We start from the raw sequence: 70,443 nt of genomic DNA on the forward strand, positions 1-70,443 counted from the left end.
GATTGCTGAGTAGTATTCCATTGTGTAAAAATACCACAATTTCTGTACCCATTCCTCCGTTGATGGACATCTGGGTTGTTTCCAGGTTCTGGCTATTACAAATAAAGCTGCTATAAACATGGTTGAGCAAGTATCCCTTTTGTGTACTTGAGCAAAGTTTGGGTATATACCTAGCAGTGGTATAGCTGGATCTTGAGGAAGCACTATTCCTAATTGTCTGAGAAAGCGCCAGATAGATTTCCAGAGTGGTTGTAGCAGTTTACATTCCCACCAGCAGTGGAGGAGGGTTCCCCTTTCTCCACAACCTCTCTAGCATGTGTTGTCACTTGAGTTTTTCATCTTGGCCATTCTGATGGGTGTAAGGTGAAATCTCAGGGTCGTTTTGATTTGCATTTCCCTGATGGCTAATGAGGTTGAACATTTCTTTAAGTGTTTCTCTGCCATTTGATATTCCTCTCCAGAGAATTCTCTGTTTAGCTCTGTTCCCCGTTTTTTAATTGGGTTACTTGGTTTGCTGCTTTTCAGCTTCTTTAGTTCTTTGTATATACTGGATATTAGTCCTCTGTCTGTTAAAGAGTTAGTGAAGATTTTTTTCCAATCTGTAGGCTGTCGTTTTGTTTTGATGACGGTGTCCTTTGCTTTACAGAAGCTTTTCAGTTTCATGAGGTCCCATTTATTGATTGTTGCTCTTAGAGCCTGTGCTGTTGGTGTTCTGTTCAGGAAGTTGTCTCTTGTGCCAATGAGTTCTAGGGTGTTCCCCACTTTTTCTTCTAACAGATTTAGAGTATCTGATTTTATGTTGAGGTCTTTGATCCACTTGGACTTTAGTTTTGTGCAGGGTGATAAATATGGATCTATTTTCATTTTCCTGCGTGTAGACATCCAGTTGGACCAGCACCATTTGTTGAAGATGCTGTCTTTTTTCCATTGAATGGTTTTGGCTTCTTTGTCAAAAATCGAGTACTCATAGGTGTGTGGGTTTATTTCTGGATCTTCTATGTGGTTCCATTGATCCTCCTTTGCCGGGAGCCAAGGCCAGCTAGTGGAAAGTTACAGACAGCTGCAACAAGGTCATAGGTGAGAGATTTACGTTTCCGGAACCTATGAGACATCTGTGTGTCAGGCTAGACATTTTGGGATATCTTAGCTGACATTCTTGTAGTATCTCTTTTAGTAATCATTCTTGCGGTGTTCTGCATCATCATTAATCACCCTGTTATGTTTTGTAAACTATATTGCTGACACATTTTCCCTTCCTGCCTTCTCCCTATAAAGTTGTGTGAAATTTTTCAAATACAGGAGAGCGAGATCAAACTATAGACTTGCTCTCATTCTTTGTGTCTGTTGTCACCGCTTCATTCTTTTCACCCCTCCTTAGAAACCCATTGAACTCCCGCTGGATGGGACCTTTTCTCCACCTCCTCGCCAGCATGTGCTGTCTGAGTTGTTGATCTCAGCCATTCAGACCATTGTGAAATGGAATATCTGAGTGGTTTTTATTTGCATTAAGGACATTGAGCATTTCTTTCTTTTTTTCTTTTTTTTAATTAATTAATTTAATTTTTTAGGTATAGTTTATTCACTTTGTATCCCAGCTGTAGCCCCCTCCCCTTCCAATCCCACCCCTCCCTCTTCTTCTCCTATGCCCCTCCCCCAGTCCAATGATAAGGGAAGTCCTCCCCCCCTTTCATCTGACCATAGTCTATTAGCTTTCATTAGGCCTGGCTTCTTTGTTTAAGTGCCTTCTGGTTATTTGAGATTTCTCTGTTGAGAATTCTCTGTTTAGTTCTGTGCCCCATATTTTATTTGGGTTATTTTGTTTATTGGTGTTTGGTTTCTTGAGTTCATTATATATTTTGGATGTTAGCCCTTTGTCAGCTATAGGATTGATGAAGAACTTTTCTTAATCTTTAGACTGTCATTTTATACTATTGACAGTGTCCTTTGCCTTACAGAAGCTTTTCATTTTCATTAGGTACCAATTATTAATTGTTGATCTTAGAGCCTGAGCTGTTGGCGTTCTGTTCAGGAACTTGTTTCCTGTGCTAGAGTTCGAGGCTCTTCCATACTTTCTCTTCTAATGGATTTAGTGTATCTGGTGTTATATTGAGGTCTTTGATACACTTGGATTTTAGTTTGCACAGAGAGATAAATATGGATCTATTTGCATTTTTCTACATGTAGACATCTAGTCAGGTCAAGACTATTTGTTGAAGAAACTGTCTTTTTTCCATTGTATGGTTTTGCCAATCCTTTGTCAAAAATAAAGTATCCGTGGTATATGGGTTTATTTCTTGATCTATTTGATTGCACTGATCAGCCACTCTATTTCTATTACAGTATCATGCGTTTCTTTTTTTTTTTATTGCTATTGCTCTATAGTATAGTGGCAAGTGGAATCTTTCAAGAAAATTGTTCATTTCATTTAGATTTTCCACTTTTGTGGTGTACAGCCTTTAGATGTAAGACTTAATGATTCTTTGAATTTCCTCTGTGGTCTCTTAGGGTCTGCAAGACATCTGCCCAGGCCCTTCTGGCCTTTGGAATCTCTGTTGAAAAGTCAAGTGTGATTCTGGGAGGTCTGCATTTATATGTTACTTGGCCCTTTTCCACTGCAGCTTTTAATATTTTTTTTCTTTGTTCTGTACATTTGGTGTTTTGATTATTATATGGCAGGAAGAAGTTAATTTTTTTCTGGTCTAATCTATTTGGTGTTCCGTAGGCCTCTTGTATGTTTATAGGCATCTTTTTCTTTAGGTTGGAGAAATTTTCCTCTATTATTTAGTTGAAAATATTTTGTGGGCCTTGGAGCTGGGAATCTTCTCTTTTTTCTATTTCTATTATTCTTAAGTATTGTTTTTTCATAATGTTCTTGATTTCTTAGATGTTTTGTGTCAGGAATTTTCTAGATTTAATATTTTCTTTGGCAGAAGCATCGATTTCTTCAACTGTATCTTCTACGCCTGAGATTCTTTCCTCTATTTCTTATTAGTGATGCTTACTTCTGTAGTTCCTGTTTTCTTCCCTAAGTTTTCTATGTCCAGAATATCCTCAGTTTGTGTTTTCTTTATATTTTCAGATCTTGAATAATTTCATTAATTTCCTTCACCTTTTTGTTTGCATTTTCCTGTATTTTTAAAAGTGATTTGTTCATATCCTCTTAAAGGCCTCTGTCTGTTTGATTGTATTGTATTGATTTTTTGTTTTTTTTTTGTGTGTGTGTATGGTTCTTTAAGGGATTTATTCATCTTTGAAAGCTCTACCATCTTTATAAGCATAGATTTAAGTTAATTTTTTTGTGTTTGCTTTGTTTGTGTTAGGGCATTTAGGACTGCTTGCAGTGGAATAACTGGCTTTTTGTGATTCCATATTGCTATGGCTTTTGATGATTGTATTCTTATGCTGGCCTTTAGCCATCTCATTCTCCTCGGTGTTGACTGGTTGTTCCTGGTGCCCACTGTATTTCTCAGGGCTGTGAGAACAGCCCTGTGTCTGAGGCTGGATTTCCTGGAGTATCCCTCCTCAGGATGGTGGTAATGGTTGTGGACTGGTGGCCAGATCTTAGGAAATTGCCCTCCATTTTCCATAGATGACTGTGTCTCAGTTAGCCTCACAGGCAGGAGATTGGAGTGGGGTTGTGTAGCCTGTATGATCTTGAGGACTGGCAGGTCTTTTCGGGAACCTCCTCTCAATGGAATAGCTTTCAGAGACAGCAGTACTATCACTCACCACTTGCAGTCACCGAACTTCAGCTGCCCAGACATCTTGCACACTGGGTGCTGCTATCTTGGAGTGTATGCTCCTGTATGCTATATCCTGTATGCTTCTGAGGTCTGGCAGGTCTTCTCAGAGAGGCAAGTAGAGCTGTAGACCAGAGGCTGGGACCGTTTCCCTGGATTTCCCGAGTCCTCTGGAACTGTGCGTCCTCCAAATCTGGGAGCCTTTTTCATGATGGTGGAAATAGCTGGTTGGCCAGAGGCTGGAACCTGTGGGATGCCTTCTCATCTGGGAAACAGAGACACTGGTGTTTTGGAGTCCACAGCATAGCCTTTCACTCACTCCACACTCACTTTGGTCCTGCTACCAGACACAGTGCATCCTGGGCATCTTGGTTCTCGTGAGGAAAGATTTAAATTGACTTGTGGTTTGAGAGGTTAAAGGCTAGACAGATCCATTGCTTTGGGTGTGTGAGGGTGAGTCAGTATGACATGGCAGCAGGCATGTGTGGTGAAGAAGTTGTCCAACTCATGGAGGCCAGGACCTGGAGTAGTGGGGTAGTCAGATCCAACCAGTCTCCAAAAACCTACTATCTGGTAACCATGGTCTAAAACACAAGAGTTTGATGAACATTTGAGATTCATGTTGATTATTAACAAAATGATCAGCTGTTTTGAGATAGACACGTCTATGTGTGCAGTCTGGTGCGTAGAAATGCTTCAGCTTCCTGTCATATGCCAGTGGAAGAGAGTTCTCTCTTGTACAACTTTGTCTGACTTTGTTTTGGTGACATCTTCAGTCAATGGTGACTTTAAGGCTTTTCACATATAAAGGAAGTTCCCATTCTTGGATTTCTGAAGAAAAAGGACACATGCTAGGTGGTCAGAAGATTATTTTGAAGTACTTTTCAATGAGCTTGATTTGGGATGTTTTCTTGTCTCCTCAGTTGTAGCAGAGATCTCAGCATCCCACACTTGCATCTTCATAATCCTTGCCTGGATATGGAGCTATGTTAAAAGACACTGAGTTGAGTCATCCTTTGTAGAGCAACATGAATGAGAAAAACCACTGAAAACCATGAAAACCACTGTGAAAGTATGTGTGTGTGTTTTGAGGGAGTCAATACCTACAATTTTTCTTTATTGAAGCGTGAGTATACATTATTATTAAAGTTTAAGCAAAACTAACAGGGGAGTCAAACTAAATATCAACAGCTTTCTAGACGAGGGTGGTGGGAAAGAGGAAGAATGAGAGCCCTGTAGTCTAAGTTGGACATGGAATCCAGTAAGTAGTCTCAGGGAACTTCAGAGAAAGAAAGAGAAAGCTGAGAGTAACAAGGAAAGTATTCCCAGGCTATGGGCTTTATCAGAAAAGAAAAAGAGATAAAAAGAAGGAAAAAGAAAAAATCCTGCTTTTCTAAGTAACTGAGACAAGCAGGCTGACTTGACAGAAGGGAATGTGCTTCTGTACTGTCTGACAATACATGCAGTCTTTTTAGCTTTTATTTAGCACACCTGGACGTCATGCCTGAGTATGTATTTGTGTTCTATGTGTGTACCTTGTGCCTGCCATGGCCACAGTTAGCCATGTAACCCCTGGAACTAGAGTTACAGTGTGAGGTGCTATATGGGTGCTGTGAATTGAATCCATCTTCTCTTGCCAAGTGGCCTGCACTCCTGATATCTGGGCCATCTCCCTAGCCCCCAAACCTTCAATTGCTGAGGTAGGAGTCACAGAAAGGTTGGAAAGACAACACATCACACTGTTTAGCTAAGGTTTTGAGCCTTTAGCCAAGTAAGTTAGATGTAGTATTTCCTCTGTTACATACAATGGTATGTCTCCAGTCTGGCATCTCTTGGGACAGACTTTTTTTTTTTTCTGAATATCATGTCATGTAGTGGGCTGAGAGGAAACTGTTCTGTTTTGCTTCTGAGGGTCAAGTCAAGCATCTGCATCTCTGCAGAGCCACTGGTGACACTAGGCTCACTGTTACTAAGTGCCCATTTCCATCTGCAGAGTTCAGCCAGGTTCAGCCAGGTTCCACATCTGGGAGTCCCCCACTGCTGTTTTGATTGCAGTCCCTGCCCTGAAGGTCACTTCACAGACCGATGAGGTAAGGGCATGTGGGGCTGGAATCTGAGAGGCCCACAGGGCACTGTGAGCCTCATGTCTTTCTCCATCATCTTAGTTACTGTTCTACTGCTATGAAGAGACAGCATGAGCAAGGTAGTTTCTAAAAGAAAAGCATTGAACTGGGGGCTTACTTAGAGTTTCAGAGGCTGAGTTCATGATCATCATGGCAGGAGGCATGCAGGAGGGTAGACAGGCAGGCATGGTGCCCCAGTAGCTGAGAGCTTACATTCTGGCCCATAGGCAGCAGGCAGGCAGCAATGTAGAGAGTGGTCTTGAATGTGATCTTGAACTCTCAGATGACACCTTAGTGACACACCTCCTCTAGCAAGGATACACCTCCCAGACCATCCTCATCAGTCCACCAACTAGGAACCAATAATTCAAATGTATGGGCCTATAGGGTCATTCTCATTCAAACCACTACACCCATCTCCTGAGATGCTGCGCAGGCTCTGCTTTACTGTGGGCTTCAGCTAGGAACACCATTGAGAATGCTGCTCTTATAATTGTCCTTAGGAAGTGCTTTCTTGAGACAGACAAGTGAATGAACCATAATTGCACAGCCTTTGTCCCCTGATCAAGAAACATGTCATCGATGGGCAGTGGTGATTGTCTCCTTAAATCTCAGCATTAAGAAGTAGAGGCAATGTGATCTCTTTGATTTCTAGACCAACCTGGTTTACAGTGAATTCAAGGACAGCTGTAACTACACATAGAAACCCTGTATCAACAACAAACAACCCTTCCCCCCCAAAAAAAACCCACAAAAATCTAAAAATGGATGGAAAGAAAAAAAAACTGGCAAAGCTACTTCCACGAGTTTCTCTTGTTCTTGTGAGAACAACCTTTTTTTCCATTGACACTGAAAAATTTCAATTTTTTTTTTAAACTTCTTCTAAGTGGAAGAGCATGATGGTTCTTGTGAGAGTTCCTTCTTTCTCTTTATCAGTGGAGTTCATCCCAGATGTGGAATGGTAACAGCCCACCACATTCCTGGCTCTTTGAGCTACAGAACTTACTCCATTACACTGCTGAAAGCTGGAAATGAAAGCCAAGTTGTTATAAGGGCTGGTTTTTGCCTGAGGCCTCACTCTTGCCCTGGCAGAGCCCTCCTTTCACTGTGTGCACTTATTTCAACCACTGTGTCTGTGTGTGTGTGTGTGTGTGTGTGTGCGTGTGTTCTTTTTATTTAATGTTTGGCTTTGAGGCAAGGTCTTACAGTGCAGCCCTGTCTGGCTTGGAACTCATTATTTTGACCAGGCTGACCTTGAACTGATAGAAATCCACTTGCATGTCCCTCTCAAGTGCGGAGATTAAGACATGTGCAGCCTCAAGGAGCTCAAACTCTCCCTTGTCATTAGAGTAGCAGTCCTGTTGGGATTAGAGTCTACTCTGGTGAACTCGTTTAAGCTTTATTACATCATCTCCAGCTTTATTACAGTGAAATATACAGGGACAATGCACGGGCTATGGTAGTTGAATTGCATGCTAAAAGTATTTCACTTCAGCTACTGGATGGTTTGTTTCTTGTACCCACCTGGTGCCTCTCTACAAAACAGTGCCTTGAGCTCCCTGAGCACAGCTGCTCCTTCCCTTGCAAGCCCCTCAGGAGACACTCGTGCCTGTTGTCACCTTTCCTAGAGTTCACAGATGATGCCCAGATCTGTGACCTTGGATGTAGAGGCTAGGAAACCTCAGGAGAAGGGGAAATGACTTCTAATGGCTTTGGGATTTTGTGGCCATTCACCTCCACTACCTCACAATCAATAGTTTTCCCACAGCCTGTGGGCTTAGGGTTCCTAGTGTGGTCTTAGCCTCAGGTCCTTGAACAAGGACAATTTCCCAGATAAAAGCCCCCTTCATTTGCTAGTCATTGCCTCATATGGAGCTGTCCTGTCATTGCATGTCTGGACCCCAGCAGGCATGTGGCTGTGTACCCTCCTTCCTGCTTTCCTTGGCTGTCACTCAATGTTTGCCCTTCCTGGACCTAGAGCCTGGATGTTGCCAAGGCATAGTCCTTGCTTTGACCGTCCTGGAGATGTAATGGTCGGGGGCAGCTTCTCCATCTTGCGCTTCTCTAAGGGTACTCTGTCTGATTTCAGTGCCCCACCAGCAGGGCTGCAGGCTTCAAGGTAAGTGCTGGATGTGGGGTAGGATTTCCTGAAAGCCAGAAGCAGCTTTACAAGGCTGTGCAAAGTCTGAAACTGTTAGTCTGTTAGTTTCAGACTTGGATAAGGGTTGGTTCTCAGAATCCCAGCTAGATGGCCACCTTCGTTCTGTTTTTAAATGCAGTGGTTCTGTTTCTCTTCTTTTACATAATCTCTCTCCCTCTTTCTTTTTTATTTTACCAGAATGAAATACAGGCTGTTCATGTACTGGCTATAGTGTTGTGCTCCACAGCTCAGGTAGATTCTTTATTCTTTTGTATATCCTTGCTTCTCAAACTAGTGTCTAGGTAGGTGTGTTTGTGGAGTGACTAAATGTGTAATTGGTTTTTCATCAGTCACCAACCCCCATGGTTCCTCTCTACTTTATTCCTTTTTATTGGTATTTTTTATGAGTCTTGTGTTGTCTCCAATTTACTAGTTAGTCAGAGATGACCTTGATTTCCTGATCCTCCTGACTTCACCCCCTGGATCATGGAATTGTAGGTGTGTACTACCACACTAAGTTTATGAGCATAAGACTCCATGAACAGAGCCATATCCACAACTTCCCTTTGTTTTTTTGTTTTTCTTTGTTTGTTCCAACTTTTCTAACATACAGTTGCACATAGTAGTTCCCAGCACAGCCTTTTGGTTATTATTTTTAAGTGTTTAAATTTAGCTTTTTGCTATTGTTATTGTTGCTGTCATTGCAGTGGCTGAGTATGGACTGTACTCCTAGGACTGAAGAAGCTGAGGAAGGAGAACTGTTAGTTTCAAGCAAGATTGGGTTACATAAGGAGACTTGAGTCAAAAACAGTTGTTAGGAGTGTTTACTAAAGTAACTACTATCATGTGTTCAACCAGAAATGCATGATACTTTTATTTCTGCATTTTCACATTTAACAGCACTTTAAATATTTTCTTTTGCGTCTGAGTGTGACGACCATATCTCACTTTGTACTCAGATAATCCTGGAACTCCTTGTGTACTTCAGGCTAGCCCAAAACATGGGATTACAGGCATAAGTCAACACACAGTCTTGCCTTTTCTTTTTTTTTCCAGGCAGTATCTGGCTGTGTAGATGAAGTTAGCCTAGAAGTCACTTTCTTCCTACCCCCACCTGAGTGCTGGAATCACAAGTGTGTGCCACCATATTGGCTATCAAGTATTTTTAAGCCAACGAGTAATAATTGTATGTATGTGTTAGGTACAATGTAATATTTGGAAAACATATACATTATATAATGATTAATTAAGCTCAGCAACAGATGCAGAATTTGCACATTTATTATTTGGTGATGTGAACATTTAGAGTCTAACATGGGAAGTAGAGACAAAAGAATTTGGAGTTAAGTTCTTAGGGGCTGGGAAATGCCTGAGTTGCTGAAGTGTCTGCTGTGCAAGCATGAAGACCTGGCTTTGGATTTCCAGCACCCATATGAAAGCTTAGCATGTTGAACATCTGTAACCCTGGTTAGGAAGAGTGAGACAGGCAGATTCCTAATGTTTGCTAGCCATTAGCCAAGCTGAAAGGACAAAGCCAGGTTCAGTGAGATGACCTGTCTCAAAAAGTAGGGTAGAGAGGGGCCAGTGAGATGGCTCATGGGGTAAAGTGCTGGACATGCAAGACTGATCGATGACCTGAACTTGATCCCTGCCTGGAACCTACCAAAAGGTGGAAGGAGAGAACTGACTCACAAAGTTGTTTCCTGACCTCCATGTTTTATACCATGTTTGGGTCTACAGACAAATTATATACACACATGCATGCAGGATAATGTTTTTTAAAAGGTGGGGAAGTAATTGAAAAAGCCTTTACCCCACCACAGGGGAATACACCCTTTTACACTACACAGCACTACACTACAGTATGCACACACACACACACACACACACACACACACACACACACACCCAGCACGGTTGAAGAAGATACTTGAAGCTGGCAATTGTCTTATACATGGATGTGTAGACACATACACACACAAAAGAAGTTCAAGGTGGTCAGACTGGTTGACATAGAGACAGGCTCAAAACAGAACAAGTCTAGTCTCAGCATTAATGTTAAAAATTTAATTAAAATATAACATCATTTGGATATGGTGCCACTTGCCATTAATCCTAGCACTCAAGAAGCAGAGGCAAGTGGGCTTCTGTGAGTTCCAGGCCAGACAGTTCTTCACAGAGAGACACTGTTGAGAGAGGATATACATACATAAATACATACATACATATATACATACGTGTGTGTGTGTGTGTGTGTGTGTGTGTGTGTGTATTCTTCTCTCCTCTCTGTACCTCACTTTAAAAAATCCATGGCCTTTTATTCTTTAATTCCCATTGTTGCATAAATATGCAAATAAATATATAATTAATTGTATGAATGTGATCTGTTGTGTAATTTTGATGTTGCTTTTATGTCTATGTTTTAAAATTTTATTAGATAGTTTCTTCGATGACATCATATGTTTATATAGTGCATTTAGTTCATTCTCATTCCCACAACCTCTCTTATTTTCCTCCCATACTTGTCATTTCCTCTACCTTCCAACAGGCTTATTTTCCATAGTCATGCCTTTTTGTTTTGTACCCACTGATTAAACCAGGGCATCTGTGTGGCTGCTGGTTTGGAACTGCCCATTGGAGTTTTGTGGGTTTGCCATTTGGGTGTATGACAGAAGACAATGACAGTCTTTCCCCCAAATCCATCAGTTGCCAATGTTTCAGCAGGGAGGAGTAGGGGCCCACGAGGAATTGCTCCACTCATGATTGGCTGTTAACAGGCTCAGGCTTGTGCAGGCCCAGTGCAGGCAACTGAGCTATTGTGAGATCATGTCTGCAGTGTCTCAGTCATGTCTGAAGACCATTTAAAATCCCTTTCCCATAACTTTGGGCACTTCTGAAACAGATGTTAGCCTCTAATAACTGTATCCAACTGTACTGTTTATACACTACAGAGTTATAGTCTCTCCGTGTAGCTCTGGCTGCCTGGGCCAAGCTGTGTAGACCATGCTCTGGTCTCTGATTCACAGAGATCCACCTGCCTCTGTCTCCTGAGTGCTGAGAGGAAGCATGTGTGCCACTGAACCCAGCTTATGCACTAGCTCTTTGAATGTTGCTCCTGTCTTTGGAAACTCTCCTCTTTGATTAACTTCTGCACATTCCCTCTGGCTTCCCCTTGACTATTCTGAGCTGTGCTCCTATGAACATCTCTGCACTAGTATCTGTGGAGACACATGTTTTTCCTGGTATCACTCGAGTCAAAGTGTTTCTTGTTGTTGCATTTACCCCATAATGAGTGATAAATGTGGACTTCTTTTCCCCTCAGCGTTTCCATGTGGGGCTACCGGGTGGCCCAGAGTTTTGTTTTTGCCATTGAGGAGATTAATAGGAGTGCTCACTTGTTGCCCAATTTGACACTGGGCTTCTCCATTCGAAACTCTGGGGACTCAGTGCATGGAGCACTCCATGAGATGGTGGGCTTTCTCACGGGGCAGGAGGAGCCTATCCCCAACTACACATGTCAGCATGGCTCTCCTCAGGTGGCCTTGGTTGGGGACACGCGGTCATTGCTGTCTGTCTCCATGGCCAGACTTCTGGGGCTGTACAAGTTTCCCCAGGTGAGTTGTTCAAAGTTTTTTTTTAATATTTTTTTATTTTTAAATAATTTTATACATTCACTTGTATTCCAGCTGGCTGTAGCCCTCTCCCTCTTTCCCTCCCAATCATCCCCCCCTCATCTCTTCCCTGCCCCCTTTCGAGGGAGTATCCTCCTCTCCTTCTGTCTGGCCCTAGCTTATCAGGTATCTTCAGGATGGTTGCAATGTCCTTATCTGTGGCCTAGCAAGGTTGCTTGTCCCTGGGGGGGGCAGGGAAGCTCATGAGTTCATGTCAGAAACAATTCCTGTCCCCCTTACTAGGGAACCCACTTGGATACTGATCTACCATGGGCTATGTCTGAGCAGGGGTTGTAGGTTATATCCATGCATGATCCTTGGTTGGATAAACAGTCTCAGCGAAGACCCTTGTGCTCTGATATATTTGGACCTTGTGGGGCTCCCTGTCCCCTCTAGGATATATTAATTCCTCCTTCCTTCATATGATTCCCTACACTCTGCCGAAGGTTTGGTTATGGGTGTCAGCATCTGCTTTGATACACTGCTAGGTAGAGTCTTTCAGGTGCCTTCTGTGGTAGACTACTGTCCTGTTACGTGTTTTCTCCTATTTCCAATGTCATCCCCTTTGTCTTTCTAGATGAGAATTGATCATCTTACCCATGGACCTCTTTCTTGCTTATCTTCTTTAGGTGTACATATTTTAATATGTTTATCCTATCTTATAGGTCTATATAAGTGAGGATATACCATGTGTATCTGCTTTTGGGATACCTCACTCAGGATGATTTTGTCTAGATCCCACCAATTGCCTGCAAAATTCATGATTTCCTGTTTTTAATTGCTGAGTAGTATTCCATTGTGTAAGCTCAAAGTCTTATTTTTTTTAAATTTTAATTTTTAGCCTTATTCTTTCCTGAGTGTAGTGTAATGCCTTAATGATGGTAGTGAAATTGATGGTGAGGTCACAGCAGTGAGCTCTACTGTTGTGCCAGTTTTCCTGAATGGTCTCCATATACAACATGGTACTCTCTTTCCTATATTAGAGAGAACTGTCATCCCCATGCATTAACAAGGAAACTGAGGAAAATTTTAAAATTAAAAATATTTTTAAAGATTTACTCAAATTCACTTTATATGAATGCATATTTTCCCACATGAGTTCCAGTTGCTTATGGAAATCAGAAGAGGACATTGGAATCCCTGGAAATGCAGTTACAGATGGTTTTTAGCTGCTATGAGGGTGTTAATTCTGAAAGAGCATCAAATAGTGTTAAGCACTTAGCCCTCTCTCTATCTCCTTATTTATTTCTTCTCCTCCTCCTTCTCCTCTTTCTACTGCTACTATTTTTTTATTATTATAGAATATGTGTGTGTGTGTGTGTGTGTGTGTGTGTGTGTGTGTGTGTATTCAACAGTAGGTCAGGCATGTCCTCTGACCTTATGAAGTCGAGAGTCAGTTTCTGTTTTCTTCTATTCTATTGGTTCTGGGAATTAAACTCAGGTTTGGAAAAAAAAACTTGACATGAAGAGCTATCTTTCCATAAACAGAAAAAAGAACTTATCCATAAGCTTGTCTGCTTGCAGAACTTAAAGCTGAGATTTGAGCTTATGCAATTGGGCTCATGCCACTTGATCCCTTCTACTACACTGATGTTCACTGAACCACAACCATCCATGTTATTTCCATAAAGGTTGACATATCTGACAATCATCTCTTCAGTTCATAATTTGAACAGGTGACTTGAGGATGATTTATCCATGTTAGGTGAGCAATTCAGTGACTTTCATCTTAGCATTATTACCACAGTTGATTTGTTAACATTTTCATCTTCCTGAAAAGAGACACCCCTCCTAAGCACACTGGCTACCACATCCCATCATTCCTGCCCTGAGGCAACTTCTTATTTACTTTTTGTCTCTGTGGATTTGCCCTTTTCTGTAAATTTTTAATGAATAAACTCACACTATATGTAGATATCAGGACTGGCTGCTTTCACTGAGCATGCCTTCTAGGTTCATCCATGTTGTCACATGTACCAGCATTTTATTCCTTATCAACAATTATTGTGTAATGTTACAGCTCTTAGGGGAAAGGTATCCTGGCAGTTGTGAGTCAAGGAACAACATGAAGTCACACTGTACAACAAACATCACAATGGAGAATTACTGGGTGTGAAGAAGCCAAGAGGGCAGCTGCCTCTGCTTGTGTGAGAAGCAGCAGGGAACTGGGCAGAAGACAGGACTTTAGTAGTGTTTCTTGAGTTTGGAGCCTTCCAGGTAGGAGCTTTCCAGTGTGGGGATTGGTGGACTTTTCGGTCCTGTGCTTGGGGCAAGCTCACAATTGCTGGGATTTCATGTTTGTACTTTTCACTCTGTTTGGTGGGGGGCTGGATGCAGCAATTTGGGCAGTTAGAGTGTTCTGTGGGTGGAACCTGACAGTTGAAGGTCTTCATGGCAGGTTCTGGCCACTCCTGTGCCTTAAGAGGTTTGCAATTTTAATTTTTTTTAATTCAAGGACTGTGCTTTTTTTCCTTATGCATTAATAAGTTCACATAACTTTGACTGTGAAATATACTGATGCATTAAGAGACTTAACCTCACCACACCCTAGTTGTGGGCCTGTTTTAGAATGTTATAAAACCTTCAGGAGGAGGGTAGGCCTCAAGGTTCGTTACATGGTCCCACTTCTGTTTTCTGTTCTACCAAGATATGGAGGTTTGGATTCTCAGGTGCACATCTGCTACCATGGAGCCATCTGCAGTCATGTGTACATGACCACATGGATTGCACTTTCTCACACTGTGAGCCTAACTCAACCCTTCCTCACCCACATTGCTTTTTGTCAGGTATATGGTCACACCAATGAGCAATCACGGCCCTAGCTGTTTCCTCTTTGGAAGCACATGCATGCTCTTTCTACACATATTTGCATATAGACTTTTTATGCTTCTGTACTTTGGCTATCTTATGTATGTAGATAGAATTGCTGGATCCAATGGAAACTCTGTAGAACCATTTAAATAATCAGTGAAATATAATTAGCCTTTCCTTTTTGTGACAACATATCTGAGGGAAACAAGTAAAAAGAGAAAAGATTTATTTTGGCTCAGTTTCTGAAGTTTCACACCTTCGTCACTGTTTCTGGTCCTAGGGCAGAAGTGTAAGGTGGGACAGACATCAGCAGTCAGGAATCAGATACACAAGGGGTGGGAGACTCAGTACCGTTTACCAGGACACAGCTGCAGCGGTCTGATGCCTCAAGCAGCTCTCACCTACTTTCAGCGGGATCTATAAAATGCCGTCCCTGTGAATGTATTTAAGGATTAACCCTTTGATGATGTCAGAGCTCTCAGGATCCAACAATCATTTCCCAGAAACCCATCTGTTGGGAACCAAGTTCCCAACATGTGAACCTTCTGGACACACCTCAGGTTCAAACCGTAACAGTCACTGCGAGGCTGGCATGTGGCTCAGTTTCTAAAGCACTAGCCTTGCACACTCAGGGCCCTGGGCATGCTCTCTAGTGTTCCTGTTCTACAGCAGCCTGGGGGTAGTGACAGGAGGATCGAATGTGCAGTGCTCTCCTCAGCTACATAGTGAGGCCAAGGCCAGCCTTGTTTGGTTGAGACTCTTTCTCAAAGGTAAAAATTAGAAAAATACAGATTCACTTATGCTTTGCATTAATGTAACTACTATAAGAAGATTTTCAAAAATCCATTTGTTTTTTACTTTGAGGTTTATTAACGTGAGTAAATTCCAATCTCTTTGAATGTTTCATATTGTTACATTTCCTTTTGCTTGAAGGACTTTCCCCTTTCCTGTAAAGCTGAGACCATATATATGTATAGGTAAGAACTATATCCAGGGACTTATCTATAACCACGTGTGTAGATTTTCACTGAAGTGTTTCTGAACTGGTGGTTTCTGTAAGCTATGTAATTTTGTTTTTTAAGACATTGAGTCTTACCCTAAGGTCTTAGAACTTGTAGATCAAGCTGGCCTTGAAATTGCAGCAACATTCTCCTGTCTCAGCCTCCCAAGTGATACATTACAGGTGTGTTTTACCATCCCTGGCTCTAAGGAAGGTTTGTATCTTTTTTCCCCTGAAATTCAGAGATAGTTAATCATGTGTCTGTGACTCCATAAGTATGTGTGTGTGCATGCACATGTGTGCATGTGCAAATATATGATCCTTTTCATACATGTGCAGGCCAGAAGAAGGCATCAAGTGGCCTCCTTCATCACTCTCTACCTCCCTTTTGAAGCAGGATCTTTTTCTTAATCTAGACCCCAAGGTTTTTGACTAGGCAAGAAGCTAGTAAGCTCTCATGGAGCTAAGTTTGCAGCCATGAAGTGGGTGCTCAGCTTGTTACATATGCACTTGGATCTGAGCTTCTCTACTCATGATTTGGCAGCAAATACTTTTAGCTATCAAGGCATCTCTCCATCCCCGCAAATTCAGCCATATTTACATTAGTAGAAACCTCTTTCTTTTCCTGTATAGAGTGACACACCCCAAACAAAACTTTATTGTTTTTGCAGTTGTTTGTTGTGTGTGTCTGTGTGTATGTTTGTATGTGTGTGTGGTGTGACTCAGCATCTCTTTGTGTAAGCCAGGCTGCCCTAGAATGCTTGATCCTTTTACCTCAGGTTCCTGACTTCTGTGCACTATCAAGTCTAGTATAGAAACTTGGTGTTTGGATAATGTGTCAAAACCTTTTTGTTTTCCAACTTGTAGGGGTGCAAGGTAAGCTTCAGTTAAATTTGATTCCAGGCACTGGAGAGATGGCTGAGAGGTTAAGAGCACTGGCTTTGCTTATAGAGGGTATGTATTTGATTCTCAGCATCCACATCAGGGCTCACAAGCATCTTAAACTGCATTTCCAGCAATGGGACTCCCTCTTCATGGGCAGAAGATGCATACATGGTGAATAATCATACATTCAGGCAAAACACTGATACAGGGAAAATAACAAAAATTCGAGTTTGGCCCAAAATTTCTATTAAAGTATGGTTTCTTTTAATTAGCAATGTGTGTTTCATGGGACAAACTTATACTTACATGTTATTATTGTTTTTCTACAATCCAAGCATGATTGGATTGTATCTTCTATTTTATTGTGCAGTCTGGCATGACCACCTGCAGAGCTCAAGGCAGCATTATCCCTCTAGCCAACCCCACGATGCGAGGGCCTCTGTACTAAGACAGGAAGGCACTACACTCCTTGTAGTGCCAGGAGAAGGTTTGCACAATTACCCTGAGGCCGAGGAACCACATTCTGGGTCTCTAAAAACCAAAACCACAACAGCAACAACAAAAGAACTATAGACAAGGATCCCATCTGTCACATCTTCAAAAACGCTCAGATTTTGATAACCTGACAAATCAGACTCCTATTTTTTTCAGACTTGGAAAATCAGACACTGGTGGTTTGATAAGAGCTCATAATTCACTGTGTGTTATCTATCTATCTATCTATCTATCTATCTATCTATCTATCTATCTATCTATCTATCTATCTATTTTACCAGAGACAGCAAGATGGTTCATCAAGTAAATGTGCAAGATGACTTGAGTTTGAGCTTCTGGAACCCATCCAGTGGGTGGGGGGTGTAAAAAAAAAAAAACAGTCCCCAGATTGTATCTTTTTTTTTTTTCAATGCAGTTTATTCAGGAACCTTGAACAATCATCTGACCCTGGGGAAAGCCAGCCCACAGCTTAAATAGCGTCTGGGTAGCCAACCCCAGCATGCCACGTGGGCAATGCAGATAGGTCCACATACATGGAAGCAAGCCAGATCCTCAGCCTTAGCCAAATGTGGAGTTGTTCGTGACAGAGAGCACTCACCATCGGGAAGGTGGAAGGCGGAAACCAGCTCCATCTTTAAGGCGTGGCATTACGCAGCTCTCTACAGTTCCCCCTTTTTGTTTTAGATGCATCAGGCAAGAGTAGAGGTCTGATCTCTGATATTAGAAATAAATTGGGACTTTGTACCAATGTTCATTTAGGTGTCATCCACCCAAAGAGCATCAGACCTGTCTGATACCTTTTTCTCAGAGGCGGGACCTGGGGCATCAACCCGCATGCAATCAGACATGTTCTTCTCTGGGTCGAAAGCGGCTGACCCTGAGTGCTGTGCTTAGCCTCACATCCTGAGCGTAACATTTTAGCTTTTTATGGTAGCCAACCATGCTTGGGGAGACTGTCCTGCTTCAATGGCTGTAAAGGCCTGAATGGTCATGGCTGCATTACGCTGTTGTGAGACTCTAATCTTGCATATATACCACAGGCAAACCAAGGAGACCAACACCAGAAGGCCTGCTAACGCTCCCATGCCCGCCCATTCCTTCAGATGATTCATGGCTGCAGCAATCCATGATGATAATCCTGTGGCTAGTCCTGCATCCACTCTGGTAGAATTTACCGTGACAATGACCACTCTCAGCTGCTCCATCGTAGCATCGAATTCTCTAGTCCAATTACCTAAAATATAGCTAGACAATTGTTTAGACAGATTTGCAGCACAGGGAAAATTCTCATGTTGTATGCTAGTGACTCAAAGTCCAGCATACTTTCATTGACAGCCAAGTTGAGCGATTTGCCATAGGGTATCAATTTGCTCCTGCACGAGGTCAATCCTCTGATTGAACACCATCAAGCCTCCTTTTAGTTGACTATTAATTCCTTTTTGTACATCTAAGGCATGAGCTATATTGGCTAAAAGGTTATTCAGGGTCTGAGCAGTCTGCACAGTATGACTCCTGGCTAATGCCGCAGTGGTAGCTCCAACAGCCGCCAATGAGATGGCAGTAACAATGGTGGCTGTAATTCCAAGATCCCTTTTCTGTCTGAAGAGAGTCATAGCGTGAGGGGCATCAACGGGCACAGGCACCCAGCGAGGCATGTGAGTAACCAGCTAGTAAATTTACTATCATTGCAGCATTGGGCAAAAAAGCAAGTATCATTACCACAATTACTTGGCTCTATCTGGCTAATAATGAATAAAAATGGGGGATATAAACAAACAGGTGTGGGCTTATAGGAAATATTATGAGAAGCCTTAACCCCCTCGTTGGAACATCCTGCATCAGTTCTAGAACTAGCAGTGGTGGTGTCTGAGGTCTGAGTAGGTTCAGGAGACCATTGCCCCCAGGGGCGAGACGTGCTCCATGTAAATTGACTAACTCCATGTTTTCCTCCACTTTTGAAAGTCCTTTAAGGTTCTTAAATTATTTTTCCCTTTTTTTAAATTTTTAATCAATTACACTTTATTCATTCTGCATCTCCCCATAAGCCCCTCCCTCCTCCCCTCCCAATCCCACCCTCCCTCCTCCCTTTGCATGCATGCCACTCCCCAAGTCCACTGATAGGGGAGGTTCTCCTTTCCTTTCTGATCTTAGTCCATCAGTTCACATCAAAAGTGACTGCATTGTCCTATACTATGACCTGGTAAGGCTGCTCCTCCTCAGGAGGAGGTGACTAAAGAGCAGGCCAATCAGTTCATGTCAGAGGCAGTCCCTCTTCACATTACTATGTAACCCAATTGGACTCTAAACTGCCCTGGGCTACATCTGTGCAGGGGTTCTGGGTTATCTCTATGAATAGTCCTTGGTTGGAGTATGAGTCTCTGGAAAGTTCCCTGTGTTCAAATTTTCTTGTTCTGTTGCTCTCTTTGTGGAGACCCTGTCCTCTCCAGCTCTTACTATTTCCCAGTTCTTACATAAAATTCCATTCATTCTGCCCAACAGTTGCCCATCAGGCTCAGCATCTGCTTTGATAGTCTGTAAGGCAGAGGCTTTCAAAGGCCCTCTGTGGTAGGTTCCTAGGTTGTTTCCTGTTTTCTTCTTCTTCTGATGTCCATCCTCTTTGCCTTTCTGGATGGGGATTGACTATAGGTTTGCTGTATATATTGCCTTTACTATGTTTAGATATGTGCCTTGTATCCCTGATCTCTCCAATACTTTAAACATGAATGGATGTTGGATTTTGTCAAAGGCTTTTTCAGCATCTAGAGAGATTATCATGTGGTTTTTTTCTTTCAATTTTTTAATATGGTGGATCACATTGATGGATTTCTGTATATTGAACCACCCCTGCATATCTGGGATGAAGCCTACTTGGTCATGGTGGATGATATCTTTGATGCGAGTATTTTGTTGAGTATTTTTGCATCAATGTTCATAAGGGAGATTGGCCTGAAGTTCTCTTTTTTGGTTGGGTCTTTGTGAGGTTTAGGTACCAAGGTGACTGTGGCTTCATAGAATGAGTTTGGTAATGTTGCTTCTGTTTCTATTTTGTGGAATAGTTTGAAGAGAATTGGAGTTAGCTCTTTTTTGAATGTCTGGTAGAATTCTGCGCTGAAACCATCAGGTCCTGGGCTTTTTTCGGATGGGAGACTTTCGATGACTGCTTCTATTTCCTTGGGGGATATAGGACTATTTAATTGATTTACCTGGTCCTGATTTAGCTTTAGTAAATGGAATCGATCAAGAAAATTGTCCATTTCATTTAAATTTTCAAATTTTGTTCCATATAGACTTTTGAAGTAAATTCTAATGATTGTTTGGATTTCCTCAGTGTCTGTAGTTATGTATCCTTTTTCATTTCTGATTTTGTTGATTTGGATGGTGTCTCGCTGCCTTTTAGTTAGCTTGGCTAAGTGTTTGTCGATCTTGTTGATTTTCTCAAAGAACCAGTTCTTGGTTTCATTGATTCTTTGAATTGTTTTGTTTCTAATTGATTGATTTCAGCCCTGAGTTTGATTATTTCCAACTGTCTGCTCCTTCTTGGTGTGTCTGCTTCTTCTTTTTCTAGGGTTTTTAAGTGAGTCATTAAGTTGCTTGAATGCGCTGTCTCAAATTTCTTCTTGAAGGCACTTAGTGCTATGAACTTTCCTCTTAGCAGTGCTTTCATTGTGTCCGACAAGTTTGGGTATGTTGTGTCTTCATTTTCATTGAGTTCTAGGAAGATTTTAATTTCTTTCTTTATTTCTTCCCTGACCCAGCTGTCTTTTAGTAGCAAGTTGTTCAGTTTCCATGTATGTGTAGGCTTTTTGCTGTTTTTGTTGTTACTGAGGTCCAGCTTTATTCCATGGTGATCAGACAGGATACAAGGGATTATTTCAATCTTCTTGTATTTGTTGAGGCTTGCTTTGTGACCAACTATGTGGTCTGTTTTGGAGAAGGTTCCATGAGGTGCTGAGAAGAAGGTAAATTCTTTTGTGTTTGGGTGTAAGGTTCTGTAAACGTCTGTTAGGTCCATTTGTTTCATGACCTCTGTTAGAGATATTGTTTCTTTGTTTAAGTTCTGTTTAGTTGACCTGTCCTTTGTTGAGAGTGGGGTGTTGAAGTCTCCCACTATTAGTGTGTGGGGATCTATATGTGGTTTAAGTTTTATCAATGTTTCTTTCACAAATGTGGGTCCCTTGTATTTGGGGCATAGATGTTCAGGATTGTGATGTCTTCTTGGTGGAATTTTCCCTTGATGAGTATGAAGTGTCCTTCCCCATCTCTTTGATTAATTTTGGTTGAAAGACTATTTTATCAGATATTAGAATGGCTACTCCTGCTTGCTTCTTGCGTCCATTTGCTTGAAAAGCCATCTTCCATCCCTTTACCCTCAGGTAATGTCTATCTTTGTGACTTAGGTGTGTTTCTTGTATACAACAGATTGGTGGGTTTTGTTTATGCATCCATTCTGTTAGTCTGTGTCTTTTTATTGGAGAATTAAGTCCATTGAGATTGAGAGAGATTAATGACCAGTGGCTGTTAGATCCTTTGAATTTGATGTTGGCTGTGGTCATACGGTTGTGTGCTTGGTTGCTTTTTGTTTTACTGTAGTGGGGTTATTTATTTCCTGTGTTTTCTTGAATGTAGCTAGCTTTCTTGGGTTGTATTTTCCCTTCCAGTGTTTTCTGTAATGCTGGATTTGTTTGTAGGTATTGTTGAAATTTGTTTTTGTCTTTGAATATCTTGTTTTCTCCATCTATGAGGACTGAGAGTTTTGCAGGGTATAATAGTCTGGGCTGACATCTGTGTTCTCTTAGGGTCTGCATGATATCCGTCCAGGCCCTTCTGGCTTTCATAGTCTCTGTTGAAAAGTCAGGTGTGATTCTAATGGGTTTACCATTATATGTTACTTGGCCTTTTTCTCTTGCAGCTTTTAGTATTTTTTTCTTTGTTCTGTATACTTACGGTTTTGTTTATTATGTGGCGGGAGGATTTTCTTTTCTGGTCTAATTTATTGGGTGTTCTATAGGCCTCATGTATTCTTATTGGCCTCTCCTTTAAGTTGGGGAAATTTTCTTCAATGATTTTGTTGAAAATATTTTCTGAGCCTTGGTGCAGGGAATCTTCTTTTTCCTCTATTCCTATTATTCTTAGGTTTTGTCTTTTTATGTTGTCTTGAATTTCTTGGACGGTTCTTGACAGGAATTTTTTAGATTTAACATTTTCTTTGACAGATACATCTATTTCTTCTATTTTATCTTCCATACCTGAAATTCTTTCTTCCATTTCTTGTAGCCTATTGGTTATGCTAACCTCTGTAGTTCCTGCTTTCTTCCCTAAGTTCTTTCTCTCCACAATTTCTTCCATTTGTGTTTTTTTTTTTTAATTTTTCCAATTCTATCTTCAGGTCTTGAGCTATTTTGTTGGTTTCCTTCCCCTGTCTGACTGTATTTTCATGTTTTTCTGTCAATTCCTTCAGCTGTTTGTTTGAACAATCCACTGTTTCTTTTATTTCATTCAGTGATTTAAGCATTTCCTCTCTAAGGGCCACATACTTTTTGGCTGCAGCTTCTTCTAATTCTTTTCGTATTTTATTTGTTTCCTCTGTTATCATCTTCTTGAGCATAGATGTTAGGTCGTCTCCTTGAATTTCATTTATGCTGGGGTGTCTAGGGCTATTTGCCCCTGGATAACTGGGTTCTGGAGATGCCATAATGCTCTGGCTTTTGTTGGTTGAACTTTTACGTTGTCCTCTACCCATTGGGCTATCTTAGTTGTTTGAAGTTAGTTTCTGGTTGTTCCTGGACTGTTGTAGTGGAGAGAATCCCTTTGGCAGGAAGATGGTTTTTCTTCAAGGAAGCCTTCCCAGCTTTTTGGGTATAGTCCCTGGATGTCCGGTGTTTTTCAGGAGTTGCTACAGCTCACCTCAGGCATAGAGACCTGGGTGGTAACTGTGGTCCTGATTAGTCAAGAGGGCTCTCCTCTCACAGGGAGAAGTCCTGGAGACAGCTGCCCTCCTTCTGGGTTTCTTGCTGTAAATTTAGTGATCAGCTGCTGTAACCTGTGTGTTCCGTGGTTTGGTCGGTTTTGTTAGGGATAACTGGTTGCCCCTTGGAGCAGTATCTGGGGGTTGATCTCAGGGTTCCTGGTCTTTTGTACGTCTGAGGTTGGAGCTCTGTGCCCCAGAACCCAAGAGGTAATATGTGGTGGGTGAGTACTGCTCTGGTGTCTTCGGGCACTCAGTTCTGTCTGTAAGGAGTAGTTGATACTAAGCCGGCCTCTGGGCTGGCGGAGCGTGCGCCCACCTGCTAGTCTGCAGGAGCTGAGTTTCCAATCACTCTGTGCTCCCTGTTTGGGCCCAGATCTGTGATGGCTGGCCGTACTCACCTGTTTGCAATCTGCAGTCTGCTAGACTTTCCCTAGGTGACCCCAGCAGCACGGTTTCTTCCTTCTCTGTGGGGTCCTTCTGGACAGGGGTTCCCAGTCCCTGTTGTACTGGGGCACACAGCTTGTCTGTATCGCTGAACTGAGCGCAAAGCTCTCTGCGCGCAGCAGGAGCTCGGCTGTGATGGCGGCAGAGACCTTCCGGGGAAAGACTGGGTGACCCGCGATCAGACCGGCAACCTTGCTTCCCCGTGGGGTCCCCCTGCGACTGGGACTCCCAGTCTCAGGTACCCTTGTGCCCACGGATCAGCCTGGGAAAGTGATTGGGACACCCCTGCTTGCGGCTCCAGCCCGGAGACCCAAAGCCCGCATTACCTGGGATTTCTTCCAGGTTCTGGCTGGGTAGCTGTGAGTGGACCTGACCGATTCCCACAGCGTGGGAGCCTCCCCTCACCTGGGAAACACATTCGATGTAGTTTCAGGGCCCCGAGTTCAGACTCCTGGTCTCTGCACGGAGAGTGCTGTCCTGCTTCTCAGACGCGGTGTTCTCTTGGTGCCGCCATCTTGGCTCCCCCAGATTGTATCTTTTGATCTGTACACATGCATCATCACAAATGGACCGATGAATAGACAAACATATATTTTCATGCACACACGTCCACATGAATTTTTTAAAGAACAACCTAAGAGCTGTGGGCAAAGCAGAGATTCAGACCAAGCCCAGATTAGGTGCTGGAACCAATATGTGTGAGTAGGGTGTGGGACAGAATCTGAGAGTAAAACAAGTAAAGCCTTCCCACAGGGCTGTCTTGGATGATCACCTGTGAGGGCCACCCAGCTGCTGGGTAGAAGCAGCACAATTCCCAAAGCAAGTCATTTCGTGAAAATTCTTTATGTTTTATATTTTAACATATACTTATATGTATGTGTTTCTCTCTGTGTGAGTCTATGCCACAGGTATGGAAAAAATCCAGAAGAGGGCATCAGATTTACTGGAGCTGGAGATACAGGCAATTGTGATCCATGTGATATGGGTGTTGGGAATTGAACATGGGTCCTCTACAAGAACCACAATGGCTCTGAACTGTTGAGCTAGTTCCAGAGACGCCTCCTTCTTACATTCCAAGTAGACCATTATCTTGCACCTGAGTCCTGGATTTCACCTACTCTCATATTGACTGGCTCTTTCTTGACAGGTCAGTTACTCATCAACACTACCCAGCCTGAGTGACAAGATCCAGTTTCCATCTTTCCTTCGGACCCTGACTAGTGACCTCACATCTTCCTGTGCAGTTACCCAACTGATAATTCACTTCCAGTGGTCCTGGGTGATCATTCTGGCCCATGATGATGACTTTGGGCAGGAAGCCAGCTCTCTGGCCACTCAGGTGCTGAGTCCAGCTGGGGTTTGCATTGAGTCCCACCTCCATGTCCCTTCCCATCAGTCCTTGGAGAAGACTGAAGAGATTGTCCAGAGGATGCAGAAATGCACCGCCAAGGTTGTTCTGGCTTTCCTAAGCAATTCAAATTTCCAGCTCATCCTGTATGGCTTATTGGGTGTTCTTGTCTCAGGCCAGGTGTGGGTCAGCAAGGACACTCTGCACATGGCTCTCGCTCTGACCATTCCAGGCATTTCTCAGGTCTTGCACAGCACATTTGGCCTTCTGTATCACAGCAGCAGGGCAATTGGTTTCTCCGAATTCCTTGCTCACCTGCACCCCAGCCAGACCCCAGAAGACATGTTTATAAAGAAGTTCTGGGAGTTCACCTTTGATTGCACATGGCCCCACCAAAACATCACAGTGACAGAGGGTGCTCAGCTCTGCTCAGGGAATGAGAGTCTGAAGAACAAGCAGCATCCTTTCCCAGAAGTGAGTAAAATTGATGCTGCGTACACAGCTGTCTACTGCATTGCCCATGCCCTGCATGATATGATAGCCTGTGGGCACCAGGATGAGAAAGGTGCTGACTCTCTGGACTTCCAGCCCTGGCAGGTGAGAGAGACATGTGTGGAGTGGATGATTCAGTGGTCGTTGGGGAACAGGACATAGGTTTTTGTGAAGCTGTAGAGGTGTAGCAGGCTGTATGCTTTAGCAAGGATGTCTCATTCTTGCAACTGAGAGGCATCTTAGAAACAGCATAGGACAAGTGGTCTATGCTGTGTGTTTGATCTCAGATGAGTCTAGTCCCTGTGGATATACTTCCTTAACAAACACAAGGTGCCTAGTTAAATTAAAATATCAACTAATAGTAAGTTTTTATGTCCCAAATTTGAGCTCATGAAAATTAGATTTTTTTACTATAAGCACGCTGTAAATTAGAATTCCAAACAACCATCAAATCACATTTGTTTATTTATTTAATCATTCATTCACTCATTTATTGGTATGTGGGAACATGTAGATTGGCATTCAGGCACATGTGGGTATGTGTGTGCATGCAGTGTACACATTTTTGGGAAGGTCTGCGGATGATGTGAGAAAGGATAATTCTTCTTTAAAATTTAATTAATTAATTGATTGATTGATTAATTCACTTTACATCCCAATCATACCCCACCACTTACTCTCTTCCTGGTCCCACTCTCCCTCTTCTTCCTTCATTTCCTTTCCCTTACTCCTTAAAAAAAGGGGAGCCTCTCTACCCACCCCATCTCATGAAGTTACATCAGCAATGAGTTTGTCTTCATACTCTGTGGCCTGGTGAGGCAACCCCACAAGGGGATAGAGATTAAAAAGGCAGGCAACAGAATCCATGTCAGAGGCAGCCCCCACTTCCCTTACTAGGAGACCCATAAAAAGCATGAGATGCCCACTGGCTATCTTTGTGTATGGGTCCTAGGTCCTTGATTGGTGCTTCAGTCTGCATCCTGGTTAGTTGGCTCTGATGGTCTTCTCGTGCTGTTCCTGTCACCTTCAGGTCCTTCTATCCTTGCCCCCACTTTTACACAAGACTCTCTAACTTTGCCCAATGTTTGGCTGTGAAACTCAGCATCTGATCCTATCCATTGTTGGGTGGAGCCTCTCAGAGAGCAGGTTTGCTAGGCTCCTGCCTGTGACCATAACAGAATATTGGTTTTTTTTTTCTTTTTTTTTTTGTGTGTGTATAATTGCCAGAATCATCAAACTGCTGGTTTATTTTTATTTTTTATTTTTTTAGCTGAAAAGTTTCTTTGTTTTTTGATTTTTTATTTTATTATTATTTTTTTATCAGTTACATTTTATTAACTCTGTATCCCAGCCGTGTCCCGATCCCTCATTCCCTCCCAGTTCCTCCCTCCCTCCCTCATCTCCACCATGCCCCTTTCCAAGTCCACTGATAGGGGGGACCTCCTCCCCATTCATCTGATCCTGTTTTATCAGGTATCTTCAGGACTGGCTGCAAAGCCCTCCTCTGTGGCCCAACAGTACTGCTCCTCCCTTCAGGGGTGGGGAGACCAAAGAGCCAGTCATTGAGTTCCTATTAGAAATAGTCCTTGTTCCCCTCACTTTGGGAAACCAATTGGTTACTGAGCTACCACAGGCTACATCTGAGCGGAGGTTCTAGGTTATATCCATACATGGTCCTTGGTTGAATGTCAGTCTCAGAAAAGACCCTGTGCCCAGATATATTTGGTCCTTGTGGAGCTCCTATCCTTTCCCCATCAGACTAACTCCCCTTCTTTTTATGATTCCCTGTACTCTGCCAAAGGTTTGATCATGAGTCTTTGCTTTGAAAACACTGCTAGTTAGAGTCTTTCAGATGCGCTCAGTAGACTCCTGTCATACGTTCAATGCACATCCCATCTGTCTTTCTAAATGAGGATTGATCATCTTACCCCATGTCCGCTCAATTGATTATCTTTTTTAGGTGTATAGATTTCATTATGTTTATCATATCTTATAGGTCTATATAAGTGAGTATATCCCATGTTTGTCTTTCTCCTTCTGGGATATTTCACTCAGAATGATCTTTTCTAGATCCCACCGCAAATTTCATGATTTCCTCCTTTTTGATTGCTGAGTAGTATTCCATTGTATAAAAATACCACAATTTCATAACAGAATATTGTTAATGGTGTCAGGAGTAGGCTCTCTCTCCCCTGAGACCCTGGGGTGGGTCGCAGGTTGGGCCAAGCATTGGTTGGACATTCTCTAAATCTCTGCTTTATCTTTATATCTGCACATCTTGTAGGCAGGGTAAATTTTTGGTTGAAGTTTTGTGGGTGTGTTGGTGTTTCCCTTCTTCCACTATGAATCCTGTCTAGTGAGAGTGTCTCCATGTTCCCTGCAAGTAGGAGCTTCAGCTAGAGTCACCCCCATTTCTTCCCAGAAGCCTGCCCTGTCTTAGGTCTCCAGCATATTACAGAGATGCCCTCACCCACACTTTCTCTTCTCTCTGTGTGCCCTCTGTTCTCCTGTCCCTGCTCAGCCACCCCATTTCTGTCCGTGCTCCTTCTCCTACATTGTTCCCTCCCTTCAGCCACTTTTGCTGTCTGTTTTTTTTCTCCTTCTGAGTGAGATTTTAGCAGCCTCCCTTGGGTCATCTTTGTTACTTTGGGTCTGTTATTGTAGTATGTTTATCCTGTAGTATATGGCGAAAATTCACTTATAGGTGAGTACATACCACGTGTGTCTTTCTGGGTCTGGGTCACCTCACTCAGAATGATCTTTTCTAGTTCCATCCATTTGCCTGCAGATGGATGTTTTCATTAGTTGAGTAGTATTCCATTGTGTAAATGTACCACAATTTCTGTATCCGTTCCGCTGTTGAGGTTGTTTCCAGATTCTGGCTATTACGAATTAAGCTGCTATCAACATAGTTGAGCAATTTACCTTGTAGTATGGTAGAGCACCCTTTGAGTATATATGCCCAGGAGTAGCATATCCATGTCTTGAGGTAGAGAAAATCCCAATTTTTTGAGAAAGTGCCAGATTATTTTCCAAAGTGGTTGTACAGTTTGCACTCCCATCAGCAATGGAGGAGTGCTTTTCTTTCTCCACATCCTTGCCAGCATGTGCTGTCACTTGAGTGTTTGATCTTAGCCATTCTGATACATGGAAGATGGAATCTCAGAGTAATTTTGATTTGGATTTCCTTGATGACTAAGGGCATTGAGCACTTCTTTAATTGCTTTTTGGCCATTTGGTATTCCTTTGTTGAGAATTCTCTGTCTAGATCTGTACTCCATTTTTTAGTTGGATTATTTGGTTTGTTGGTGTTTAGTTTCTTGAGTTCTTTTAAATATCCATTGTCAGATGTAGGGGTGGTGTAAATCTCTTTCTGATCTGTAGGCTTTCATTTTGGTCTTTTGACAGTGTCCTTTGCCTTATGAATGCTGTTCAGTTTCATGAAGTCCCATTTATTAATTGTTGATCATAGAGCATGAGCTGTTGGTGTTCTGTTCAGGAAGTTGTCATGTGTGCCAATGAGGTCAAGGCTTTTCCCCACTTTCTCTTCTAAAAGATTTAGTGTATCTGTTTTTATGTTGTGGATTTGTGCAGGGTGATAAATATGGTCCTATTTGCATTTTTCTACATATAGATATTCAGTCAGACTAGTACCATTTCTTAAAGGTGCTGTCTTTTTTTTCATTGTATAGTTTTGACTTTTTTGTCAAAATCAAGTGTTCATAAGTATGTGGGTTTGTTTGTAGGCCTTCAATTCAATTCCATTGATTCACCAGTCTGTTTTTATGCCAGTACCATGTAGTTTTTATAACTGTTGTTCTATAGTTCAGCTTGAGATCATGGATGGAGATATCTCCAGAAGTTCTTTTACTGTATAAGATTTTTTTTAAAAAAGCTGTTGTAGGTTTTTTGTTTGTTTTTCTATATCAAGTTTAGAATTGTTCTTTCAAGGTCTGTAAAGAATTGTGTTGATATTTTGATTGCAATTGCACTGAATCTGTAGATTGCTTTTGGTAAGAAGCCGTTTTACTATGTTAATTCTACTGATCCATGAGCATGAGACCTCTTTCCATCTTTTGATAGCCTCTTCAATTTCTTTCTTAAGAGACTTGATGTTTTTGTCATACAGGTCTTTTCCTTGCTTGGTTAGAATTACAGCAAGATACTTCATATTATTTTTGTCTATTGTGAAGGGTGTTGTTTCCCTAATAACTTTTTCAGCCATTTTTTTTTGTTTGTGTGCAGGAGGGATCCTGGTACTTTTGAAGTAATTTTGTATCTAGCTTCTTTTCTAAAGGTGTTTGTCAGCTCTAAGGAGTTCTCTGGTCAAGTTTTTCTGGTCACTATCTGTAAACAGCAATACTTTGACTTCTTCCTTTCTGATCTCTATTTCCGTGATCTCCTTTAGTTGTCTTATTTTCTGGCTAGGACTTTATGTACTATATTGAAGACATACCCTGAGAGTGGGCAGCCTAGTCTAGTCCCTGATTTCGGTGGGATTGCTTTATGTTTCTCTCCATATAATTTGATGTTGGCTATCATCTTGCTATATATTGCCTTTATTGTATTTAGGTATGTCCCTTATATCCCTGATCTTTCCAAGACTTTTAACTTGAATGCTTATTGAACTTTGACAAATGATGTGGCTAGTTTTGATAGCCAGCTTTTTCTTGACATCTCCTGTCTGTACCTTCTGAGGTTGTAATACAGATGAGCTCTCATGTCCTTTACTATTTTTCTATTTTAAAATATTATTTGAAAATTTCATACATTTATATAATTTATTTTGTTCATTTTGCTCTCAGTTTCTTTCTTTCTTTCTCTCTTTCTACACACACACACACACACACACACACACACACACACACACTTACTTTCTTTTTCCACCATAAAAGTTCTCCAGTCTAGTCAGGTTAGCATAGGCCCACATCTGCAAAATAACCCTTGGAAGACACATTGCTCATCAATGAGGTAAAGTGAGGGTGGCATTTAAGGGGTGGGTATATTTTCATAATGTTCACTCAGATTATCTGAGTCTCTACTGTTTGCCTGATGAAGATGCACTTGGCTTTGAACCAAACACACACACACACACACACACACATGCCCTGGTGAGCGTGCGTGCTCGCACTGGCACACAGTGTATTAGGTTTAAAACTTATCTGGATTAATTATTGAATTATTACTTTATTATTTATTACTTTTTATTATGAATTATTACTTTATTAGAGCTAGAATATATTTTTGAGTTCCTGACAACATCACAGTTCCCTGAGCTTCCTTATGCCAACTGAAGACAGTTTTTGGATGAAGTGGCTCTGCAACATTGCAGAGGCCATTTAGGTAAGACCCAAGACAGTCCTTGCCAGTCTACAATGTCTTTCTTTCTTCCTCAGCTGCTTCATGCCCTCAGAAAGGTGCACTTCAAGGCTCCTGATGGAAGTGAGGTTTTGTTTGACGTCAATGGAGATTTGGTGACAAAATTTGACATTTTTCAAGGGCGGAAGACTCCTGAGGGTATATTTCACTTGGTCCACATAGGCATGATAGACCCTCAAGCCTCTTCAAGTAACAAAATGATGGTCCATTTGAAGGAGCATCTCCAAGTGAGTTGCCTTAATTTGGAGATGACTCATCCTAGAGTGTTAAAGTCTCAGGGTAAATCCAAGTCTTGGGTTCCTGATCCCTACTTGTGCACGAAGTGGATGCAGCTCTGGATTGGGCCAGTCAGTTATAACTGACTATGCTCTTCATCTCATAAGAGACCTTTCTCTGAATGATACTGACTGACCCGAGCTGAGGTTGGAGAAGTGGCTCAGTGGTGAAAGTGTTTGCTATGCAAGCACAAGGACCAGACTTTTGACCTCCAGAATACTTACACATTCTGAGTGGACAGTTTGGCCCGCTTGTAATTTCATTCTAAGAAGGTGAAGACAAGGAGATGCCACAGCAAGCCACCTAGGAAGACTAGCCATATCAGTGAACTCTACGTTGTGCTTTGAGCATATGCTTCAATATGCATAGTGGAAAAGCCACGGAGGATGATTCTTAATATCAATCTTGAGCCTCCACAGGCATTTGTGCACACATGCACATGATCCCTCATAGATGTAAAGAGGCACAAACACGTATATATACCGCACACCCTTTGAAAAATTGGGAAAAGAACATACCATTTTATGTCAGGTTCAAGGGACCCTCAGAGACCACCAGGAGATGACTCAATGCAATTGCAAGAGAGCTTTATTACGAGAGCGATTGAACTCAGGACCCAAGTCTCACTGGTGCAGCAGTAGAGAAGTGGGACTCTGAGCTCTGAGTGAACAGGAGTTTTAAAGGGAAAGTCTGTGAGCAGGGGGTTTCCATGGCAGCATGCAGGGGGACACAAGCCTTGGTGTTACAGAATTGGGTGAAGTTTAGCAGGGCAGGGTGACCTTTTCTGAGGCACACAATCACAATGGCTAAGGCATATAATCACAATGGCTATTTTTCTAAACCATATCTGAAACATTGGGGAGAATTTTCCCACCTGATTCTCAACTGATTCCCATTGATTATTGCCAGCGAGTTTGTCTCTATTTTCTATGAAGCATTTATTCGGTTATATTTCCTGGAGGCTGTTGCTAGGAGAATTAACTTTGTTTTCTGCCAGGTGCACATTCTGTGATATTTCCTGGTACCTGAATTCAGTTCTCAGTCACAATCTTTATTTCAAAATGGAGTTATATTCAGGCTAACTTAAACTCTTCAACCAGACTCACAGAATAGAGTCAGAATCTGTATCTGGTGATGTTCTGAGGGTGTTTTAATCATCTGTGTTGAGGACCTGCTCTTTGAAGAGGAAGATAGTGACACACTAAGCCAAACACCTTCCCATGGACCATCATGGAAGTGGACCCAGCAGACACTGTTTACTTCTCCCCCCATGACAAATACCTGAGAAATAGTGTGAAGTGAGAAAAGGTTTTTATTGACTCAGGGTTTGAGATATCCAAGGTGAGATAGGTCCATTGCTTTGGATGTATGAGGTTGAAGTAGTATGTCATGGCAGCAGGCCCAGTTACTAGGGGCCTGGAACTGGAGAGGTGGGGGCTATAGGTAGACATGGTAGGTCAACATGTTACATCTTACCAGTGCATAGCCCCAATTTCAGTTCCTTCAATTAGGCCTGACTCCTATTTCCAACATCTACAGTAGTTCATCAAATTATGAATCTACTAAAGAATTAACCCATTGATTAAGTCAGATGCATCAAAATCGAATCGTTCTTCAAAAACCCACCCTTTGGTAACCAGTGGTCTAACACACAAGACTTTGGGAAACATTTGAGGCTCAATTCTTGATGATTATTAACAAAGTGATCAGCTGTTTTGAGATAGATACATCTATGTGTGCAGCCTGGAGCTTCCTGTTGGATGCCAGGGGATGAGAATCTCCTCTTCAACTTTGTCTGTCTTTGTTCTGGTGGCATCTCAGTCAATGGTGGCCTTAAGGCTTTCGATATGAAAAGGAGGTTTCCATTCATAGGTTTCTCAAGCATAAAGGACATGTGTTAAGTGTTCAAAGGTTTCTTTTGATTTATCTTTCAATGGGGTTGCTCTGGGAATTTTTTTTCTTTTTGTCTTTTTGGTTATGGCAGAGATCTCAGCATCACACACTTCCATCATCATAGTCCTTGCCTTGATGTGGAGCTCTGTTAAGAGAAACTGAGTCATCTGTTAGTGTTATTTTTAATAAAACTGTTTCTCAGTTTCTCTCTTAACCTAGCTCTCACACAAATAATTGGGACTTTTATTTTGCTTAATAATAAGTTTTACAACACAATAACTGGGAAGTTATTGCTTTATTCTTAACTCTCTGAGCTATTTTGGCTTCCTATCAGCATACATCTCAGAGATACCTGCAGTTGTAGCTTTCCTGCTCCAGCTCCTTCTCTTCTGTTGTCTCTTGGACCTCTCCCATGGCCCAGCCTTTTTCCTTTTCTAATTCCTCTTCTCCTGGCTGGCAGGAAATTTAGCCCTATATTCTCTCCACTGCTCAGTTATTGTGTGTAAGCTGATTATTTGACATGTCAGGGGACAGTTGTGGAGGATAGTTTAGACAACAGTGAGACAGGACAGTCTCAGAACAAGGATTGCAACCATATATGGGGCGGGGTACAAAAATCAGCATTTGAATTACACAGTAACTTTATGCCTACAGTCATCTTTTGCAAGTCCCACATAAATGAGAGGATCACAGAGTGTGCTGTATGTGTGTGTTAAGTGAGTCAATATTTACAATTTTTGTCATCTTGAAACCCAAGGATACTTTATCAGTAGAGTTTAAGCAAAAACAACAAACTGTAAATCTCAACAGCTTCACAGAAGAGGGTGATGGGAAAGAGGAAGAAAGAGAGCTCTGTTTTCTTAATTTGACCTGGAGTTCACCAAGAATCTGCAATTATATAGGGAACATCAAGAAAGAAAGGTAAAGCTGAGAGTAACAAGGAAAGCATGTGAAGCCTCTGGACTGTATACAAAAAAAAGAAAATGATATAAAAAGAAGGAAAAAGAGGAACTGCTTTTCTGGTGACTGAGACAAGCAGGCCGATTTGACTGAGTGTATGTGCTTCCATAATGTCTGACAATATGTGCGGTCTGTTTCAATTTTTATTTAGACTGTCTGGATGCTTTGCCTGCATATATATTTGTGTATTATACCTGTACCAGGTGGCTGTGGTGACTAGAAGTGGGAATTGGATTCTCTGAAACTGGAATTACAGTGTGAGGTCCTGTGTGGGTGTTGGAGATTGAACCATCCTTTTCTGGAAGAGCAGCCTGTACTCCTGAGAGCTGAGCCATCTCCCTAGCCCCCATACCTTCAACCGGTGAAATAGGAGCCACAGACAGATTGGAAACACAACACATAACATGGTTTAGCTAAATTTTTGAAGCCCTTAGGCAAGTAAGCTAGGTATAGGCCTTACTCTACCACACACAATGGTACCTGTCCATTCTAACATCTCTTGAGACAAACACACTTTCTGAGAGACATCTCATGTAGTGGGTGAGTGAAAAGTGTCCTGTTCTGCTTCTGAGGGTGAGGTAAAGCGTCTGTATCCCTGGAGAGTCACTGACACTATGCTCACTGTTACTAGGTGCCCACCTCTGCCTGCAGTGAAAGCTGCCTTCCAGGGTTCAGCCAAGTTTCTCAACCAGGAGCCCCCCACTGCTGCTTTGGTTGTACTCCCTGCTCTGAAGGACATTTTGCAGACCAAACAGGTAAAGGCAGGTGGGGCTGGAATCTGAGAGGGCCACAGGGCACTGTGAGCCTCATGTATTTCTCCATGGTCTTAGTTACTGTTCTACTGCTATGAAGAGACACCATGAGAAAGGCAGCCTCAGAATGAAAAAATATAGAACTTGGAGCTTACTGAGAGTTTTAGAGGCTGAGACTGTTACTGTCATGGCTACAAGCATGTTGGCAAACAGGCATGATGCCCCAGAAGTAGTTGAGTGCCTACTTTCAGGTCCACAGGCAGCAGACAGGCAGTGACATGGTGAGTGGGCTACCCTTAGTGACACACCCCTTTCAACAAGGCTACACCTGCCTGTCCATCCCCGTCAGTCCACAAACTAGGAAGCAAACACTAAATTTTATGAGCCTGTTTGTGTTCAGAGCACTACAGCCATCTCCTTTCCTGTGCTTTTCTGTGGACTTCAGGTCAGAACACCATCGAGAATGTTACTTTCATAGTTGTTCTTAGGAAAGAGATTTGTTGAGACAGACAACTGAATGAACCATGATTGCACAGCCTAATGAACTACCTCCTTACAGACACTGCATACCCTTTGGCCCCCAATCGACAAACTTGTCATTGTTTTGTGGTAGTGGTTCACCACATAAATACCAGCGTTAGGAGGCAGACAGTCAGATTTTTATGATTTCTAAACCAACCTGGTCGACAGAGTAAATTGAAGGCTAGCCCTGTCTTAAAACAGACAAACAAACAAAAAAACCAAAAATCCAAAAACAAAAAAAGAAACATGAAAACAAACAACAAAAAAGAAATAATGAATGAAAAAAAAAGGATGGAAAATGGCATATCCTATTTACAAGCTTTTCCTGGTCTCATAAGACAGCCTGATTTCCATTCACACTGAAGAATTTCAGTTGCTTTTTAAACCTATTGTAAGTAGAGCTGCATTGTGGATGGTCTTGTGAGCCTTCTTTCTCTTTAACGGTGGAGTTCATCCCAGATGTGGAATTGTAACAGCCCACCACATTCCTGGCTCTTTGAGCTATAGAACTTACTCCATTACACTGCTGAAAGCTGGAAATGAAAGCCAAGTTGTCATAAGGGCTGGTTTTGCCTGAGGCTTCACTCTTACCCTGACAAAGCCCTCCTTTCACTGTGTGTATTTATTTCAACCACTGTGTGTGTGTGTGTGTGTGTGTGTGTGTGTGTGTGTGTGTGTTCCTTTTGTTTGATGTTTGGCTTTGAGGCAAGGTCTTACAGTGCAGCCCTGTCTGGCTTGGAACTCATTATTTTGACCAGGCTGACCTTGAACTGATAGAAATCCACTTGCATGTCCCTCTCAAGTGTGGAGATTAAGACAGTGCAGCCTCAAGGAGCTCAAACTCTCCCTTGTCATTAGAGTAGCAGTCCTGTTGGGATTAGAGTCTACTCTGGTGAACTCGTTTAAGCTTTATTACATCATCTCCAGCTTTATTACAGTGAAATACGGTCCCATTTTGAGATGATGACGGGCAGGACCTTAGATGAATTTAGGTGGCACTACTCCTTCTAAAAGATCTGTCAATATGACCAGTTACTGACACTATTGGGAAAGCAATGAATCATTGAAAAGCTCACATAAGAGAAGGGGATTGTGACAAGTCAGTGTAGTGAACTCAGGGATCTCCAGCTTCAGTGAGAGACCCTGTCTCAAGTAAGGTGAAGAGGGGCTGGAGAGATGGCTGTGCAGCCAGGAGCACCCACATGGCCATTCAAGCCCATCTGTTACTCCTGTTTCAGGGGATCTGATCTCATCTTCTGGCTCCTGCAGGCAGGGGGCGTTCACAACCTGTCCATACATATGTGCAGACAAAACACTTCACAAGTAAAACAGAGTAAAGTGTTCTTAAAGAAAAATAAGTTGTCAAGACTGGGAAAATAGGTCATCAGTTCAGGTCCTCATTGTCAACCCTGAGGGGCTGAGCTCAGCTCTGGAGAGCACCAGATTCCTGAAAGGTGTGCTGACCTTCAAGTGCACACAGTGGCATGGCTGTGCCCACACACATACACACAGCAACCTACATTAGTAAGTTTGAGTAGAAAAATAAGGTGTGGGAAATGACTGAACAACAGTATCTCATGATAATCTCTGGTTTCCACATGCATGTGCATCTACACACGTACAAGTATACACACACAAACATGCACACACACACAAGTTAGGTACAGTGCTGGAGGCCTATAATCACAGCACTGAAGAGAGGGAGGAAGGAGGCTGAGGAATTCAGGGTCATCTTCTGCTCTTCAGCTCAAGGCCAGAAAGAGATACAGGAGATGCTATCTCAACAGAAACAATAGCCGTCACATAAAGCAGACATAGAGCACATACTCCTTTTCCTTGTGCCTCTGCCTGTGATATAAATTCCAGCCCTGGTCACCAAGAATAATTCATAAATACATTAATTGATGGAAAGGTTGTAAGAACATTTAGTGCCTGAGACACCTTCCTGCAAAGCTTGTGTGGTTCCTTTAGTGTTGCAGAAATGTTGTCTGTGTGTCTCCCACAGACATGAAGAGATGTCTTCTGTGCCCCAAGGAGCAGTACTCGAGCCACACCAGAGACCGTTGCCTGCCCAGGACAGAGATCTTCCTGGCCTTTGAGGAACCGCTGGGATTCACCCTGGCTCTGGTGGCACTCTTCCTGTCTGGTCTGGCTGTCCTGGTTCTCGGAGTGTTCCTGAAGCACCGAGAGACACCCGTGGTCAGGGCCAACAACAGAACTCTCAGCTACTTACTCCTGACCTCTCTTTCCCTCTGTGCCCTGTGTGCCTTGCTCTTCCTTGGCCGACCCACTGTGACCACCTGCCTCCTCCGTCAAACTACCTTTGCTGTGGTGTTCACGGTGGCTGTCTCCTCTGTTCTGGCCAAGACTCTCACAGTGGTCCTGGCCTTCAGGGTCACCAGGCCAGGGGGCAGGATCCAGGTATGCCTGAACCCTGGTGCTTCCACCTCAGTGGTCTTTATTGCTTCCTCAATTCAGGTTGTTCTTTGTGGGGTCTGGCTGGCCATCTCGCCCCCATTCCCAGACAGGGATATGGTCTCAGAGCCCCAACACATTGTCATCCAGTGCCACGAGGGTTCTGGTGCCACCTTCTTCTGTATGCTGGGCTACTTGGGTTTCCTGGCAGGAGGTACCTTCTCTGTGGCTTTTCTGGCCAGGGGCTTGCCAGACGTCTTCAATGAGACTAAGTTCCTCACCTTCAGCATGCTGCTCTTCTGTAGTGTCTGGATGGCCTTCCTGCCCCTGTACCACAGTGCCCGGGGAAAGTCCACTGTGGCTGTAGAGATCTTCTCTATCCTGGCCTCCACTGCTGGGCTTCTGGGTGGCATCTTCATCCCCAAGTGCTACATCATCTTGATGAAACCTGAGAAGAACACATTTGCTTGGCTAAGGCAAGGCCACCAGGCCCAGCAGGACAGGCAGTGAGAAATGCTCCGGAGAAGGTGTCACCGCAGGCACACACCCAAATGATTATGACCTAGTCTAATCTAGTTTCCCAGTCTAACTGCATGGTTTTGGCTCACTGTTTCTTTGTGGGTCCAAAAGCATTTAAAAGACAGATCCAGATTTATGTGAGATACTGAGAACAAAACACTAATGAGTTTTGGGATTAGAGGAGACATATAAATAGTCATTGCCTGTTCTCTCCATGTGTATTGCTAAAAGTTATCACAATTAAGAAACTTAATTGTGAACAGGGGAAGCATGGAAGATTGCTAAATGGTCAAACATGGTCGACAAGTTGAGTTTTATACCCAGGATCCACATGGTGGAAGAAGAGAAGTGACATTACTAATTTACTCTCTGACCTCAGCTTGTTAGCCAGACCACAGCCCAGACATGCAGACATAGAAAATACAAATGCCAAGGGTGAAAAGGATGATGACATGATGATGATGATATCATGGGTTGCTGAGGGTGTGGAAAATTACAGGTATATTATTGATCTGTTTTTGTTTTTGTTTTTGTTGTTTTGAGAGGAACAGTACTGGAGATTGAGTCTTTCACTGACAGTTCTTTCACAGACTTGCCATGTTATTTACCATCTCAGGCTTAAATATCTTTCCAAGATAGAAAACCTCATGTTTGTAAAGATTGTAACAGAATCTTCAGAGAAGCCTTATTCATATACTAGACGTTGACAAAATCCATATGTTTAACAATTGATGAATGTATGCTATGGCTTATAAATCAGTAGGACATTATTTGGCAATAAGGAAGAAAAATGCAAGAATAATTAGAATACTGTTAATATATGGTTAAGCATTGAGAATTTTATATTGAATTATGGACTACAGACAAAGAAAACAATATAGTTTAATATTCTGTGTATGGAATAACCTCAACAAGCAAACCCATAGACACCAAGATTAGTTATTTTTTGAGGTTTGTGGAGGGGAGAGTAGAGGTAAGGAGTGAAGACTAAAGGATGCAGTAGTTCTCTCTGAGGTGATGAAGTTCTAAAGTACTTGTTGGGACTGGAGAGAAAGCTCTGTCTTTCATAGTACTTACAACTCCTCCAAAGGACCCCCATTTGGTAGCCATAACTTATGTCAAGCAGGTCATAGCCACCTGGAATTTTAGCTCCAGAAAATTTATTGCCTTTGGCCTTTGTGTGCTCATACTCAAGTGCTTAAATCACCATTCAGGCTAATTAAAATTGAAAAATTATTTATTTAATAGTTGTAAGAGAATACAAATATGAAAAAGAACAGTAAATTTTCTTCTCCACTTATGTATTTATTCATTTCTCTCTCTCTCTCTCTCTCTCTCTCTCTCTCTCTCTCTCTCTCTCTCTCTGTATTTATTAATTTGTGATATTATCTTTCCAGGTCATCCTGGATAGTTTCAAACTTGTACCAATTCTCCTGCTTCAGACTCCTGAGTGCTGGGATCTAGGTGTGCTCCCAATGGAAAATTGTATCATGTAAAAGGGTAAATTGTTCACTATATGAATTATGTCTCAATAAAGCTAGTATGGAAAAAGAATTATCTATCAATTACAGAGTGTGAATTTTCATTATATTTTGATTTCTAAGAAAAGGTAAAATCTATTGAAAGTGCATGTATATAGCTATAGGCTGAAACATTAGTGAACTGGAGTTATTACTGATATATTCTATTTCTTTTTAATTTTACATTTATTGATTGATATATTGGTGGGTTTTGTTTTTGTGTTACTTCTGTGCCGGTGCCCATATGTTTGGACATGCAATTTTCATAGCACATATGTGGAGAACAGAGGGTAATTTGAAGGAGCCGGGTCTCTTTTAAAGTCAGGGGACTTAGGGATTTAATGAGTGTCCTCAGGGTTAGCAGCTAGTGCCTTTACTTGCTAAGTTGCTGAGCCATTTTTCTTGACTTTTTTTTTTTTAAACTTCAATGAGGGGATCATGTTTATGTTGGAAAATTCTACTTATCATTTGGAATAACAAAGTCCGGCATTTGTCTTTTTAAATAATAATTATCCATCATGCATGTATGAAGTGTGTGTGTGTGTGTGTGTGTTTGTGTGTATGTGTGTTTGTGTCTTAGCATGTGTGTGTGATGTGTACATGCCATGGCTTATATGGGGAGTCAGAGGACAATTTTCTAGAGTTGTTTTTCTTCTTCTACTTTTCTGTGCATTCTTGGGATCAAATGCAGGTTTTTAAGCTTGTATATCAAATGAATTTACCTAAAGAACCATCTTGCCAGTCTTGGGATTTGTTTTCAAATATAAGAAAAAGGCTCAGTGGCCTGGGAAGATTGGTCATGACTCTTCAATGACAAGGACAGGTATTGTTTTCTGCAGTTTAGTTTTGTTTATATCCAAATTCTTCATCATAAACCATTTCAGACAATTCCCTAAGGAACTTCAAAGACCACTGAAAATGTGGATTAGTGCATTAACCTATAGAGAAACAATGCAGGGGCTATGGTAGTTGAAATGCATGCTAAAAGTATTTCACTTCAGCTACTGGAGAGTTTGCTTCTTGTAACCCACTTGGGGCCTCTCTACAAAAAAGTACCTTGAGTTCCCTGAGCACAGCCGTTCCTGCCCTGCAAGCCCCTCAGGAGACAGTTATGCACATTGTCACCCTTCTTATAGTTGGCAGATGATGCCCTGTATGTGGCCTTGGATTCAGAGAGGCTAGGAAGCCTCAGGAGAAGGGAAAATGACTTCTAATGGCTCTGGGATTTGGTGGCCATTCACCTCCACCACCTCATAATCAGTATTCTCAAACAGCCTGGGGGCTGAGAGTTCCCAGTGCGGCTTTAGGTTCAGGACCTTGAACAAGAGCAATTGCCCCAGATAAAAACCCCCTTCACAGCTAGCCCTTGCCCCATATGGGGCTGTCCTGTCCTTGGCTGTATGGCCACCAGCAGGCATGTGGCTGTGTACCCTCCTTCCTGTTCTCTTTGGCTGTCACTCTGTGTCTGCTGTTTCTGGACCAAGAGCCTGGCTGTTGCCAAGGCATAGTCCTCGCTTTGACCGTCCTGGAGATGTAATGGTTGGGGGCAGCTTCTCCATCATTCACTTTTCTGATGGTACCCTGTCTGATTTCAGTGCCCCACCAGCTGGGCTGCAGGCTTCAAGGTAAGTGCTGGATATGGAATAGGATTCTCTGAAAGCCAGAAGCAGTGTTACAATGTTGTGCAAAGATGTGGATAAGGGTTGATTCTCAGAATCCCAGCTAGATGGCCACCATCCTTCTTTGTGTATAAATGGCAGTAGCTTTGTTGCTTTCCTTTTACATCATCTCTCTTTCTCTTTCTTTCCTATTTGCACCAGAATGAAATATAGGTTGCTCATGTACTGGCTGTAATGTATGTGCTTCACAGGTCATGTGGATTCTGGATTTTTGGTATATCCTTGCTTCTCAAACTAGTGTTTAGGAAGGTGTGTTTGTTGAATGAGTAAGTGTGTAATCAATAGGTTTTTTGTAAGTCATCACCGTCCATGGTTCTTCTCTGCTGTGTTCCTCTTGCTTGTTATTTTTCATGAGTCTCATATTGCTTCCAATTTACTAGGTAGTCAAAGATGACTTTGAATTTATGATTCTCCTCCCTCCATCTTCCGGGTCCTTTGATTATGCGCATACACTACCACAGTCAGTTAATGCAGATCAAACTTCATGAACTGTGCCATATCCACACCCCCTTTGCCTGTTTTTCTTCATATTTGCTCACATCCTGTTGCACACAGTAGTTCTCAACACAGCATTTGATTATTACAATTTTAAGTGTTTATATTCAGCTTTTTCTTTATGGTCATAGTGGCTGAGGATGCGGTGTATGACTACTTCTCGGAATCATGGTGCTGAGGAAGAATTGTTAGCTTCAGGCAAGATTGAGTTGTATAAGGAGTCCTGAATCCAAAACAGTTGCTAAGAGTGTTTTCTAAAGTAACTATCATCATATTTATTCAACCACAAATTCAAGAGTCTTTCCTTTGTGCATTTTCACATTCAGCAGCACTTTAAATGGCTATTTTGTGTGACTGTATCTCACTCTGTAGCTCAGTCTTCAACTTTTTGTGTAGTTCAGGCTAACCCCAACACAGGATTACAGGCAGAAGACACTACACAGGCTTACCTTTCATTCTTTTTTTTTTTTTTTTTTTTTTGGTGATAGTGTCTGGCAGTGTAGATGAGGCTAGCCTAGAAGTCACTATCTCCCTGCCCCACCTGAGTGCCAGAATCAGAAATGTGTGCCACCATATTTGGCTACCATGTTATTTTTTTAAGCCAATGAGTAATAATTAAATGTATGTATTGGGCACATTGCAGTATTTTAAAAATGTATTCATTTTTGAATAATTAATCAAACTCAGCAACAAATCCGTAATTGACACACTTATTTGTTTAGGGATGTGAACACTTAAAGTTTAATGTGGGAGGTGGAGATAGCAGTCAGGAGGTAAGGTGTTAAGGCTGGGAAATGCCTGAGTTGGTGAGGTGTTTGTTGTGCATGCATGAAGACCTAGGTTTTCACTAAGCACCCATGTGAAAGCTTAGCATGCTAAGCATCTGGAACGCTGGTTAGGAATAGTGAGACAGGCAGATTCCTCCAAATTGCTGTCCAGCAGCCAAGCTGAAAGAATGAAATCCAGGTTCAGTGAGATGACCTGTCTCAAAAATTATGGTGGAGAGAGGCCAGAGAGATGGCTCATGGGGTAAAGTGCTGGACATGCAAGCCTGATCGATGACCTGAACTTGATCCCTGCCTGGAACCTACCAAAAGGTGGAAAAGAGAACTGACTCACAAAGTTGTTTCCTGACCTCCATGTTTTATACCATGTTTGGGTCTACAGACAAATTATATACACACATGCATGCAGGATAATGTTTTTTAAAAGGTGGGGAAGTAATTGAAAAAGCCTTTACCCCACCACAGGGGAATACACCCTTTTACACTACACAGCACTACACTACAGTACACACACACACACACACACACACACACACACACACACACCCAGCACGGTTGAAGAAGATACTTGAAGCTGGCAATTGTCTTATACATGGATGTGTAGACACATACACACACAAAAGAAGTTCAAGGTGGTCAGACTGGTTGACATAGAGACAGGCTCAAAACAGAACAAGTCTAGTCTCAGCATTAATGTTAAAAATTTAATTAAAATATAACATCATTTGGATATGGTGCCACTTGCCATTAATCCTAGCACTCAAGAAGCAGAGGCAAGTGGGCTTCTGTGAGTTCCAGGCCAGACAGTTCTTCACAGAGAGACACTGTTGAGAGAGGATATACATACATAAATACATACATACATATATACATACGTGTGTGTGTGTGTGTGTGTGTGTATTCTTCTCTCCTCTCTGTACCTCACTTTAAAAAATCCATGGCCTTTTATTCTTTAATTCCCATTGTTGCATAAATATGCAAATAAATATATAATTAATTGTATGAATGTGATCTGTTGTGTAATTTTGATGTTGCTTTTATGTCTATGTTTTAAAATTTTATTAGATAGTTTCTTCGATGACATCATATGTTTATATAGTGCATTTAGTTCATTCTCATTCCCACAACCTCTCTTATTTTCCTCCCATACTTGTCATTTCCTCTACCTTCCAACAGGCTTATTTTCCATAGTCATGCCTTTTTGTTTTGTACCCACTGATTAAACCAGGGCATCTGTGTGGCTGCTGGTTTGGAACTGCCCATTGGAGTTTTGTGGGTTTGCCATTTGGGTGTATGACAGAAGACAATGACAGTCTTTCCCCCAAATCCATCAGTTGCCAATGTTTCAGCAGGGAGGAGTAGGGGCCCACCAGGAATTGCTCCACTCATGATTGGCTGTTAACTGGCTCAGGCTTGTGCAGGCCCAGTGCAGGCAACCGAGCTATTGTGAGATCATGTCTGCAGTGTCTCAGTCATGTCTGAAGACCATTTAAAATCCCTTTCCCGTAACTTTGGGCACTTCTGAAACAGATGTTAGCCTCTAATAACTGTATCCAACTGTACTGTTTATACACTACAGAGTTATAGTCTCTCCGTGTAGCTCTGGCTGCCTGGGCCAAGCTGTGTAGACCATGCTCTGGTCTCTGATTCACAGAGATCCACCTGCCTCTGTCTCCTGAGTGCTGAGAGGAAGCATGTGTGCCACTGAACCCAGCTTATGCACTAGCTCTTTGAATGTTGCTTGCTCCTGTCTTTGGAAACTCTCCTCTTTGATTAACTTCTGCACATTCCCTCTGGCTTCCCCTTGACTATTCTGAGCTGTGCTCCTATGAACATCTCTGTACTAGTATCTGTGGAGACGCATGTTTTTCCTGGTATCACTCGAGTCAAAGTGTTTCTTGTTGCATTTACCCCATAATGAGTGATAAATGTGGGCTTCTTTTCCCCTCAGCGTTTCCATGTGGGGCTACCGGGTGGCCCAGAGTTTTGTTTTTGCCATTGAGGAGATTAATAGGAGTGCTCACTTGTTGCCCAATTTGACACTGGGCTTCTCCATTCGAAACTCTGGGGACTCAGTGCATGGAGCACTCCATGAGATGGTGGGCTTTCTCACGGGGCAGGAGGAGCCCATCCCCAACTACACATGTCAGCATGGCTCTCCTCAGGCGGCCTTGGTTGGGGACACGCGGTCATTGCTGTCTGTCTCCATGGCCAGACTTCTGGGGCTGTACAAGTTTCCCCAGGTGAGTTGTTCAAAGTCTCATTCTTTTTCTTTTCTTTATTTATATTTGATTAATTAATTTTATTAATTACAGTTTATTCACTTTGTATCTCAGATATAGCCCCCTCCCTCATTTCCTCCCAATCCCACCTTTCCTCCCTCTTCTCCTCCCATGCCCCTCCCCTAGTTCACTGATAGGGGAGGTCTTCCTCCCTTTCCAGCTGACCCTAGCCTATCAGGTCTCATCATGACTGGCTGCACTGTCTTCCTTTATGGCCTGGTAAGGATGCTCCCCCCTCAGGGAGAGGTGATGGAAGAGATAGCCACTGAGTTCATGTCAGAGACAGCTCCTTTTTCACTTTCTAGGGAACTCACTTGAGACTGAGTTGCCACGGGCTACATATGTGCCAGGGTTCTAGGTTTTCTACATGCATGTTCCTCTTTTTAGCCTTACTTTTTCATGGGTGTGGTGTAATGCCTTAATGATGGTAGTGAAATTCATAATGATGGTCACAGCAGTGAGCGGCTCCACTGTGGAGTCTGTTTTCCTGAAATGGTCTCCATATCCAACATGGTTCTCTCCTTCATGTTTAGAGAGACCTGTCATCACACTGAATTGATAAGGAAAGTAAGGAACTGTTTTTTAAAATTAAAATATTATTAATATTTACTTATTTTTATTTTATGTGTATAAATATTTTGCCTATATATATGTACCACAGATGTACCTGGCGCCAATGGGAATCAGAAAAGGACGTTAGATTCATTAGAAATGGAGTTACAGATGGTTTTTAATTGTGATGAGGGTACTGGAAATTGAACTTAGGACCTCTGAAATAGCAGTAAATAGTGTTACCCACTTCGCCACCTCTCTATCCCTGTATTTCTTTTTTTCATTGAATTATTTGTTTATTTATTTATCTATCTATTATTATTATCATTGAGACAGTCAGAGACAGAGAGAGCAAGAGAGAGAGAGAGAGAACACTCAAAAGCAGTGTCATGGCGCTTTTTTGGAGAGTCAATATTTTTCTTCTACTGTATTGATTCTGGCAACTAAACTCAGGTTTTTAAGCTTTTTGGAAAAATATTTCCATGAGGAACCATCTTTCTAGTTTACAGAGAAAAAAAAGTTATTAGTAAGCTGGTCTAGCTGTAGAAAATAGAGCTGGGATTTAGTCTCAACAAGTGGGGCCCATTCTGCTTGCCTGACTACCTCATTGATGTTTCCTGAAACCTAGCCATCATTGTCACTTCAACAAGATTGGCCATATCTGACAATCCTCTCTTCAGTTCATAGTGTGACCAGGTGCCTTGAAAATGATTTATCCATTTAAGGTGAACAAGTGATTTTTATCTTAGTATGATGAATCAACTTATCAAAGTTGATTGAGAACATTTTCATCATCCTGCAAAGAGACACTCCCTTTAAGCCCAGTGGCTTCTCCATCCTATCATTTCTACCCTGAGGCAGATTCTAATCTACTTTTTGTCTCTGGATTTGCCTTTTCTGGTAATTTTCAATGAATGGATTTCACACTAGATGTAGATATATGGACTGTTGTCTTTCATTGAGTATGCCTTCAAGGTTCATCCATGTAGCATGTACCAGCATTTTACTCATTATCAACAATTATTGTGTTACAGCTCTGAGGGGAAAGGTATCCTGTCAGGAGAGAGACAAAGATGATCACAAAGTCACACTTCACAAGTAATGTCACACAGAGATTTATTGGGAGGGGAATAACCCAGTAGGTTGTCTGCCTCAGTTTGGGTGAGAAGCAGCAGAGAGCTGAGCAGAAGACAGGACTTATCTAGTGTTTCTTGTTGGGGGGATACTTTCAGGGTAATAAATTCCAGTGTGGGGATTCTGGATTTTCAAGGTCAGAGGTTGTTACAAACTCATAATTAATGGGATTTTTAGTCCTGGATTTGGGTTTTTTATTCTGTACAGGGATGTTGGGGGTCTGGGTCCAGCTGTTAGGGCAGTTAGAGTGTTCTGTGTGTGGAACTTGGCAGGTCTTTAGGGGAAGGAATGGCCACTCCTGTGCCTTGAGGGACTTAAATTGTAATCCTTTTTATGCAAAGATTGTGTTTTGCTTATCAGTTTTGTATCTTTTGAATGTGAAATATGCTGATGTGTTAGAAGACTTACCCCTCAGCTGTGGACCCATTTAGAAGGTTATGAACCTGTAGGAGGAAGGCCACTGGAGGTGGACTTCAAGGTTCAATACATGTTCCCAATTCCTGTATGTTCTCTGACTTCTGTTCTATCCTGATATGAGGAGGAGAGGATTCCCAGGTACACAAATGCTACCATGGAGCCATCTGTTGCCATGCACACTGCCACATGGATTGTACTTTCTCACACTGTGAGCCTAACTCAACCCTTTCTCACTCACATTGCTTCTTGTCAGGTATTTGATCACACCAATGAGCAATCACTACTCTAGCTATTTCCTCTTTGGGGACCTTATGCATGCTGTTTCTATTTTAGCACAGATTTTTTTTTTAATGCTTATATACTTTGGTTATCTTAGGAATGTGGATAAAATTGCTGGGCCCAATGGCAACTCTTGTGAACCATTTAATCAACCACTAGGACATTTAATAGCCTTTCCTTTCTGTGACAGCCATACCTGAGAGAAACAAGTAAAAAGAGAAAAGATTTATTTTGGCTCAGTTTCTGAAGTTTCACACCTTCGTCACTGTTTCTGGTCCTAGGGTAGAAGTGTGAGGTGGGACAGACATCAGCAGTCAGGAATCAGATACACAAGGGGTGGGAGACTCAGTACCGTTTACCAGGACACAGCTGCAGCGGTCTGATGCCTCAAGCAGCTCTCACCTACTTTCAGCGGGATCTATAAAATGCCGTCCCTGTGAATGTATTTAAGGATTAACCCTTTGATGATGTCAGAGCTCTCAGGATCCAACAATCATTTCCCAGAAACCCATCTGTTGGGAACCAAGTTCCCAACATGTGAACCTTCTGGACACACCTCAGATTCAAACCGTAACAGTCACTGCGAGGGCTGGCATGTGGCTTCGTTTCTGGAGCACTAGCCTTGCACACTCAGGGCCCTGGGCATGCTCTCTAGTGTTCCTGTATTACAGCAGCCTGGGGGTAGTGACAGGAGGATCGAATGTGCAGTGCTCTCCTCAGCTACATAGTGAGGCCGAGGCCAGCCTTGTTCTAAAAAGTAGAAAAATACAGATTCACTCATGATTTACACTAACATAACCATTGTTAATTGCTTTTGGCTGTGAGGTTTATTAATCTGAGTAACTTCCACTCTCTTTGAAAGTCTCCCATTAGTTAATTTTCCTTCTGCCTGAAGGGGCTTTCCAGTTTCCTGTGGAGCTGTTACCACGTAATTCACAGAAGTATACCAGAGGACTTATCTACAACCACAGAAGTGTAGATTCTCACTAAAGTGCTTCTGCACTGGTGGTTCTTGTAAGGTCTATAATTTTGTATTTTAGACACACAGTCTTACCCTAAGGACCTATCTGGCCTAGAACTTAGTATGTAGATCATGCTGGCCTTGAAATTACCATTCTCCTGTCTAGCCTCCCAAGTGCTACATTATAGGTGTGTTTCACCATTCCTGGCTCTAAGGCAGATTTATTTCTTTCTTTGAAATTATTACATAGTTAATGTATGTGTCTTCATGATTGTATACTTGTGTGTGCATGTGTATGTGTGTGTGTCTTTTTGTGTCTGTGCATGCATGCCAATGCTTGTACATCAATCTTTGCATATCTGTGGAGGCCAAAAGAGGGCATCTCGTGACCTTATTCATCACTCTCCTCTATTTCTTTGAACCAGGATCTCTTCCTGAATGTAGGGCCCATGTTTTCTTGGCTATTCTGGATGCCAGAAAGCTCCATCCAGCTTCCTGTGTGCATCCCTATTAGAGCTGAGGTTACTGCTATGAAGGGAATGCACAGCTTGTTACATGAGTACCAGCATCTGTCTCTGCTCTTCATGATTTTGCAGCAAATGCTTTAAACCATTGCAGTATATCTCCACCACTATGAATTGAGGCATATTTAAAGGATTAGAAAGTTTATTTTTCTTCTTTCTATACATGATGACACACCCAAAACCAAACTTCATTTCTGTTTTTAAAGATGTGTGAGTGGGTGTGTTCACTTATGTGAACCTTGGCATATCGTGGAGGCCAAAAGAAAGCATGAAGTGACCTCCACCATTACTCTCGACCTCTCCCTTTTAATCAGGAGCTCTCTCATGATTTGTGGCTTTGCAGGAAGGTATTAGCCTTCATCGAGCTTCCTGTGTGCACCCCTCATTGAGCAGAAGTTACAACAATAATTGGGATTCCCAACTTGTTCCTTGAGTTCTAGGATCTGAGCTCCTCACCTCATGATTTTGCAGCAAGTGCTTTTAGCCATTGAGGTATCTCTCTGTTCTCCATCCACTTATATTTAGGCATATTTAAATGATTAGGAACTTCATTTATTTCTCTGGGTATGATAACACACTGAAAGGAAACTTCATTTCTGTTTTTATAGGTCTCCCCCACCTTCTCTCTCTGTGTGTGGGTGTGTTGAGGCAGCATCTCTCTGGGTTACCCAGGTTGCCCTTGAGCCCTTAATCCTCTTTCCTCAGATTCCTGAGTGTGCTGTATCAGATTCCTGTGCTGTATCATGCCCAGAAGATAAACTTGATAAGCTGAACATTTTAAAATTACTTCTTGTTTTCCAACTTGTAGGCCTGAAGATAAGCTTCAGTTAGATTTTAATTTCAGGGACTGGAGATATGTCTCAGAGGTTAAGAGCACTGGCTGCTCTTGAAGACGATATGAGTTTGATTCCCTACACCCACATGGAGGTCCACAACCATCATGAACTACATTTCCAGCAAAGAGATTCACTCTTTTTTCCTCTAAGGGCAGCACACACATGTGGTGCACAGTCATACATGCAGGCAAAGCACTCATACAGATAAAAAAAATTGAGCTTCAGACAAACAATTATTTTTAGTCTTAAGTTTGTCCCAGTATTTCTATTAAAATATATAATTTATTTTCAAATAGTAACGTGTGTTTCTTGGGATAAACTTGTAAAAAATGATCATTGTTTGTCTGCAATCCAAAATTGGTTGGATACCTTCTATTTTATTGCCAAGTGTGGCAAGACCATCTATGAGACCCAGTCCCTCCACATGAAATAGTCAAATCCCAGGGCCTACAGGGTAACACCTTGTAGTGGCAGGAGAAGTTTTCCTCTCCTATCCTCAGTCTGAGAAGCCCCATTTTGTGCCTGTCAAACACACACACACACACACACACACACACACACACGAACTCCACTTGCCACATCTCCTAGAACTGTCTCATTTGAGAACATGGTGCCATTACTTCCTCGAGAAAGTGACAAATCAGGTTCCTATTTCTCTTAAACCTAGAAAATTATACAATGCAGATGAGATAATAGCCCATACTTTATTGATTTTTATCGATGACAGCAAGATGGCTCATCAAGGAAAAGTTGCTTGCTACCAAGCCCCTGATGTCTTGTGTTTGAGCCTTCTGAACCCACCTGGTGGAGGAAGAAAACCAGCTCCCACAATTTGTCTTCTGATCTCCACACATGCATCATCATCTCTCTCTTTCTCTCTCTCTCTCTCTCTCTCTCTCTCTCTCTCTCACACACACACACACACACACACACACACACACACACACAACCACACATTCACCCCTCCAAACACAAACACTCACACACAAATTTAAAAAGAACTGTTTCCAAACCAGAGAGCCAGACCAAGCCTAGCTGAGATGCAGAAACAAAATTTGTATTGGCAGTGGGAAGGACAGAAGCTGAGAGGGAAGCAAGTAATGCTACTTCACAGGGCTGTCTGGGATGAATACCAGCGAGCAGCACACAGCTGTTTGGTAGAGGCAGCACAATTCCCAGAGCATGATGTTCAGGTTCTTCCATGAAATTTTTTTAGGTTTTAGATATTAATATACGTTTATATGTATGTATTTATGTCTCTGTGAGTCTATGCCACAGGTGTGGGAGGGAGCCAGAAGCAGGTGTCAGCTTTCCTGGAACTGGAGTTACAGACAGTGGTGAGCTGCTTGATTTTGGTGTTGGGAATCAAACTTGGCACCTCTACATGAACAAGAAGGGCTCTGAACTGCTGAGCCATCTCTCCACATCCTCCTTCCCACATTTAAACCTGCCTGCACCTGAGTCCTGGATCTCATCTACTCTTATACTACCTGACTCTCTATAGGTCAGTCATGGATCCTCACTACCCAGCCTGAGTGACAAGATCCAGTTTCCATCTTTCCTTCGGACCCTGACTAGTGACCTCACATCTTCCCGTGCAGTTACCCAACTGATAATTCACTTCCAGTGGTCCTGGGTGATCATTCTGGCCCATGATGATGACTTTGGGCAGGAAGCCAGCTCTCTGGCCACTCAGGTGCTGAGTCCAGCTGGGGTTTGCATTGAGTCCCACCTCCATGTCCCTTCCCATCAGTCCTTGGAGAAGACTGAAGAGATTGTCCAGAGGATGCAGAAATGCACCGCCAAGGTTGTTCTGGCTTTCCTAAGCAATTCAAATTTCCAGCTCATCCTGTATGGCTTATTGGGTGTTCCTGTCTCAGGCCAGGTGTGGGTCAGCAAGGACACTCTGCACATGGCTCTTGCTCTGACCATTCCAGGCATTTCTCGGGTCTTGCAAGGCACATTTGGCCTTTTGCCTCATGGCAGCAGGGCAATTGGTTTCCCCGAATTCCTTGCTCGCCTGCACCCCAGCCAGACCCCAGAAGACATGTTTATAAAGAAGTTCTGGGAGTTCACCTTTGATTGCACATGGCCCCACCAAAACATCACAGTGACAGAGGGTGCTCAGCTCTGCTCAGGGAATGAGAGTCTGAAGAACAAGCAGCATCCTTTCCCAGAAGTGAGTAAAATTGATGCTGCGTACACAGCTGTCTACTGCATTGCCCATGCCCTGCATGATATGATAGCCTGTGGGCACCAGGATGAGAAAGGTGCTGACTCTCCGGACTTCCAGCCCTGGCAGGTGAGAGAGACATGTGTGGAGTGGATGATTCAGTGGTGGTCGGGGAACAGGACATAGGTTTTTGTGAAGCTGTAGATATGTAGCAGGCTGTATGGTTCCTTACAGGGTACCTCATCCTTGCAACTGAGAGACATCTTAGAAGCAGCATTGGACAAGTGGTCCATGCTGTGTGTGTGATCTCAGATGAGTCCAGTCCCTGTGGGATTGCTTGATTTAGCAAATTGAAGATGCCTTGTAAAATTAATATTTCAGAGGACAGTAAGTGTAGGTTTTTTTGTGTCCCAAATTTGAGCTTTCATAAACAGTAGTTTTTAGTATATGCATTCTGCAAATCAAAATTTCAAACAGATATCAAATACTATTTATTTACTTTGCTTTTCTTTTTTTAAATTTATTTATTTACTTTTTACAATTTATCAGTTTGTAACCCAGCTTATCCCTTCTCAATCCTGCCCTCCCTTCCTTTTATCCTCCCATGCTGATAGGGGAGGTCCTCCTCCCCTTCCATCTGACCCTAGCCTATCAGGTGTCATCAGGCCTGGCTGCACTGTCTTCCTCTGTGTGAGGTACATGAGTGTGGGCACATAGGCATGCTGGCACACATGGACTGGGCTGTGCACACGTGTGAACATCTATATTGTAAGGTCTGAGGCTGATGTGAGGAATTACATTTCAATCACTCTTCTACCTCATTCTTTGGGGCATGGTCTGTACTCAAACTTAGAACTTATTGATGTGGCTAGTTTTGATAGGCAGCTTTCTTGGGCATCTCTTGTCTCTACCTTCTGATGCTGTAATTACAGAGGGGATGTCACTTCCATCTGAAATTTAAGTGGGTTCTGGGTGTTAAAGTCCTGACCTCAAGTTTGTTTGGCAAGTGGCAAGTGCTTTAATCACCTAGGCAACTCCCATGTCCTTAGCAACTTTTGTATTTTAAAGCATTATTTGATAATTTCATATATTTATATAATGCATTTTGTTCATTTTGGCCCCAAGCCTATTGTTATATTTCTCTATGTCTCTATGATTCTATCTATCTATCTATCTATCTATCTATCTATCTATCTATCTATCTATCTATCTAACTTCTGCTATCCACTAAAGGTATACATGTTGTTCACTGGTGAGGAAACGAGTGAGATTGGTGGCCAAGGAGGGGTATGTTTTAATTATCTTCATTTACATTAACTAAGTCTCTACTCTTGGCCTACTAAAGATGAAGATAGTTTTGAACTAAGTGGACAGTGATAATTGTTGCCATTTTGGCTGAGAGTGACAGATTAGAAATTACATGAGGCCTAGCTTGGTGGCTAAGGCCTGTCAGCCTAGCATATAGGAGGTTAAGGCCAGAGAATTGAGTTCAAGACCAACTTGGATTAAATAGCCAGATACTGGCAAAAATAAACATGTATGAGTGGTTATAACTATGTGTGTAATCTCTAAAGAATATGTATGGTAGATGAAGAAGTGAGGAGCAAGTCAAGGGTCAAGTAAGGCCTGAGAAGTTTTCTCTGTCAGGAAACATCTGAGTTCCAAATGGAGGATGAGAAATATCACCATGGGAAGAAATGGTAGCATTGCAGATGACAGGGACAGCATTCATGAACACCCTAGAATGAAGACAAAGAAGAACAATGTGCATGTGGCTGAAGAAGTGTGACAGAATGGTCTGAATGATTGGGAGGTCTAGGTGGGCTTGGGCCAGTCTGTGATAGTCTTGCTAGGGTTTGGAGTGTAAATAGTATGATGGGAAGGATGTTTGAGGACAGTAGTGCACAGCCAAATGAGGCCCTGGAGCCAGCACCACATTGTGATATTTTGGGTTTAATTTTAAGGCTGGTGAGATGGAAAAGACACTTGTCCCCAAGCATAAGCTCAGTCCCTGCATCCCACATGGCAGCGGCAGGAGAGAACATTCCTGAGAGTTGTTCCCTGAATGTCCAGTGTGTGTGAGCTGTCCGTGCACTCACACACACTGTAATAGATTTAAAATTATCTGCATTATTACTATGAATTATTGCTTCATTAAAATTAGAACATTTTTGTGAGCTCCTGAAAATATCACAAGTCTTTGGTCCTTTTTATGCCTACTGGGACCAGTCTTAGGATGAAGGGGCTGTATATCATTGCAGAGGCAAATGACCTGTAAAATTCTGCAGTAAGACCCCAGAGACTGCCCCCAGCTAGTCAACAAAGTCTTTCTTTCTTCCTCAGCTGCTTCATGCCCTCAGAAAGGTGCACTTCAAGACTCCTGATGGAATCGAGATTATGTTTGATGCCAATGGAGATTTGGTGTCAAATTTTGACATTCTTCAAGGCCAAAAGACCCCTGAAGGTGTGTTCCAATTGGTTCTCATAGGCATGATAGACTTTCAAGCCTCTTCAAGTAACAAAAGGATGGTCCATTTGAAGGAGGATCTCCAAGTGAGTTGCCTGAATTTAGAGACTCTTGTCTTAGAGTGTTAAAGTCTCAAGGTAAATCCAAGTCCAGGGTTCCTCATTCCTACGTGTACATAAATGGTATGTGTCTATGGATTGGGCCAGTCAGTTATACTCTTTATATACTCTTTATCTATAAAGAGTATATACTCTTTATCTTTATCTATGAGATAAAGACTATACTCTTTATCTCATAAGAGACCTTTCTCTGAATGACACTGACTGACCAGAACTGAGGTTGGAGAGATGGCTCAGTGGTGAAAGTGTTTGCTATGCAAGCACAAGGACCAGACTTTTGACCTCCAGAATACTTACACATTCTGAGTGGGCAGTGTATCCCATCTGTAATTTTATCCTTAAAAAGTGGAGACAAGGAAATGCCAAAGAAAGCCATCTAGTAAGACTAGCCATATTGGTGAACTCTGGCTTTCTATTTTGAGCCTCTGCTTCAATGTGCATATGGGAAAAGCAATGGAGGATGATTCCCAACATTAACCTTGGGCCTCCACATGAACTTGTACATATATGTTCATGATCCTACTTACATGTAGAAAGGCATATACACATATTTACACCATACACACTCATGAAAAATGGGGAAACAACAAACCAGACTCTCAGAATAGAGTCAGAATTTGTATCTGGTGATGTTCTGAGGGTGTTTTAATCATCTGTGTTGAGGACCTGCTCTTTGAAGAGGAAGATAGTGACACACTAAGCCAAACACCTTCCCATGGACCATCATGGAAGTGGACCCACCAGACACTGTTTACTTCTCCTCCCATGACAAATACCTGAGAAATAGTGTGAAGAAAAGGTTTTTATTGACTTGTAGTTGGAGAGGTTCAAGGCTGGACAGGTCCATTGTTTTGGGTGTGTGAGGCTGAAGCAGTATGTCATGGAAGCAGGCATTTGTGGTGGAAAAGGTTGCCTAATAAATAAGGGCCAGGAACTGGAGAAGTGGGGCGATAGAATAGGTAGGTAAATATGCTCCATTTTACCAGTGCATACCCCCGAAATACAATTCTTTCAATTAGGCCTGACTCCTATTTCCAACATCTACAGTAGTTCATCAAATTATGAATCCACTGAAGAGTTATTCTATGAAGTCAGATGCATTAAAATCCAATCTTCTTCAAAAACCCACCCTTTGGTAACCAGTGGTCTAACACACAAGGCTTTGGGAAAACATTTAAGGCTCAGTCTCTGATGATTATTACAAAATGATCAGCTGTTTTGAGACAGACATATCTATGTGTGCAGCGTGGTGCATAGAAATGCCTCAGCTTCCTGTCGGATGCCAGGGGACGAGAATCTCCTTCTCTTCCACTTTGTCTCACTTTGTTCTGGAAGCCATAAGGCTTTCGACATGAGAAGGAGGTTCCTATTCTTGGGTTTCTCAAGCATAATGGGCACAAGTGTTCAGAGGGTTTTTTTGAAGTGCTTTTCTTTTCTTTTCTTTTCTTTTTTTTTTTGCTGTTTTTAATTTTTATTTTTTATATTAATTACAGTTAATTTACTTTGTATCCCAGATGTAGGCCCCTCCCTCATTTCCTCTCAAACCCACCCTCCCTCCCTCATCTCCTCCCTGCCCTTTTCTGCCTGCCCCTCTCTAAGTCCACTGATATGGAAGGTCCTCCTCCCCTTCCATCTGACCCTAGCTTATCAAGTTTCATCAGGGCTTGCTGCAATATCCTCCTCTATGGCCTAGCAAGGCTGCTCCTCCCTCAGGGGGGCGGGGAGGTCAAAGAGCCAGCCACTGAGTTCATGTCAGAGACAGTCCCTGTTTCCCTTACTAGGGAATTCCATTTGGATACTGAGCTGCCATGGGCTACTTCTGATTAGGGGTTCTAGGTTACATCCAAACATGGACCTTGGTTAGAGAATCAGTGTAAGAAAAGACCCCTATTTGGTCCTTGTTCGACTCCTGTCATCTCCAGGTCTTACTAATTCCCCTTGAAGTGCTTTTCAATGGGCTTGATCTGAGTTGGTTTTCTTGTCTCTTTAGTTGTGGCACAGATCTCAGCATCCCACACTTGCATCTTCATAATCCTTGCCTGGACGTGGAGCTGTGTTAAGAGAAACCGAGTCCTCCTTTGCGGGTCCCACATGAATGGGAGGACTACCGAGTGTGCTCTGAAAGTGTGTGTGGGTGTTGATGGCCTCAATACCTTCAATTTTTCTTTATTGAAGCCTGAGAATACTTTATTGTTTGAGTTTAAGTAAAACAACAACAATAACAACAGGGTAGTCAAACTGTAAATCTTGACAGTTTTATAGAGGAGGGCAATGGGGAAGAGGAAGAGTGAGAGCCTTGTCATCTGAGTTAGGCAAGTAGCCACAAGTCTGCAGGGAGCTTCAGAGAAAGAAATAAAAAGTTGAGAGTAACCAGGGAAGCATTCCCAGGCTCTAGACTTTATTCACAAGAAAAAAAAGAAATAAAAAGAAGGAAGAAGGGAAAATGCTGTCTTTTTAGTAATGGAGGCAAGCAGGGTGACTTGACAGGAGGGCATGGCAGTACTTTAGTAATGTTTGACAATATTTTGAATTTTTTTATCATTATTTTTTATGTATGGTTATGTCTTATTTGTGTCTTATGTGTGTACCTGATCACTGCTGTGTCCAGAAGAGGGAATTGGATCTTCTGGACATGGAGTTACAATGTAAAGTGCTATGTTGGTGCTAGGAATTGATTCCTGCTTCTCAGGGCAAGCTTGTACTCCTGACAACTGGTCCATCTCATGCCTTCAATTGCTGATGTAGGAGCCAAAGAAAGACTGAAAACACAACACATAACATGGTTTAGTTAAGTTACTGAAGCCCTTAAACAAGTAACCTAGATGTAACCCTTCCTCCATCAGATACAATGGTACCTGTCCAGTCTGGCATCTCTTGGGACAGACCTGTTTTCTGACAGACATCTTATGTAGTGGTCTGAGAGCAAACAGTCCTGTTCTGCTTCTGAGGGTGAGGTAAAGCGTCTGTATCCCTGGAGAGTCACTGACACTATGCTCACTGTTACTAGGTGCCCACCTCTGCCTGCAGTGAAAGCTGCCTTCCAGGGTTCAGGCAGGTTGCACGTCTGGGAGCCCCCAACTGCTGTTTTGATTGCAGTCCCTGCCCTGAGGGACATTTTGCAGACCAAAGAGGTAAGAGCATGTGGGGCTGGAATCTGAGGGGCCCACAGGCCACTCTAAGCCTAGTGTCTTCCCCATCATCTTAGTTACGGTTCTACTGCTATGAAAAGACAGCATGAGCAAGCTGTAGCTTATTTTAAAAAAGCATCAAACCAGGGCCTCACTACAGTTTCAGAGGCTGAGTCCATGTCCATTATAGCAGGTAGGAGGCATGGTAACAGGCAGGTAGGCAGGCATGGTGCCCCAGCAATAGCTGAGAACTTACACTCTGGCCCACAGTCAGAGGACAGGCAGAGATTGTAGAGTGGCTCTGATGTGTGATTTTGAGCTCTCAGATTCAACCCCCATTGACACACCTCCTCCAACAAGTCTACACCTGCTTTTCTATCCCCATCAATTTACCAAATAGGTACCAAACATTCAAATATATGAGCCTATAGGGGCAGTTCTTATTCAAACCATGACGCCCATATCCTGAAGTGTTGCACAATCTCTGCTTCCTTGTGGACTTCTGGTAGGAACATCATCAAGGATGCTACTCTTAAAATTGTTCTTAGGAAAGTGCTTTATTGAGATAAGTAAGTTAATGAACCATAATTGCACAGCCTAATGAGTTGTCCCTTCACAAATACTGTACATCCTATGGCCCCTGATCAGGAAACATTGGTTGTGGTTCATGCCTTTAATCTCAGCATTGAGAAGCAGAAGCAGGCAGGTTTCTATGAGTTCAGGACCAGCCTGGCCTATGGAGTGAGTTCCAAGACAGTCAATGCTACACATACAATCCCTGTCTCAAAAAGGGGGGGGGGATAAAAAAAACACACGGAATTAGCTACTTCCGCAAGTGGTGCAGGCCTATAATCACAGCACTGAAGAGGGGGAGGAAGGAGGCTGAGGAATTCAGGGTCATCTTCTGCTCTTCAGCTCAAGGCCAGAAAGAGATACAGGAGATGCTATCTCAACAGAAACAATAGCCGTCACATAAAGCAGACATAGAGCACATACTCCTTTTCCTTGTGCCTCTGCCTGTGATATAAATTCCAGCCCTGGTCACCAAGAATAATTCATAAATACATTAATTGATGGAAAGGTTGTAAGAACATTTAGTGCCTGAGACACCTTCCTGCAAAGCTTGTGTGGTTCCTTTAGTGTTGCAGAAATGTTGTCTGTGTGTCTCCCACAGACATGAAGAGATGTCTTCTGTGCCCCAAGGAGCAGTACTCGAGCCGCACCAGAGACCGTTGCCTGCCCAGGACAGAGATCTTCCTGGCCTTTGAGGAACCGCTGGGATTCACCCTGGCTCTGGTGGCACTCTTCCTGTCTGGTCTGGCTGTCCTGGTTCTCGGAGTGTTCCTGAAGCACCGAGAGACACCCGTGGTCAGGGCCAACAACAGAACTCTCAGCTACTTACTCCTGACCTCTCTTTCCCTCTGTGCCCTGTGTGCCTTGCTCTTCCTTGGCCGACCCACTGTGACCACCTGCCTCCTCCGTCAGACTACCTTTGCTGTGGTGTTCACGGTGGCTGTCTCCTCTGTTCTGGCCAAGACTCTCACAGTGGTCCTGGCCTTCAGGGTCACCAGGCCAGGGGGCAGGATCCAGGTATGCCTGAACCCTGGTGCTTCCACCTCAGTGGTCTTTATTGCTTCCTCAATTCAGGTTGTTCTTTGTGGGGTCTGGCTGGCCATCTCGCCCCCATTCCCAGACAGGGATATGGTCTCAGAGCCCCAACACATTGTCATCCAGTGCCACGAGGGTTCTGGTGCCACCTTCTTCTGTATGCTGGGCTACTTGGGTTTCCTGGCAGGAGGTACCTTCTCTGTGGCTTTTCTGGCCAGGGGCTTGCCAGACGTCTTCAATGAGACTAAGTTCCTCACCTTCAGCATGCTGCTCTTCTGTAGTGTCTGGATGGCCTTCCTGCCCCTGTACCACAGTGCCCGGGGAAAGTCCACTGTGGCTGTAGAGATCTTCTCTATCCTGGCCTCCACTGCTGGGCTTCTGGGTGGCATCTTCATCCCCAAGTGCTACATCATCTTGATGAAACCTGAGAAGAACACATTTGCTTGGCTAAGGCAAAGCCACCAGGCCCAGCAGGACAGGCAGCGAGAAATGCTCCAGAGAAGGTGTCACCGCAGGCACACACCCAAATGATTATGACCTAGTCTAATCTAGTTTCCCAGTCTAACTGCATGGTTTTGGCTCAATGTTTATTTGTGGGTCCAAAGGTATTTAAAAGATGGATCAAAATCAAAGTGAGAAGTTTGCATCGGCAATGGAGAAATGTTCCTTTTACGCCACATCCTTGTCATCATGTGCTGTCGCTTGAATATTTGATCTTAGCCATTCTGATGAGTGTAAGATGGAATCTCAGATTTGTTTTGATTTGCATGGAAATAAGGAGAGGGTGTCTGAGTGGGGGACTGGTAAGAAAAGAGAGAGGGGGCTGGGATCATGGTGTAAAAAGAATAAATTAATAAACAAATGGAAAAATAAGAACAAAGAGAAAAATGATTAAATTGTGATACGTAGAACCAAATAGTAATGTCTGTTGGGTGTAGAGTAGACATATAGATGGTCGCTCACTGTTCTCTCCATATATATTGCTGAAGTTATTGCAATTAAGAAAGTTTGACAAGGGAAGCTTGAATAATGGCTTATTGGGCAAACATGCTTGACAACTTGAGTTTGATACTCAGGATCCACATGGTAGGAAGAGAGAAGTGACATCACTAATTTGTTTCTAACCTCTGCTTGCTAACAGGACAACCCCCATATACAGAGACACAAAATATAAATGTCAATGTATGAAAAGAATGATGACAAGGGTTGCTGAAGGTGTGGGAAATTGACAGGCATATTATTGATCTGTCTTTTTTGTTTTGTGGGGAGCATTATTATGTGTTGAACCTTTCATTAACAGTTCCTTTACCAACTTACCACATAATTTATCAATTTCAGTCTTAGATCTATTCCCAAGAAAAATAAATCATGTCTGTAGAAGCTGTAAATGAATCTTCATAAAAGCATTATTTATATACTAAAAGTTGAAAGTATTTATATGTTTAACAATTGGTGAATGTTTGATATCACTTATGCAATCAGGAGGACATTATCTACCAATAATAAAGAAATTCAAGAAGAGTTAGGATAGTGTTTAATATATGGCTAAGTTCTGAGAATTTTATACTGAGTTATGGAATACAAAGAAAATAATATTATAATACTCCATTTAATGAAATAAATGGTTTGTTTCAAGAAGCAAACCCATAGAGACATTAGATTAGTGCTTTCTTGAGCTTATGGGAAGAGAAAATTTAGAGGTGAGGAGTGAAGACTAAAGGGTACATTAATTTTTTGTGTTCAGATGAAGTTTTGAAATTTACTTGTTGGGTCTGCAGAGATAGCTCAGTGTTTCAGAATATTTACAACTTCTCTAAAGGATGTCAGTTTGGTTGCCAGAACCTATGTGAAGCAATAATTCTTTCTTTCACACTAACATATTTAGTTTTAAATCCATAGATGTTTTATTATATACATAAGTGCAAATTAAAAGTACATTTAAAAGGAAAGGATCAGTACACATGAGCATCCAATGTAATACCGCATTTGTATGTTTTGGATGACATATTTTTGTAATAACTGCTATCTATGTGTTAATGAAAATGCAGCCGCACATTTATAACCCCTTCCCATACTGTCTCCATCATAGTTTTGTTCTGGCTGCAGCTACACTATTCCATAGCTTTCCTGGAAGTTGGGAATCACACTGCAGTGACAGAATTCAATTTATTGGGATTAAGAGATGACCTAGTCCTTAGAGTCATCCTCTTCACCACTATCTGGCCCATATCGCAGGCAAGTCGAGCAGGGTCTACCTGAAAGAGCAAGTGGAAATGGGGCAGAGATGCGAAGAAGGAAGTCAAGACAGGTTTCTGATCAAGACTCGTTTATTAGGCAGTGAAGCAGCTCTTTTAAAGCAAAAATCCACAAGCAACTTTCTCATGATAACAGCTCATCTGCTTCACCTGGCAAAGTGTCTGAGGATTCACTCAATGTTACACAAAGTTCGCTATCTGGTTCCAAGGTTGCATGAAGTTTGTTATCTAGTTCTCAGGAGCAGAGCACCCCATTGGAGAAGCTGCCAAGGTCAGTTTTTTAGAAACTGAACTTTAGATTAAACACTTATCTGCCAAGGCCAGGAGGCAAAATTCCATTACCAGATTCCTTCAACTATCCTATGCAACTACCTGGTGAACATGTCTGGGAACCTCAGCACCATCCTTCTCATCAGAGTCTCTTCCCAGCTCTATTAACCCATGTATTTTTTTCCTCAGCCACTTGGCTACTGTTGACATAAGCATTTCATCTTCTGTCATATCCAATATGCCTGTCAACTTCCTGGCCGCCTGTAATTCTATCTCTAGGGAATCCACCACCTCTGGCCTCTGTGTGCACTTGCACTGATGTGCTCATATTACCACCCATGAATGTTTAATTAAAAATGATTTATTAATGGGTTGTAAGAGAACACAAATATACTAAAGATCGGTTAAGTGTCTTATTTATTTATTTGGGAGAGGAACTTTTTATATCATCCAGGCTGGCTTCAAACTTGTAACAATCCTCCTGCTTCAGCCTCCTGAATGCTTGGATCTAGCTGTGCTCCCACATCTGGAAAACTGCATTTTGTAAATGGATGAACTGTACGCTATATGAATTATGTCTCAATAAAGCTAGTATGAAAAAAGAACTATCAATCAATTACAGAGTATGAACTTTCATTATATTCTTTTTTTCCCAATAAAAGGTCAAACTATTGAAAGTGAATGTTAAATAACTACAAGCTGAAAGAGCATTGCACTGGAATTATTACTGATATTGCTACACCCTCTCCAGCGTCGGCAGTGTAGCATATCAATAGATTGTGCTATTAGATGGGAGATAAGTTTCCCTCGGGAATAGGCTCCCTGGAGGTCACTGGCAATGTGTTCCCCCTGGCCACCTAAGCCAAAAAGACGTATTCTGAGAGTCCCATGCTTCCTCAATTGCAGGGTTGGATTGATGAACTTTTTTGCTGTTTCTCTATGATTCTTGAAACAGCACAATTAACTATTCAAGGAAACATATTTCTGATAGATTACTAAAAGTTTTAGCAAAAAAGAGTGAAAGGAAAATAAAATTTTAGGAGAGGTACTAAATCAGATTCAGTATCAGGAATTGCTTGTGGAAAAAACAAACATTGTAGGTAATAAAGGGGCAAGAGTTTTAGGCCTTTCTAAAGAAAATATTTAATCAGGATCTGTCAAGATAAATGCTCTGGATATTCCCACTGCAGTAAAACTACTACAAAACCATTACCAAACATAGGTGTTTATGATGAGGCAGAAAGAAGATAGGCAAACATAAGAGGTCAGAAGGTTTTATATTATACTATGAGTTTTAGCTCAAGCATCCTATCTCTAAAGGAAGATTGTAAATCCTTAGCAAGACAAACAGGAGGAATTCCTTTCCGTACTTATCTCTGGGGGGGGGGTTGTAAATCTTTAGCCGACTTGGCTCGGAGGGAAATGACAGCCCCTGGCCTTCTCCTCACTAATTAGTAGCAATAAAACTGCGTAAATAGCCAGGAGTTTAAAGTTTTGTATTTGCTTTGATTAAAAGCTTTTAGGCCAAGATTTTTTGTAGACGCTGCTTTATATCAGGTTGCCCTTTCAGTTAAAATGTAAACTTTGTATTGTTGGTAAAAGTCTGAATGTTCTAGGAAGTATGTCAACTTCAAGGTGCTTCTTTATGTAATCACTATATAAGTGTTAGCTTGACTTCAATAAATCGCAGCAGATTCCAACACTCTCTGGTGTGTGCGTCTGTTTGTCAAATCCGCCTAACTTGTGCCTTCCTGATATCCAAACCTCTGATTCCCCGTGGTTGTGGGACCCCGGCTGGGTCAGTCCGTGGCATGATATATTCTATTTCTTTTTAATTTTACATTTATTGATTGATATATTGGTGTGTTTGTGTGTTCCCTCTGTGTTTTTACCCATGTCTTTGGACATGGAAGTGCCACAGTGCATTTGTGGATGTCAGAGGGTAAGCTGTAGAAGTCAGTTCTCTCCTCCAGTCAGTGGAACTTGAGGACTTAGAGAGGGTCTTTGGGATTAGCAGCATGCACCTTTACTTGCTAAGCTGGCTGAGCCATCTTTATGGCATATGTTTAACTTCAATAATGGGATTATGTTTGTTACAGGAAATCCTATTCAACATTTGGAATAGCATAGTTTGTAATTTGCTTTCACATAAAAATTATTTATTGTGTATATATAAAGTGTGTTGTGTGTGTGTGTGTTTGTGTGTGTACATGTCACGGCTTACATGTGTAATCAGAGAACAACTTTGTAGAGTTGTTTTTCTTCTTCCTTTACGTGGGTTCTTGGGATTCAATGCTGGTCTCAGGTTTGTGTATCAACTGAAATTACAGGCTGAATCATCTTGCCAGCCTTGGTAATTGTTCACTTTCTCTTCTGGTCTGTCTGTCTGTCTATGTATCTATCTATCTGTGTATCTATGTATCTATCTATGTATCTATGTATCTATCTATGTATCTATGTATCTATCTATCTATCTATCTATCTATCTATCTATCTATCTATCTATCTATCTATCATCTACCTACCTACCTATCATCTGTCTATTTTTCTCTCATATATTACACACTGACTATAGTTTACCCTTGGTCCTTTCCTCTCAGTCTGTTTCCACTTATATCCCCTCTCTCCCAGATCCACTCCTCCTCCATTTTCTTTCAGAAAATGGCAGGCCTCCTCCAAACATGGTGTATCAAGTTGCAATAAGACTAAGCACCTGCCCTCATATAAGCTTGAATTAGGCAACCTAGTAGGAGGAAAAGAGTCCCAAGAACAGGCAAAAGAGTCAGAGATACCAACCACTCCTGCAGTTAGGAGTTACATAAGAACACCAAGCTACATAACCATAAAATACCTGTAGAGGACCTAGGCCCACACAGTTTCTTATTGTCAGTTCAGTCTCTTTGTGCCCCTATGAACCCAGGTTAGATGATTCCTTGGATTTTCATGTGGTGTTCTTGATCCCTCCGGCTCCTACAAATCTTCCTCCCCCCTCTTCTGAGGGATTTTACAAGCTCCATCTAATGTTTGGCTGTGGGTCTCTGTACCTGTTTCCATCAATTGCTGAATGAGGCATCTCTGATGACAGTTATGTTAGGTTTCTGTCTACGAGCATAGCAGATTATTGTTAGGAATAATTTCATTGACTTCTTTGTCAGTTGTATTTGGTTCTGTCTTATGTTTCTGGGCTATCCAGTTCCTGGTTCTTGGTCCCCTTAAGGCACAGAAATGGCCAGCCTCTCCCTTGAGGACCCCCAACTGCAGGGTTCATCCACAGAACACTAACTGCAAAAAACAGAGCTGGATCCATCCCCTGCTCTAAAGAGTAAAAAGCCCAATCTCAGGACTTGAAATTCCACCAGTCTCTGGGCTCAGGCCAAGTTCTGAACTTGAAATCTCCAATCCCCACCCTGGGAATCTCCATCCTAGGAAGCTCTGCTCCCTAGAAACGCTACATAAACCCTGTCTTCTGTTCTGTTCTATACTATTTCTCCCCCAAGCAGGGGCAACCACTGTCTTGTGTTTTTTTCCTCCCAATAAATCTCTTTCATGAGATTTGTTGTACAGTGTGACTTTGTGGTATTTTTTGGCTTCAAACTGCCAAGATACCTTTCATTTCAAAGCGGTGACACGTTGAGGGACCCCCTGTCTTCCAGATCTGCACTTACACTGGCCCTCATAGAAGTCTCAAGGGTGGGTTTTTTCTTGCGGCATTGATCTCAAGATTAAGCAGTCATTGTTCAGTCACTCTCCCAATTTCTGTGCTGTGTTCAGCTCAGCACATCGTACAGTAAGGACAAATTTTAGGGTGAAGGTTTTGTGGTTGGATCGGTGCTCTAATCCATCCACTAGAACCCCTTCCTGGCTATAGAGGTTGGCTGTTTCAGGCTCTGATAATTCTTTTGCTAGGAGTCTTAGCTAGGGCCCACCTTCAGAGATTCCAGGGAGAAACCTAGGTTTCTACCTCAACCCTGAAATGCACCCCTCCCCCAATTCCAGTTCTCTCTCTCTCTTCTACATCTTCCACCCAACTGTTCTCTCCTGTTTATGCCCAATCCACCCCCAGTCTACCCATGGTATCTCTTTTATTTCCCTTTCCGATGGAGATTCATGTGTCCCCTCTTGAGCCCTCCTTTTAATTTAGCATCTCTGGGTCTGTGAATTGTAGCATGATTATCATTTACTTTACAGCTAATATCCACTTAAAACTGAGCACATAACCATGTTTGTCTTCTTGGTTCTGGGTTATTTCACTCAAGATGATTTTTTTCACAGTCTATCCATTTATCTGCAAATTTTATTTATTTTAAACAACTGAGTGATACTCCATTGTGTATATGTACCACATTTTCTTTATCCAGTCTTTGGTGGAGAGACATATAGGTTGTTCCAGTTTCTGATCATTATGAACAAGGCTGCTAGGAACATCTTGATCAAGTGTCCTAGCAATAGAAAGGGGAGTCTTTTGGGTATATGCCCAGGAGTGGTACAGCTGGGTCTTGAGTTTTCTGTGAAGTTGCCATATTGCTTTTCAAAGTGACTGTACAAGTTTGCACTTCCACCAGCAATGGAGTAGTGTTCCTCTTGCTTTACATCCTCATCAGCAGGATTTGCCACTTGTGTTATTGATCTTAGATATTCTGACAAGTGTAAGATGGAATCTCATAGTTGTTTTGATTTGCATTTTCCTCATAGCTAAAGATTTGAACATTTCTTTAATGTTTTGGGGGGGGGGGCATTAAAATTCTCTGTTTAGATCTGTAACCCATTATTAAATTGAATTATTTGGTTTGTTAATGTCTAGTTTCTTGAGTTCTTTATGTTTTAGCTATTTCCCCTCTGTCAGTTGTGGGGTTTATAAAGAGCTTTTCCCATTCTATAGGCTGTTGTTTTGTCCTATTAACTGTTTCCTTTGTCTTAGAAAAGCATTTCAGTTTCATGAGGTTACATTTATTAATTGTCACTCACAATTGGTATTCTATTAATAGTAAAGCACTATTGGTGTTCTGTTCAGGAAGCTGTCTCCTGTACTAATGATTTCAAGGCTGATCCCCACTTTTTCTTATAATAGATTTAGTGTATGTTGAAGTTTTGATCCACTTGCACTTGAGTTTTGTGCAAGGTGATAGATATGGATCTATTTGCACTCTTCTACACGTACACCCAGTTAGTCCAACACCATTTGTTGAAGATACTTTCTTTTTTCCATTACATAGTTTTGGGGTTTTTGTCAAAGATCAAGTGCCCATAGGTATGTCATTTTACTTTTATGTCTTCAATTTGACTCCATTCATCAACTTGTCTGTTTTTGTGCCAATATCAGGTGCTTTTTATTACTATTGCTTTGTAGTACAGCTTGAAATCAGGGGTGAAAATACCTCCAGAAGTTCTTTTTTTTTTTTTTTTTTTTTTTTGGTACAGGATTGTTTTAACCATCCTGGGTTTTTTCTTCCATACGAAGTTGAGAATTGTTCTTTCAAAGTCTATAAAGAATTGTATTGGAATTTTGATGGGAATTGTGTTGATCTGCAGATTGTTTTTGGTAAGGTGGTCATTCTTCTATGTTAATGCTACCAATACATGAGCATAAGAGAGCTTTCCTACTTCTGTTATTTTCAAAGACTTGAAGTTCTTGTCATATGGGTCTTTCACTTGCTTGGTTAGAATTACACTGAGATATTTAAAAATATTTGCTGATGTTGTATAGGGTGTTGTTTTCCAAATTACTTTCTCAGCCTGTTTATTGTTTGTATGAGGTCTCCTGATTTTTTTTGAGTTAATTTTGTGTCCAGTTAATTTGTTAAATATATTTTTCAGCTGTATGCATTCCCAGGTAGAAATTTTGGTGTCGCTTATGTATACTTTCATATCATCTAGGAATAGAGATACTATGACTTCTTCGTTTCCAGTTTGTATCCCGTTGATCTCTAAGTAATATATAAGTACTATATTGAATAGTTATATAGGGTGTACAGCTTTGTCTTGTCCCTGATTTTAGTGGAACTTTTTTAAGTGTCTTTCCAATTCATTTGATGTTGGCTATTGACTTGCTATATATTGCCTTTTAAAATATGTGTTTGAGTATGAACATTGTATTCCTGATCTCTCCAAGACATTATCACAAAAGGGTGTTGGAGTTTGTTAAAGGCTCTTTTCAGCATCTAATGTGATGATCATGTGTTTTTTTCTTTCGGTTTGTTTATATGGTGGACTACATTGGTGGATTTTGGTATGTTGAACTATCTCTGCATCAGTGGGATTATGCTTACTTAGGATTTTTTTTTTTTAGTTATAAAATTTATTACTTTAGTTTTAAAAACACAGCTTTAGTTGCATACTATACATTTTAGATGTGTCACCTTAGTTATTAATTTTCATAAAATATCTTTACACTTACCTCTGGATTCAGTCTTTGATTTGTTTATTTGAGTACACTGTTTATTATAATTTTGACATATGTGAATTTTTTAATTCTTTATTAATTACACTATATTCAATTTGTATCCCCCCTGTGGTTCCCTCCCTCCTCAGATCCTAATCCTTCCCTTCCTCCCCCCTCTGCATGCCTGCCCCTCCCCAAGTCCACTTATAAGGGAGGTCTTCTTTTCCTTCCTTCTGAGGATGATATTTTTAGTATGTTCTTGAATTCAGCTTGGGAATATTTTATTGAATATTTTTGAATCAATGTTCATAAGGGAGATTGGTCTGAAATTACTTCCTTTGTTAGATCTTTTTGTGTTTTAGTTATTAGGGCAACTATGGCCTCATAAAATTAATTTGATAGTGTACCTTTTTTTTCTATTTTGTGTACTAATTTGAGAAGTATTGGTAATAGCACTTTTTTGAAAGTCTGATAGAATTTTGTGCTAGAACCATCTGGCCCTGGGCTTTTTTTTTTCTTCCTTGGGAGACTCTTAATGACTACTTCTATTTTTGGGGTTTATAAGCCTCTTTAAATTGTTTACTTGATCTTGATTTAACTTTGGTAGTAGTATCTATTAAAAATATTGCTTAGGCGGGCCCTGAACTCAAATCTTGCTTCACTCTTCTGAGTGCTGAGATTACAAATGTATATCATTGTAGTGGTTTGAATAGTATGGCCTGCATAGACTCATGTGTTTGTATGCTTGGTCACAGCAAGTGGCACTAGAAGGTGTGGTCTGTTGGAGTAGGTATGGCCTTGTTGGAAGAAGTGTGTCACTGTGGAGGCAGGTTTTGAAGCTACATAGCTCAGGCTATGCTCAGTGAGACATGCAGTCCTCTTCTGCTGCTGTGGATCAAGATGTAGAAGTTTGGCTCCTTCAGTGCCATGTCTGCCTGGACGCTGCCATGCTTCTCACAATGAGGATGATGGACTAACCCTCTGAAACTGTTAGCCAATCTCAATTAAATGTGTCCCTTTCTAAGAGTTGCCTTGGTCATGCATGGTATCTCTTCATAGCAATGAAACCTTAACAAAGACAACCATCATACCTGGTTTATTGATTGATATTTACTTTCATCTTGCATGCTGGTATTTATTCCATCAATTCCACTTTTGGAGCTACTTGTTTCTTTTCCTAAGTACCCACTTTTCTTTTTACTTCTTCCAAGAATGATGTACTCCCATCCACATAGGTGATTTCAGCAAGGAATTACCAAATGGCATAATTCTGGAAGGGTCTCAACTAGGAGATGTCTCATACCTCATTATAGCAATTGACTGGGGAGCTGAGGGTGAATCAGAAAAGTAGGTGATATATCACAGCAACAAAGTGCCTAAAGCAGTGGTGCTTAGCATTTCTAATGATGCAACCCTTTAATATAGTCTCTCATGGTTGTGAGAACTCATAACCATAGAATTACTTTTGTCGCTACTTTATAATTATAATTTTACTACTGTAAAATTTTACTACTGTAAAATTACATAATATAATGATCATAATGTAAATATTTGTTTCCTGATGTTTTTAGGTGACCCCTGTGAAAGAGTCATTGGACCCTTAAAGAGGTCTTGACCCATAGGTTGAGAATCACTGGTCTAGAGGAATATAAACAAGAGTAGGTGTTGACCAAGGATGGGGACTAGTACTATGCAGAAGTTGTTCCTTCCCAGAGATCAGTTGTCAGTGAATATTTCTATTGAATTGATTCAGAGCTTCAATGTTTTGTTGTTGTTGTTGTTTGTTTTTATTTTTAAATAGAGGCATTGGTCCATTCATGAGGGCTGCATATGTTTCCTGCTATATAACATTTTTTTTTGTTGGAGAGTCAATTTCAACGCATAAGTTGTAGGGATGACATAAATATTCAAACCACAATCTTTATCTTTATTTTGTTTCATAATGCCTGTGAGAGCTCAGACCATATGGCTCTGTGAACAGAGCCATAAATTCATATTCTCTTTTATACAAACACCGAAACATCGCTGGAATTAGGTGATTGAATTTCATAAAATTTATCATCTATAAAGAACAATTATGATTCTCTAATATCAGTCCATGAAAATCTAAAGGGATAGCTTTGAACTACCTCTACCCCCTTTCTTTTGTTCTTTGGTCCTAAGAAATTTCATTTGCAAAAGGGCATAGTAATGTGTGGTTTGAGACATTTCTTTGCTAGTATTTCCTGAACAAATACATGTATTATTCCTAAACCCCAAGAACCTACAGACTTTTTTTCTTCCATACAGTTACAAAGAACAGAGAGATTATCTACACATACCTTAAAACAAGTACAGACAGGTGACAAAGCAAACAAAACCAGGTAATAGGATTGAGATTTGGGGATAAACACTCAGAAATGGCTGATATCCAAATATGGCATTTGTGTTTAAATCTGGGAGAAGAAAAGAAATAACTCAGTGGCTGTATGAGAAAGATGGTTTCAGGAAGAGGGAACAGCAAGTTCCCTAAGGCAAGATTAGCCTTTCCCTGTTAGAGGATACTGAAGACTGGGTAGCAGGAGTGAAATGAGGGGAGATGCAAAATGACAGCGCCAGCCACAAAGAGTATCTGAACAGCAGCTCAGTGAGAGCAGAGTGACTGGCAGGCCATACTGTGGATTGCCAAACCCTGACATCTGTGCTCCTCAAGTAAGAAGAGATCCAATGGGGAAATGGAAAGGTCTAACTTCAAGCCACCTGGCCAA

At 41.8% G+C, this 70,443-nt stretch overlaps 2 protein-coding genes across 3 annotated transcripts; both read left to right on the forward strand.

The window, feature by feature from the left end:
• The first annotated feature begins 7,773 nt into the window (after positions 1-7,773).
• Positions 7,774-37,824, forward strand: LOC110544925 (vomeronasal type-2 receptor 26-like). Of its 2 annotated transcripts, none has more exons than XM_060386174.1 (6): positions 7,774-7,982; positions 11,326-11,617; positions 24,425-25,222; positions 30,514-30,759; positions 34,257-34,380; positions 36,905-37,824. In XM_060386174.1, the coding sequence occupies exons 1-6, from the start codon at positions 7,774-7,776 to the stop codon at positions 37,822-37,824; spliced, it is 2,589 nt and encodes an 862-aa protein (XP_060242157.1). The 2 variants fall into 2 exon arrangements, with proteins under 2 accessions (XP_060242157.1, XP_060242158.1); XM_060386175.1 differs by having other exon boundaries at positions 30,514-30,723.
• A 2,945-nt stretch (positions 37,825-40,769) lies between these two features.
• Positions 40,770-59,329, forward strand: LOC110566829 (vomeronasal type-2 receptor 26). Its single transcript, XM_060386176.1, has 6 exons — positions 40,770-40,978; positions 44,264-44,555; positions 50,802-51,599; positions 53,814-54,023; positions 57,064-57,187; positions 58,359-59,329. Exons 1-6 carry the CDS (start codon positions 40,770-40,772, stop codon positions 59,321-59,323), a joined length of 2,598 nt encoding a protein of 865 aa, XP_060242159.1. The 3' UTR covers positions 59,324-59,329.
• Positions 59,330-70,443: the final 11,114 nt, after the last annotated feature.

This window comes from Meriones unguiculatus, chromosome 6 (assembly GCF_030254825.1).
Source record: "Meriones unguiculatus strain TT.TT164.6M chromosome 6, Bangor_MerUng_6.1, whole genome shotgun sequence".
Taxonomy (NCBI): Eukaryota; Metazoa; Chordata; class Mammalia; order Rodentia; family Muridae; genus Meriones; species Meriones unguiculatus.

Coding starts and splice junctions, on each gene's coding strand:
- LOC110544925 (XM_060386174.1), top strand. CDS start 7,774: ATGTGGCTGTGTACCCTCCTTCCTGCTTTCCTTGGCTGTCACTCAATG. Junction 7,983..11,325: donor GCAGGGCTGCAGGCTTCAAG/GTAAGTGCTGGA, acceptor TTTTCCCCTCAG/CGTTTCCATGTGGGGCTACC. Junction 25,223..30,513: donor TGGACTTCCAGCCCTGGCAG/GTGAGAGAGACA, acceptor TTTCTTCCTCAG/CTGCTTCATGCCCTCAGAAA.
- LOC110566829 (XM_060386176.1), top strand. CDS start 40,770: ATGTGGCTGTGTACCCTCCTTCCTGTTCTCTTTGGCTGTCACTCTGTG. Junction 44,556..50,801: donor GGCTGTACAAGTTTCCCCAG/GTGAGTTGTTCA, acceptor GACTCTCTATAG/GTCAGTCATGGATCCTCACT. Junction 57,188..58,358: donor ACATTTTGCAGACCAAAGAG/GTAAGAGCATGT, acceptor TGTCTCCCACAG/ACATGAAGAGATGTCTTCTG.